Genomic DNA, 72089 nt, shown 5'->3' with positions numbered 1-72089 from the left:
ATCCGGTTCGTCCCCAGAATGATCATTTTCTTCATTTGAAGAGAGAGAGGGTTTAGCAGAACCCTGGTTGCTTTGATTGTCTTCTTGTTCATCATCACCGACTGTTTCAGGGATCGGTGGCTTTGTGAACTTTTTGACTGGAATTTTGATCTTTCTTCTCAGGTGACTCACACCTACAGATCCTTTGGGCTTCTTTTTCTTCTTGATTATCAGGGCTTTCAGTTCTTGCTGCCCCTTTGCCAGTTCCAGAATTGCCACTTGAACTTGGGCATTCTGTGCTTCGAGATTCTTGATGCTCATTTCAGATTCCATCTCTTCTGACTGAAATAAACAGCGAGAAGATGAGAAATCCGTCATGTGAACCTGTTATGCAATGTGTATGACTGGATGCCATGTGTATGCAATGTATGAAATGTATATGCAATGTATATGAATGCAATGTATGAAATGTATATGCAATGCATGAAGTGAAATGTGTGTGCAATGTTTCAAGGATCTTAGAGTTTAGATTTGTTAAAGAAGAAACAAACGTTAGTTAATCAATTTATTTCTTTTTTTTTTTTTTTTTTGCTTCTTTTTTCTTTTTTCTTTGCCTCATTTGGGCTTACAAGACAGAAATAAAATAAATGATCCTTCAGGTCTCCCGTGGACGCTTTCTCTTTGCCCCCAGGAATGTGTTGATCTGCTGTTCTTCTTGAAGCTGTCCGGTGAGCTCCAATATCCTTCTCTCATAGTCCTGACAGTATGATTTGAAGGTGTCTCTTTCCTCTTTGAGTTGAACCCAAGATTTTTGCAACTCTTCTAGGTCAGTTGGCATGTCCGGGTGTAGAATAACTTGAGGTTCATATCCTTCGACCTCTGGTTCAATAGTCACAGGTAGAACAGCAGGATATGGCATAAGGAGTTTCTGAGCATGAGTGCGGACCCATCTGAGGTAGGGTTCCATAGGAATAGAATTCCATTGCCCCAGAGTTTTGCTTTCTATTCTATAGACACTGCCCCATGCATGTATGAACCTTCGTCGGTGTCTATGAGAATCATTCTCGTAATCAAACACAATGCCATGGATAATCATGTCATGAGGACCGTTGCTCCTTGCATATCCGAATTGGCGTAGAGCTAAAGAGGGATTGTAAGTGATGCCTCCTTTGATGCCAAGGAGTGGCACATTAGGGTACTCTCCACAATGATCAATGATAGTAATGTCTCTTTGAAAGAAGTTGTTCCACCGGATATCTGAATGAGACAAAGACATAATCCTGCGAGACCAATGCATTCTTTGTTCATTTCTCAACACTGATCGGGGAAGATGAAATGTAAACCACCTAGCCAGTAGTGGTATACAGCACATGAGAGTTCCTCGTTTCTTCATGGTACGAGTGTGTAGAGAATGTAGAATGTCTCCCAGCAATGTTGGTACCGGGTTACGGATTAGGAAAAGGTTGATGATGTGTACACTTATGAACTGGTCGGGATTTGGGAATAAAACCAACCCATAGATCAAAAGTGCCATAACTTCCTCAAAAGCTGGATAACTTTTGTTTTCTAGCAGTAGTCGAGCCTTTTCCAATAAGAACTTGGCAAGTAAACCCTTAACTCCACTCTTTGTTTCCCAATTGGACTCGATTTCTGATTTCCGCAGATGTAAAGCAGCAGCAATGACTTCAGGTTTTGGAATCCTTTCTAAACCAGTGAAAGGTAATTGATTTCGAACAGGCAATCCCATTAGTTCAGAGAATTCTTCCAAAGTGGGTACCAACTGGTAATCAGGAAAGGTAAAGCAATGATGTTCAGGGTCAAAGAACTGGAACAGGACCCGTATCATGTCTTCTTCAAATTTTGAGGTAACCAAATGGAGTAGGTGACCATGCCTTTCAGTGAATTGAACATTCCTGGGGAATTCTGACACTAAGTCTTTTAGTTCAGATGGTACCGTTGAGATGTTGATTCGGATGTAATCTTTGGTGGCGGGAGCCATTACCTGCAAAAACAAAGGTAAACTCTTTGATCCTTGAAGTGTTTGGTGCAAAAAATGATATGCTTATGATGCAAACATGTGGCACACAAAAACAAATCAAACAATAGCCTTAGGTTTAAAGGCTTGCATGGAGCTGATAGGTGATACCCTCCCCACTGAAGTTGAGTTGGTTAAAACCTGTCCTAGAATAGGATTCGGGTTCTATGATCCTTGGAAGTAACATCTCAATACGGCGCTCGAGCGGCCGATCAAAATATTCCTCGAGGATAACTAACTTCGATCAATTTCAAAGCTAGCCACTTAATAGGCCACAAGTCAAGTTCAACTAAAAAGGTTCTAAGACAAATTAGTGTTTAATGACATTTCGGAAGCCTAATATACTCCTTGATCGTTTTCAAGGGACATCAGTATAAACCAAAGTATCGCACTAACGATGACTACCAGATCAACCGTATCGGTACATGCCGTACAGTTTCCTTGGTCTATTGTCATATACTTAAGGTATCTCGAGATTCGGGTTAGAATCTTTCACACAAGCAAAATACCCAAGCAAGCCTTTGAAAAATAGAGCAATCAAGTCAATCAATTGAAAACATCGAAGTGATCTATTCTCTTAAGGTAACCCCTTTTGAAAACATTTTGTTTTTGAAAGTATCTCCCCAGCAGAGTCGCCAGTTCTGTGGACCTCCGATTTTTTTTAATACCGGGCCATACCTCTGATCTGTAGAGATACGTGAACTGACTCTTTTTTGTCGCTTAATGCTTTCGCATTTTTTTGAAAATTCACAGAGTCGCCACCGACCTTTTATTTTATCCAATTAAGGAAAGGTTTATAAAAGAAACAGAAAAAAGACCTTTAAGAAATTCTGGGTAAGGGGGTAGGTTATACAAAGGGAAGGTGTTAGCACCCTTTGTATCCATGGTTATCCATGGGCTCTTAAGTTTGCTTAGCTCACTTGTTTTTCGATCACTTTTCAATTGCTCTGAAATTGCTCATATGTGGTTTCAAATACCTTTGTAAATTGAATTTTGTAATGATCCGTGTGTGGATGTATACAAAATGCTTGTTTATCTTTCGAAAGATGTTTTGAAAAGAACGTTAACTTTGTAATAACCCGTGTTTGGATGTATACAAAGTATTGTCTTTTTTGAAAGTTTTGAAAAATCAACAGTGTATGAGAATTTTGTTTGTTTTGATTTGAGCAAGCAAACTAGGAGGTCTACCCTGAGTTGTAAGGTCTTTATCCTATTTCCTTTAAAAATCTATCCTTTCACCGGATATAAAAGCAAGGTTCGATTTTGTACTCAAAACAGTAGAATTTTGACTTTGATTTTGAAAGAATGAGAAGGGATTACCTGAAGAGGTGCAAGTGTGATTGTGATTGGATTCAGATATTTATCTTTGAAGTTAGTGATCTAACGGTTCAATTTTATCTTTGACATACACGCAGTTTATATTTGCTGGAAATTAAAATGCGGAAATGTAAAGTGCGGAAAGTAAATCTACGCTATTACATCGATTGTGCAGGAAATGTAAACTAGCCTATTTACATGAATTTGACATCCTATACATTTATCTAGGAATTTTAAATTGCAAGAAAAATAAAAGGCATGTTTTTGGATTTTTTATGATTGATTTTAATTATAATTAATGCATGATTAATTAAATTAAAATGAAGAAAAAAGATGAAAATAGATTTAAACCTAGAAATTAAGTTTAAAATATGTACAAAATATTTGTTAATTAATTTTAAAACAAAACTAATTTTTTTGGAATTTTTGGAATTGATTTGAAATTGATTTAAGTTAATTAAAACATAATTATGCAAATAATTATACAAATAATTAAAACTTAAAAAGAAAATTATTCAAAATATGTACAAAATTAGTTTATAATATATAAACAATATTTAACACAAAGAACAATTTTTTTTATGATTTTTTGATTGGTTAGAATAATTAAAAAGCAAATATATAAATATATACTAATTAATTATGCAAAATATTGAAATTTTGAAGAAAAATAAAATATTTTTATTTCAGAAAATAATATATTATTTTAGAAGTCTAAAAATATTTTTTGTGTATTTTTTGGATTTTTAAAACTATTTTTAATTAATTTAACAAAGAAATTAAAATAAAATAGAAAATAAAATAGAAAATAAAAGGATACTGATCCTGTGTGGTAATCAGTGAGGGAGCATGGTGGGGAAGAGTGATCTGGCGCGTTGGATCATTCATTAAATGAGATCAGATGGTCCAGAAATTGAGGCACGTGGTGATCAGTACACCTGCAAAGCACTGAATTAGTGGAAAGTTTAAAAACACGCGCGCGCTTCTGGACCAATGAGGGGGAGACACCTCATCGTCTTCAACCTTCAGACAAGGCCTTTTACAGCGCTTTTGTAAAAAAGCGCTATTGTAAGTGAACCCTAAATCTGCAAAATAACGAATAGGGTCAAACAAGCATAGAAATCAGGCGCGATGGTACCATTGGATTCGTCTTGTTCCACTGAATGTAACCCTGCCCTTAATTTGTTTTAATTTTGGCCCTAATGAAGAACCCTAATTTTGAGCTAAGTAAACCCTAAAATGGTATATGCTACAAACATCCATTAAAATCCAATTGAAGCTCCAGAAACGACCAGAGCTTCAAACCAAACACAATTATGCATCTACATCTTGTTAAATATGCGTGTGTTATGAGATATAAGTTGGTTTTAGTTTGAACAAACCGTGGCCTATATAGCTCGATTCAGTGATGTTTAGGACTTGCAATTGATTGGAATAGTTTCAGTGAAGCTCAGAGATGATGTTTGAATGCTTAGTTTGTATTGAAATGGACTGAAATTAAAAACTCGAATTTGAATTTTCTTTGAATTTTTTTTAAGTGATTACAAGTGTATATGAGCAAGGCTTTGTTTCTGATTCGTGTCTCTTTGTTACTGAAGTGCTATAGCTTATTTATAAGCATTAGAGTGCTTAGAAACTAAGCTAAAAGCATTGATGAGTTTGTTGGAATCTTGACTTTTTCAACATTGGTAGCTTTGAATTTAAGCCACCATGGCTTGATTTTCTTCAATCTCCTCTGCTGTACTTTGCTTTGGGACAGAAGTTCCTTGAATGAGTCATGCTTGGAATACAAGCTATTCTTTATCCATGCATTTTCTTTTTAATTTTAATCTTAAAATAAGATAAAATCATGCAAAAATGGATAAAAAATGATGTGGGCTTAGTCTTGGTCGTGGGAGGCCCATATCATCATGGAAATGATGTTTGAATGCTGAAAACTTGGCCCCATTTGGAAAAAATGCATTTTTGAACAATGTTGATTTCATGTATTTTCCCAAAATTTAGCCAACTTCAACAAGGTGTAAATCCTTCAATTTTTGTCATATGAAGGAGATCTTGCACTTTTTGGAAACCTCAAAGAGTCCTCTAACCAATGTCTTTGGTCTCATGTCAAAATGATTTTTGAAGCTCCTTGTGTGTCCTTTTGAAAAAAGTGTCTTTTTGTTGACTTTGAAAATGACCTGTAATGTCTTTGATCATATTTTTCAAATGGTGAATCCAATGACCATGGGATCAATGGCATTTGAAAGATAATTGAATTTCCTTCAAAACAAGCTTTGGTTTGAATTTTTTGGATGAAGGATGAGAGAGTTATGATCAGTCAAAGTTGAGTTGACTTTTCAGGCAAAAACCCTAATTTTGAATCTTAGGGTTTTGTTGATTTTTGATCTTTCCTTGATGAATTATGATCATCCAATGATCAAATGATGAATCCTTTGACAAAATATGGACTTTGACAAAAAATTTCATTTTTGACTGTCTGTTGACTTTTTTGGTCAAACGGGTCGTCTGTTGACTGTTTGAGCTGCTGACGGTGCGTCTGAGTGAATTGAAGTTTGAAAATTTGTATGATGGTACTTTGAGATATATGGATGTGTATGAAATCCATTTGAGCTCTCAAAAACTTGTTGCTCCTGTAAAAACAAGAAAAACCCTGATTAGGGACTGTTTGTGTAGGAGATAGTTAAGCGTACCTGATTTTTGTGCAGTGTTGAGTCTCTGCTAATCGCGTGATATTCAGAAGACTTCTAGCACAAAAGATCTTGGAATTTTGAATTGTGAAAGATTGATTTGATTGATGGTACAAAACACTGAGAATTGTACTGTCAGCAGTTTGGCTGTCAACTGACTGTTCAGGTATTGATGCAGCAGTTAGAGTGAAAAATCAACAGTCAAAGTTAATTTTCTTTTTTTGTTGTTTTTTGTTTTTGTTTTATGTGAAAAATGAAAGTTTATTTACATGACTTGTTAGAAAAAAAAACATAGACATAATAAATAACTAATATTTACTGTTACCAGTACAGTCTGAGTTTCCTGATTCTGCGCCTGCAAAAAAGATTTAACTCTGTACCAATTGTGTCAGTACTATTTATCTGTAAATAAATAGCATGTGTGAAGTAATAAACAGTATTTGGCGTTTGCGTAAGAATAAATTCAACTGCAAGCCAAATTACTGTATAAGAAAAAATTCTAAAAACTAAGTATTTCATATGTCAGGATATTTGTTGAAATAAAAATCCATGATTATATGAGACCCTTAATTTTCAGATTGGAGTTTTCTTGAAAAATATGTGGGCAAATTTTGGGGTATAACACTCTTCCTAGTAGAGTTGATTGGGAGAAAGTTGATAAAGAATTGTCTTCTTCTAGATCTGCACCTCATCAAACTACTTCTTTGAAGCCTTCCTATAGAGTTTGGACTGAGATTATTCTAGGATCTCTCTATCATAGAAAGCGATCTCTTGCTGCTACATATGTAAATCAGGATCAGAAGTATGTACTTTTCTGCATTGGAAAAGGTATACAAGTTAATCTCTCTAATATTCTCTTTCAACATTTGAAGACAAATATTGAAGAATCAAGAGATGAAGAGCGTAAGAAGAATCCAAATTTCAAAAAGAACACTATTCCTCTTGCCAGCATGATTTTAGAGATTCTGATATCCCTGTACCAGAATATGCTGAAGATGCTTCTACGTCAGAAGCTGATGCTGAGAGACAAGATGCTGAGAATCATCCTGCTGATAAACTTCCTGCTCAGGAAAATCAAGATGATGTTCTCATGATTGATGCTGCTGTTGAGCATGCTATTCCTTTGAATGATAGTTGTGAAGCTTCTTCTGTTGAACCTTCTCTTCTGGTGAACACCATGAAGGCTCTTCAAAAGAATCAAGATGCTCTAGCTTCTCGTTTGGATAAGCATGAAGATACTCACAATGGGTTTTGCTCATTCATGAAGACGCAGACAGAAAGCACTTCTGAGATTCAAAACCTTCTGGCCAAGATAGTCTCTAGGCTAGGCTAGACGTAGGCTTTTGGTCTTAGTTGTTTTCTTACTTTTTGCATCTGTTTCTTGCATCTGCTTCTCTCCTTTTTGTATCTTCTGATATTTTGTTGAATCAATGAAATATTATCTTCTCTCATATTGTTTGTTTTTCATCTGAATCTTTTGTATGCTTTTTGATGTTATGATAAAAAGGGGGAGAAACATGATAATTGATTTGATTTATTATATCAGTTGCTGGGAGTAAGTCTCAACATTCCTAACAATATTTGCAAGTTCTATGTCTTTGAGATTTTTGCAGGATTGAAGATATTCTGAAAAAGCTCAACATGAGAAGCAAAGACATGAGGAAAAGCAATTCTATAAAGAAACATGTTCTTGGAATTGAAGCAAGCTTAGTGTTGTGAAGCTTCAAGATCAGAAGCAAGAAGGAAGAATGTTATGATATTCTCGTGGCAGAATATGCTCTAACACATTCTTATCTCTCATATGTTCTGATACATATTTCTTTTAAGAACTTATCAAAGTGTGCTCTGATATTGTTTAGCATTACTCTGATACATGTACTTTCTTAAAAGAGTGTTCTGATTCATTCATGCTCTGACTTTTGTTGTCTACTTTGTTCTGAAACATTTCAGGATTTAAAGATGCTCTGATGATGCTCTGGTACATTCAAGACTGTTCTGATACAATCAAGCATGCAATGATTCAAGAAGAAATTCAAAGCTCTGAAGCTGTCCTATGGAAGCAAGATGCAGAAGCTCTGAATGTTCTGAAGTTCTAGGCAAATGTGAACGTCTCGACTGAAATGGAAAATACTCAGGGAAGTCTTTTATTTATAAACTCTTCTAGTAGTTATTTCAGGGGGAGATTGTTAATCTCAGGGGGAGATTGTAAATCTCATGGGGAGACATATTCTCACACTATGTTTATATGCCTATGCTATAACTGTGTAATTGTCTTTGGTAATCTGATACTCTTATTGCAAATTCATATCAATTATATATGATTTTGTCATCATCAAAAAGGGGGAGATTGTTAGAACAAGAATTGTTCTGATCAATATTCTTAGTTTTGATGATAACAATGTATATGAATTTTGTATAAGACAATGTGGTACTCTAATCCTATGCATTTTCCATTTCAGGAAATATATATAGAGTATGCACAATTCAGCGCAAGAAGCACTGACTCAGAAGGTTCAAGTATGCAACATCAGAACATGCTCTCGCAAGACATCAGAAGATGGTCAAGCAGAATCAGAACATGGTATATTGAAGCATCAGAAGAACTTGAGATTAGAAGCAGAAGCACTGAAGTTCTTATGGTATCACGCTAGAAGCACTTCAAAGTCAGAAGACAAGAAGATGCTCTGCACCAAGTTGTTTGACTCTGATTAATTCAAACATTGTATCTACAAACATCAGATCAGAAGCAAGTACAAGATGGCAGGCTATGCTGACCGACAAAAGGAACGTTAGAAGCTATTAAAGGCAAAGTCAGTTAAAGCAGGAAAAGCAGGGCTCGAGGTAGTTGACAAAAGAGTGAAACATTAAATGCAATGTTGTACGGATCACGCAGCGCATTAAATGCTCCCAATGGTCATCTTCTCAAAACGCCTATAAATAGTGAAGTTCTGATCAGAAGCAAGGTGACGAATTTACGAACAACTCATTCATACTTGCTGAAACGCTGCTGAATCAAAGCTTTCAAACTTCATCTTCAACCTCACATTACTTTTGTAATATCTTAGTGAGATTTAAGCTTAGAACTTAAGAGAAATATCACAGTTGTAATTATAGATTATTAAGAAGCATTGTAATACTCTTGTAAGAATTTGCTTACATTAATTTGTAAAAGGTTCCTAGAGTGATCAAGGTGTGATCAAAATACTCTAGAAGACTCAGAAGGTATCTAAGTGGAAAACCATTGTAATCAAGGTTGATTAGTGGATTAAATCCTCAGGTGAGGTAAATCACTCTAAGGGGGTGGACTGGAGTAGTTTCGTTAACAACGAACCAGGATAAAAATCATTGTGCAATTGTTTCTATCTTAAGAGTTTTTAAAGGAACACTTATTCAAACCCCCCCTTTCTAAGTGTTTTTTCTATCCTTCATTTACTACCACGTGTGTTAACACGTCTTTATGTGTTTGGAATAAAATATGTGATCCATACTCGATGTGCATAGGGATGAACCGTGAGCTCGCCACATGATCCCTCCCTTTTGTGCCCAATCTCCTCTCACGTGACTCCTGAGCCAGGCATACTATAGACCTACCTCTTTGAGACTAAGGAAAGATTCCAATTCACATTTCTTCTAGCATGAGGCCGGGAGGGTCAATATGATTAAGCTAACAGATGTTGATTCATAATTTGTCAAACATGAGGCCTGGGAAGGGGTGTGATTTAAGCAAAATAAATATGTTCCCTTGCCAACAAGGCCCTCGTGGGTGAGTCTCCCGGGAAAGGCATAGGAAAGCTGAGTCCCTAAAGAGAGGTCTAGAAGGGAAAGTCCCACAAGAAAGGCCTTGAAGGACGAGTCCCCCAAGCGGGACTAAAAGAGAGAGACCTTCGTGTACAAGTCCCTTAGGAAGGTCCTTGAAGACGTGTGACAGTGGGATTCCAAGGCACACATGATTCATTTAATTATACATAATGGTGGAAGTTATTCAGGAAGTTCCAAACAATGTAGGTCGTTGATGTGTTTTCATAATTACAACATGGGTCATTGATGTTCTGCCCCTACATGAGTAAGAGCAACTATATTGTATGGTTATGATGGCCTACATTGTCTAAGAGCTTAACAAATCTATATATTTTTGAGCCATAGTTTTTTCTCTTTCATTGCCATCTTTCCGAGTTTGACTTTTGTATTTCCTTAGGAAACTTTCTCCTCAAGATCATCTTCATTTTCATCATCCATAATCGTTTCATGTATTGAGTCTATTCTCTCCCTAAATGAGAATTCCAGTGATCTTAAAGGGGTGGCGCTCCATGGAACCACTTGTGAAGTTAAGACTCTCCATCCAATGTGTTTTGATGAAGACAAAGTGAAAGTCAAATAATCATGTCAAAAAGTATGGAAAAAGCTTCAAGAACAATGTATCAATTCAAGTGTCCAAGTCTTATCATGAGCAAAAGCTAGCACCAAATTATTCAAAATTAAAGCTGAAGACTAAGTATGGATCTTGATTGATAGAGGTACAAGCATGCAATTATATTGATAATTTTAGTGCTCAAATTATTCTCCAAAAAATCACTTGCATGCATTGGCCATTTGTGTTTAAAATTACTTTCAAATATAATTTTTTTAATCATATTTGAACCATGTTAAATCACTTTTAAATATAATTTTTTTATCATGTTTGAACCATGTTAAATCACTTTCAAATATAATTTATTGACTTGAATAAATCAATTAAATGTTGCATTAAGTTGGTTCAAATAATTAGACAAAATTTTTCATTTTTTTTAAACATGCAGTTTTTGGTAAATTGTGGCATTTTTACCTCCCATAACAGCACAAAAACCACCACAATTTACAACGTTCGGAAACAGTATTTTTAAATTTGAAAATTGAAAAATGCTGTGAACTTATTAAGTCAAGTGACCGTTTTAACTGACTTAAGAAGTGTTGTACAGAATTTAAAATTATGTTTTTTCATGAACCAGTGTTATTTTAAACTATTGCAAACCTTCATGAAAATGTCTCAAAATTTACCATGTTTCATAGAGGTGTTGTGCACTTATAAATACATGAAATTTCAAATTAAAAATCACCTCTTCCATTGCAATTAACATCATTATATTCATTCATTTTCAAAATCAAGTGTTTTGATACTTTAACTTTTATTGAGAATTTTTCTACATGTGTTCTTCATATTATTTCAGAAAAATTTCTCTCTCATTCATAAACACTTGAGCACTAATATATCTTTATAAATTGCTTGTTGGAAGGGAAGATCAATCCAGAAGCTGCTGGCTCATATGATAGTATACCAGAATCTGACCCAACTCCTGGAGATCATCCAGAAGATGCATATTCTAAAGAAGCCCTAGATTGTTTAGAAGTTTAAACCTTGGCTATGCAAGAGGAGCTGAACCAGCTCCTGAGAAATGGTGTTTGGGATATTGTCCCTAGACAAAACCAGAGAAACATTATTGGAAAAAGTGGATATTTAGAAATAAGCTGAATGAACAAGGAGAGGTGATAAGAAATAAAGCTAGACTGGTAGCTCAAGGCTAGAAACAACAAGAAGGTATATATTTCTCTGAAACCTTTACACCGGTTGCAAGGTTAGAGGAAATCAAACTTATTCTCTCTTATGTTATTAATCATGATATTATTTTATATCAAATGGATATTAAGAGTGCTTTCTTAAATGGATTCATTTCTGAAGAAGTGCATGTCAAACAACCTATTGGGTTTAAGGACTCTGTCCACCCAGATTTTGTTTTCAAACTGAAGAAATCCCTCTAAGGACTCAAACAAGCTCCAAGAGCTTGGTATGAAAGATTGAGCAATTTCTTAATTGAAAATGGTTTTCAAAAAGGTCAGGTTAACATTAAATTATTCAGAAAGACTCTAAATAAGGATATCTTAATTGTCTAAATCAATGTTGATGACATAATTTTTTGTTCTACTAATGCCTCTCTTTGCAAGCAATTTATTGAGACCATGCAGGCTGAATTTGAAATGAGCATGATGGGAGAATTAAGATTCTTCCTTGGGATTCAAATCAACCAATGCAAAGATGGGACCTATGTTCATCAATATAAGTATATAGAGGAGCTTTTGAAGAAGTTTAATCTTGGAGATTGCAAGATTATGGCAACTCCTATGCATCTTACCTGCAGCCTGAACAAAGAAGAAAGCAACACAATGGTAGATCATAAGCTATATTGAGGTATAATTGACTCTTTACTTTACCTCACTGCTTATAAGCCTGATATTTTATACAGTGTATGCATGTGTGGAAGATTTCAATCAGATCCTAGAGAAGTTCACTTAACTGCTTTTAAGAGAATCTTTAGTATTTGAAAGGTACATCAAATATGGGTTTTCTTTATAAGAAATTTCTAAATTATAAGCTAGTTGAGTTTTGTGATGCTGACCATGCTGGGGATAAAAGTGAGAGAAAATCCACAAGTGGAAAATTTTAATTCATTGGTGAAAACCTAATATCCTAGGCCACTAAAAGACAAGCAAATATTACTTTGTCTACATCAGAAATAGAATACATCTCAGTTGCTAAATGTTGTACATAACTACTTTGGATGAAATATCACCTAGAAGATTATCAGATCTGTGGTAACAGTATACCTATTTTCTGTGATAATATTGATGCCATTTGTTTAACAAAAATTCCTGTTAAACATTCTAGAACAAGCACATTGAAATTAAATATCATTTTATTAGAGATTATGTTCAGAAGAGTGTTATAGATATTCAGTTAATTGGTACTGATCATCAATGGGCTGATATATTTACCAAGCCTCTTATTGTGGAGATATTTGAATTTATCAAAAAGAATCTGAACATGGTGTTTATCAAGGAGTAGTGCTTGATTCTGAATGGAGTATCAGTCTCTGAAAATGATCAAAGGTAACCATATCAAAAAGCCACAAGAGAGCCTCTGATATTAGGCTACCTCCAAATTATTTCAGTTTCTGAAACTCTGGACTTTAATATTGTTGTTAAACTCGGATACATTAAATGGGATTGAATATTTAATTTTTGGTAAATAAAAATCTTGCTTAACTCATATTGGCAATACATCTATTAAGACTAAAGTTAATGCAATTCTTTGGTCTCAAACTGAGTCTATTACAAGTAAGGTACAAAATGTCTAGCATCCATATAGGTAGATCACACTTCTCTATCTATCATATGGGTGCTAGAGTTAAAACTCTTTCATTGGATAATCTTTTTCCCATTCATGAAACCTAAAGTAGGACATCCTCATCATATTTTACATCCTCTTCTTTGGTGAGTTTTTCTTATGGTTTCTCTTATGTGTCTTTAGTAGTGTTATCAGTTGTGTTGACACTCTCATTTGTTATTACCTTCTAAGTACCTTCACTTACTTCAGTCTCTTTGTTCTCTTCAATTCTCTGATTCTGATAAAGAGTTATTGATGGTTCCTTCCCTTCTCCTTGTGTTAGCTTAATCATTTTTAAGCTAGTGTTTTGAAATGTGTCATTCTTTTGTTATGAAGAGCTTCTTTTATAAGCATGTTTAAAATAACAAATTGTTTCTTTTATTTTTTGTGCCTAATCAGTTTTTACAAACAAGCTGGTTTGGTAGTCCTTTTTCAACCACTATTCCTTGGTTCCTGTGTTTGTGTCCTAGTTTTAGAAATCAGTTTGACTTTACTAAGAAGATGTATTGATTATTGGTCATAATCTGATTGGATACCATGAGTTAAAATTGATTTTTATCATATTTACTTAGAATTAATTTTTCTTGTACATTTTATTGAACTGTACTACGAAATTTGTGGAAAATGGAGTAGATATGTGTTGACAGAAAAGGATTAAATTTTCATTGATAGAAGAAGGAAGTATATTCATAAGCATTTCAGATACAACACAATAAAGATAATATTTGATATTTTTGGCCTTGAAAAAGTTTCCCCGACTGTAATCCTACACATCTTCATCATCTGAATCGAAATGAATAATATCTTAATTTGAATCAGAAGAGTCTTCGTCTCTGGGAGTCTTCTTCTTCTTGGACTTCCTCTTCCTTGACGCCTCTGGGGCTGCCTCGGGCTTGGAATCTTCAGGATTTGAGCTTATTTCAGGAGGTTTAACCTCTTTATGCCTCTGCTCAATGCACTTCGTCACAACCTTTGTCTCCTTGACCATGGTAGTCTCAAAAGTAATAGAAGATTTAGAGCTCTCAACTGAAGTACTCATTTTTTATTTAGAAGGAGGTGAAGATGATTTGTGTGGTTTGAAATTGTGAGTGTACGCTTTTATAATGGCCCGATTGGAATATTAATCATGTTACGTGTTATGATCATTGATTCTTGGAAGTTTAAACACCAATAGTTGTTAACACATGTTACCTGCTCTATATTACATTTTTTCACTTCTCAGTTTCCATTTCTCGGAAGATGACAACATATTGATTTTTGTTAGAACAAGGGTGGGTTCTGCAATATATCTCTGAGTTTTGATGATAACAATGAGTATGTTTGTATAAACAATTTTGGTACTCTAAAGTTTGTTATTTTTGAGAATTTAAAAAACAGATTCTAATCTAATGAAAGAAATGGCCAATACATCTGAAGAATCCATGTTACGTTTCTGTGCTACACATGTTCTGTTGAACAGTAGCAAAACACTTCAGAAGGCTCTGAAGTATATGAATTTGTACACTATCTGAAGAAACCAAATGTTGAAGATCTGAAGACAAAGGTTCTTAGGAACAGTCCAGATGCTGAAGACTTTTATTTCTGAAGATAAAGTGTATTGAAGAAGAAATGCTGAAGACTCTAAAGACGCAGTTCTGAAGACTCTGAAGACTTGAAGCTCTGAAGACCCAAGGCTTATTTTCTGTCTTCTAACTCATACTCAGCAGAGCCTTTGAAGTCCAAGAAGAATAGAAGATAACATTTATGTAGTACATTGTACGTGGTACAAAACGAATGTTTCGCTCCACTACCATGAAAGGACGGATGCGTTGTATTATCTTATCCCCCACTACGTTCAAGCTGCCAACCTTTTGGAAGTTCCAGATTTACCCTTCAACGGATATATTATTATATTTGGCTATAACTATGCTTGAAGATTTAAGAGGAAAAGCTGTTAATTCACGATTATTCATACACTCTCAAAAGACTGTTCATAAACTTTTCATTCTCTTACGTCTAGAATCTGAATTTACTGTTCACTCTAGCTTGTGTAGAAGCATTCATTGTAAACAAATTTTCTTTCAAACTATAGTTTGATATTTTCCTTAAGAGACCAGTTGGTCAGATTTCTTAAATAGTCTAAGATTAGTGTGTCTTAGAGGTTGTATTGTTAGTCACTTGCAGTTAGCTTGTGCATTGTAATAATCTTGAGATTATTTGATTAAGTCCTTGATTGATAAGGCGAAATCAACTTGGGGTGGACTAGATTAGCTTGATAATTTTCAAGTGAACTAGTATAAACATAGCTTGTTCTTTCCTTCTTGCATATTTATCTTTATTATCAAGAATCATCTTTTAAAATGGGAAAAGCTTTTGGTGTTAAAACCCTATTCAAACCCCATTTTCTAGTGTTTTTCACACCTTCAATTTTTTGCCGAAGGAAGAAATTATTTTCATTTTCTCTTCCTTTCGTATCTTCAGTGCCTTGAAAGCTGAAATAATAATGGATTATAGTTCAGTATCCTTTTCTTTATCTACTCTTTTTATTTACTTTTTGTTGATGACAAAAGGGGGAGAAATATGAGAGTATTTTAAACAGTATGATAAAAATATTTTCTATTTTTTTTATTCAGATCCTAAACCCAATTTAGTTAACTTATGTTATATGCTTAAATTTTTGTTAATAAAAGTTTAATAACTTGGATAGAACTTAGGGGGAGCTTATAAAACTATTAGACTTAGAGAGAGCTTACAAACCTCAGGCTCTGAAGCTGTCAAGTTTTTTAAAAATAGTTTAAAAAACTTGGATAGAACTTAGGGGGACCTTACAAACCTCAATCTATGGGCTTTTAGACTCGGGGTGAGCTTACAATCCTAAGAATATGATGTTATCAAGTTGTTTAAACTAACTGATCATTATTCTTAAAATACTTATGTTTGTCATCATTAAAAAGGGGGAGATTGTTAGAATAAAATTTGTTCTTTCTCCATGGATTTTAATGATAACAAAGTACTTAAAGAACAATAGTGAATACTAACATTTATTTAAGTGTGCAGAATCATTAAGCTAGTAATTAGCTAGGTTCTGACCCAGTTAAATAGCTTGTAAAGAAGAAGCATAGAATTCATATTTTAATAAAACATAATCTGATTTTCAAATAAAACCTCAGCGCCATATTAACTCAGCCTATGATAAGCTGTGAACATAGTATAACGCCTTTTGGTGCGTACTTGAGCAAAAGCAGCTCCATCTTATCAACTTCCAAAATTATAGAGAAAGTCAACTAGAGGTTTTAACGCAAGGCTTAAGGCTGTGTGATACGATTTCTTCAGTTTAATCTTGCATGCCTTATGGACTCCTTACTTGAGAAAGACGCAATGGATAAAGAGATTGTTCAAAAGATGAAGATCCTTATCGTACCTACTCCAACGTCTCTCTCTCTCTCTTGGAAACCGCTTCTTCAGCAAAGATACTTATGTGAACAAGCTTCCATCGTCTCTTTTGTTCCCTCTATAAAAGGAGCTGAAGATTCAAAAGAAGTAACAAGAATACATATAACAAGATAGAACAGGAACTGTTTCGCTCTCTAAGCTTTCATACATAGTTGTTGTATTGCACATAGACTTGATTTTTTCTTACACTTGTATATCCTAGAAATCTCAAGTAACAAACCCTACAATATTTGTTGTCTCTAGCAACACTTTTTTAGATAACATATAAAAATGGTTGCCTAAAATTCATATAGGCGACGATTTATGGTTGTTGCCAAAAATATTTGCAACCCTTGATAATTGTTGCCTAAAATAATTTTGGGTACATTTTTGAGCGTCACTCTTTTATTTTTTTGGCAACGATTGTTAACTGTGTTCTTAACTACTTTTGGGGATGATTTTGTAGCGTCATTATACTATTTCTTTAGCAATGTTTGATGATTGTCCCCTTAAATACTTTTGGGGTCATTCTTAGATTGTTACATTATTTATAATAAAAGGCTACTTTCTTCAATGTTGCATAAAATTTTAGCAACATCAAATTTTTAGGCAATCTTCCCTCCAAACTTATACGCTAAAAAACAAATATTTCCATTGAAACATTATTAAAATAATTTTAATATAAAAATCATCTAACACATAATACAATAATATATACATATATATATATATATATTATAGAAATAATTTTTTAGAAATAATATCTATATATATTATAGAAATAATTTTTTGTTAATTTAAACTTTTCAGTACCATCAAAACCATCGATCAAAACCATCAACCTTTTCATATTGTAAAAAAAAAAAACATTGAAGGATGCTCCTCAATGTAACCTCACACCTTCATCAAACTCGTTCCGTAATTCTTCAAATCACTCGTCAAATCTAAATCTTTCCATAATTCTTCAAATCGAACCTGAATCCCAAATCAAACCAAAATCCCAATTGTTTTGTAATTCCTTAAATCGATCGTAAAATCCATCCCAAATCAAACCAAAATCCCAATCTTTCCTCAAACCCCAAATCTGAGAAGGTTGATTCAACAAAAAAGAATAAAATAAGATTCAAATTTCAAAAAACCGCTACCTTAAACCCCAATCACACGGACTGCTCAAACCCTAGAAGAGCTTCTTAGTGCTCATCTTCCTTAATCCCAATCTCATTCCATAATTATTCTTCTCTTCTTCATCGACCACATGTACCTCTAATTGTGCTATATTATTTATAATTTGTAAAAGTCTCAAACAATTTGTTTGAGCAAGGAAGTCTCTTTCAGGTTGAGTGAGCAAGGGATTCTCAAACAAAGCGTTTGAGCAAGGAAGTCTCTTTCTAGTTAGATTGAGCAAGGAAGTCGTGAGCTATGATTTTAGGAAATGATTCTCTTTCTAGTTAGATTGAGAAAAGAAGTCTTGAGCTATGAGTTTAGGCAAGGAAGTGTCTTTCAGGTTTGATTGGGCAAGGAAGTCCTAACCACGTATGTTTGGACAAGGAAGTCTCTTTCAGGTGCGATTGAGCAGGAAGTCTTGGACTGATGTGTCAAAGCAAGTTGTAATCAGGTTCAATTTATAGTGAAAAGCTCTTGTGCGACAAGGGTACTGGACTACTCTTGTTATAAAGGAACCATGATAATTTTTTGTGTTATTTACTTATTGCTTCTGCACTTTAAATTATTCCGCTGCAGCTTACTCTAACTTAGAACCTGAACTTGGTCAGATTAAGAAGTTTTTTTTAAAAAAAAGAAAAAGTTATCAATGATAGGTGCCAAAATATCAATATTTTGTGTATGTAATTTATGGCACTTATCAATTCTTTTGTTAATATTTTTTGAATAATTCCCCGCTTAGGTTGTAAATATGTATAAATTGTGTTTAATCAAGTTTCCGTGTATAGAGTGTACCGTTTGATAGTTTTATGTCTTTTTGTATGTAATGGTGCATATTTGGAGCATGAGCAATATAGTGTCAAAGGCACATCTTGAAATACACAATTTTGGAGGAAAATAAGGTTCTAAGGTCGCACTTAGAATGCTATATGGGTGCTTAGCGTGCTCTGGGAGTTAAAATATAAGATTTTGGCAGAGAGGACCGCACTCAGCATGCTCGTAGCATGCTAAGTATGTTATGACTGTGCTCAGCACGCTTGTAGCATGCTCATCAGCATAAGGCGGTTTGGTCCAATAAGTGACAGCACGCTTAGCGGGCTTAGTGCCCTTAGCGCACTAAGCGCAGTCTGCGTGTTTTTTAAAGTGTATAAATAGATTCTTTCACATTTTTAGGTTATGCTTTTGGGGGGTTTTGTATCCCAATTCCATCAACTTCATTCTTTGGTAGATTAGATTAGAAAATAACTATGAAGCTTGCATTTGGATGATTGGAGGTGAATTGATCGTTGATCGGAGCTGACAAACTGGGAGATTTTTTACTCATCTCTCTTCTTCTTCTTCTTCTTCTTCTTCTTCTTTGTGTATTCTATTTTATTTGGGTTTGTGTATGTATTTACTTTGAACTCATGTATAATTGTCGCCCATGGCATTATATTTAATCTGGCTTACAAATTTGTGTTGATTGTTATCTTGGATTTTAGCTCTGTGCTAGGGGTTTTGGGTTGTTTTATACTGCTCGAATCCTTATCAAGGATGATTATATGTTAGTTTCTTGATTCTAGAGATAAATTTAGAGCTAACAATCTTTATGGGTGTCGAAACTCAATGCTTTCGTGTTGTTTGTGTCGGTTGAGAGATCGTTGATACGATTGATTTAAATGTCAGTTGTGTTGTTGAGGTTGGCTGAGAGATCGTCGCCGAGATGATATAGTAGTTCTCTCTACTTTGGGTTAGAAATGACTTAGGGTTTGAGCAATTCCAGATGACATTAACGAGTATTGTAGGTTGGGTATAACTGGTCGATATGTTTAAGTCTGTGAGGAGTGATTATATTTGCATGCCTGATAAACTAATTCTATCCGAAGAATGTCTTTATTTTCTGTTCATATATTTTATTTTGTGTTTTTACTTTCAACCCATTCAAACCCAAGCTCAAAAACATAGGAACTGTTGAATGGCATTCTAACGACCATTCTAAGTGGACACGATAAATTCCCGGACTAATACTTCCAAATATTTTGTAACTTGTCGCTATGCCGCGTCTAACAAAATGGCGTCGTTGCTAGGGAATGGTGTTGTTTTGGATTGCATCGCAATAGTTCCTATGGTTTTAAGCTTTGTATATATTGTATATATTCTATATGTTTACCTGTATATTTTCACTTGTACATGTTTGCTTGTACATGTTTACTTGTCTATGTTCACTTTATAGATTTACTTGTATGTGCTTACATATAAGTGTACTTTTGTTAGTGAATGTTGGCTAAACAAGTTGAAATTGGACCATTTCTTAATTTTAAATCTTCACTTCTCAACTTGGGAATCCAACGTTCACCAATTTTCCTTTTTTGTATGTTAATAGTTGTGTTTGTTTTCATGCTTGTATATTTGGTGTTTTTCGTTTATGTTTGTGTAAGTGTTGTATATATATTTGTACCTGTAATGTTTGTTAAGTGTTTTGGTTAGGACACTTTCTTTAGGTTTGCACGGTGAGACATAACCATGGTATGGCGAGAGGAAGCTACTTGCCAAACACGAAAACAATAAAGGCTTCGAGCTAACAACGTAAAACAAGCGCTTGTTGGGAGGCACCCAATGGTTGTAAGTTTTGTTTTTTCTATTTGGTTATGCAAATGAGATAGTGTAGGTGATTGTGGAGGTTGGTTGTAGGACTGCATTTTGTTCTGATTTTTCTGCTACTGGTGTAGCACGCTTAGCGCGAGTTTTGGCGCTTAGCGCGCTCAACAGGTTGTGCTAATGTTGTTTTTGATTCACTTGGCCTCTCTCTAATTCTTTTTTGGTTGTTTGTCGTTCAAATTTTGGTCCGTTAGCTTGAGGAATTTTCGAGGTGATTTTCCAAGTGTGGGTGCTTCAACTTGAGGATGTATGATAATGATATTGTTTTTGAAGTTGTATCATTCAAGGAACTCATTTACCGCTTTCTATAACATAACATGCTTATGAAACTTTTCATTTGTACAATTACCATACTATTCATTCTTTTACATTACTTGCTTTTTGATTGAATCACTTTAGTTCCCTTTTTACTCATAAATGTGAGGGAGCTTTCCATTGTTCATATAAGTTGGAGGCCAAAATATTTGTTTTAAATGGATTTTATTATGCTTAATATTTTGTTTATGTTGATTATATAAAAGCATGAAAATGATCAAGGCATTTTGTTTCATTTTGAGCACAACAACCTTAGCCAAATAGTCAAATCACCTTGTGACTGTGTGATCATTTGTTACCACTTTAAGCTTTTTGTCAATATCCATGTTATTTCTTGAACTTATATGCTTTCATTTAGTTCACTTATTTTTGTATGGATGTTGATTCCGTTTTTCTTGAACCTTCAACTTTGTGTTGTTGTATGAATTTTTGCCTTGTCTTAGAAAGTATGGAGTATTCATATTAAGATGTGGTTGAATTCAAGTTGGGAGAGAGAAATGATTATGTACTTATTTGTTTGTTTCTATGAGGTTGGAAAGAAAAAGAAAATAAAAAAATGTGAAAAAGAAAGAAAAAATGTAAAAAAAAGTTTTGAAAAACAAAAAGAATAGAGAAGCGAATAATTGTGCTAATAAGTATTGTGATTGGTTTGAGAAACTTATGGTTAATGAAGAAGTTTAATTGATATTTTGTTGCGTGAAACTTTGTTGATTGATCACTCCCTTAGGTTTAGGCAAGTTTTTGTTTTGATTAGCCTTAGGACTAATCTCTTGTTTGTATACCCAAGCCACATTACAACCTTTAAAAGCCCTTGGGATTCTTGCTTTTGTATTTTCAATGTGATTTTTGGATGAATGCATAATTTAGTCTATTATTTTTAAGATTGTTGGATGAGTGTCAAAGCCCTTCACCTTTGTGTGTTCTTCATCCATTGATGAATTTTTGCTAGGCGTGATTCATGATGTGAGCATGTATTGTTTTAGAATGTTTTGTATGATTTTTGTACTTAGGATTTGTTTCGTGTACATGTTTTCATTCTAGGATTATGGTAAGTATTTACTTTTCTTGTGATTTTTTGTTTGAATCATACATTGGTTTTCCGTTTTCAAAACTTGTTGATTCATGATTTTTTTTTGGTTAGTTACTTTTGTTCTTTGAGTTGGTTGGCCTTGTTTGAGGACAAAAAAGTTCAAGTTGGGGAGAGTTGATAAGTGCCAAAATGTTGATATTTTGTGTATGTAATTTGTGGCACTTATCAGTTCCTTTGTTAATATTCTTCGAATAATTCCCCGCTTAGTTTGTAAATATGTATAAATTGTGTTTAATCGACTTTTCGTGTATAGAATGTACAGTTTGATAGTTTTATGTCTTTTTGTAGGTATTGGTGCATATTTGGAGCATGAGCAATAAAGTGTCGAAGGCACGGCTTCAAAAACGCAATTTTGAAGGAAAATAAGGTTCTCAGAACGTGCTTAGCGTACTCTGTGGGTGTGTAGCGCGCTCTGTGAGTTGAAATATAAGATTTTGGTAGAGAGGACTGCGCTCAACGTGCTCATAGCATACTCAGCATGCTATGACTGCGCTCAGCACGCTTGTAGCATGCTCATCAGCATAAGGCGTTTTTGTCTAATAAGTGACAGCATGCTTAGCGAGCTTAGCGCGGTCTGCGCGTTTTTAAAGTGTATAAATAGATTCTTTCACATTTTTAGGTTATGGTTTTGGTGTTTTTTTCCCAACCCCATCAACTTCATTCTTTGGTAGATTAGGTTAGAAAACAACTATGGAGCTTGCATTTGGATTATTGGAGGTGGATTGATTGTCAATTGGAGCTGACAAACCGACAGATTTTCGGTTCATCTCTCTTCTTCTTTGTGTATTCTCTTTTAGTTGGGTTTGTGTATATATTTACTTTGAACTCATGTATATTTGTCGCCCATGGCGTTATATTTAATCTGCTTTACAAATCTGTGTTGATTGTTATCCTGGAATTTTGCTCTGTGCTAGGGTTTTTGGGTTGTTATAGACATATACTGCTCGAATCCTTATCTAGGATGATTATCTGTTAATTTCTAGATTCTAGAGATATATTTAGAGCTAAATATATTAATGGGTGTCAAAACTTAATGCTTTAGTATTGGTTGTGTTGGTCAAGAGATTGTTGATACGATTGATATGGATGTCTGCTGTGTTATTGAGGTTGGCTGAGAGATCGTTGCTGAGATGATATAGTAGTTCTCTCTACTTTGGGTTAGAAATGACTTAGGGTGTTAGCGATTCCAGATGACATTAACAAGTATTGTAGGTTTGGTATAACTGGTCGATAGGTTTAAGTCTGTGAGGAGTGAGTATGTTTGTGTAACACCCTTCTAAACCCCCGAGAAAATTATAATATAATCAGAGTAATAACACATCAAGGATGCTACAATTATTAAAATGAATCAAAATACCAATGTCGTTCGTCATGCTTTATTAAGATTAAACCAAACTCCAAACATGTGTTCATCACAGCGGAAACTTATTTTAAACAATGCAAGGAACATATCCAAACAGTTCAACAATACATAATCCATAATCAAAATAGCAACAATCTCAAGTAACGCTAAGACTAGTCGATCCCAGTGTTACAATCAGAGCATGACTCGACACGAACTACGGGCTAGCCTACAAGCTATCTTCACCCAAACAAGACGCCGCTACATCCTTAATCTGAAATCATCAAAGTAAGGGTGAGTTTCATTCGAATTAATAACCATTATACAATCATAAGCAATAAAATATCATAGCAATTATCATCCACTCCAACATACATGTAAGTGGAATTTATCACAACAAGCAAGCATCAGTACACAAGTATCATCTCACATACCATACAATTATTCAGTTATAAAATAGTATAATGCAATGAATGGACTGAAACTAATGCATGTGGTACCATCCATGGGATAAACCCATCCAACTGATCTTTTCATCACCGAGATACAGTTTTAACCAGCACAAATTCCACACAATGGGAATTATGCCCACCAATTTGATCCATTTCATCACCGGGATCCATCACCGAAAATGTATGCCAATGAATGCAACATATAACATGCTTACAACATCACCGAATCCGATGTAACACATCGTTTCATTATCATCACCAAATCATCACCGATAAGCATGTATATATTCTTAGCATTCAATACAAACATATCAACCGCATACACGAAAGTCATCACCCAATAAATAACATAATCACAAATAACAACTTGGACTTTACGTCCATACCACCTATTCATCATATAGGCCATTAACTCAGCTTCACAATGCTCAAAACGGCACATAAATTGGATACTCTGATCAAAAGTTATGGGATTTTAAAGATAAAACTTTTTTAGAAAAATGCTGCAGAACCCGGGTTGTCCCTACATGGGAACCGGTTCCTGGCAGCTTAAAAAATCCCGTCTCTGGTTTTTACTATGGGGAACCGGGTTGTCCCTACATGGGAACCGGTTCCCAGAAACCCAGAATTCACACTTCTCTGTTTTTATAAGGGGGAACCGGTTCGTCCCACATGGGAACCGGTTCCTACGTACCTGCACAGCAAAAATTCATCGTTTTGACAGCATTTGCCCTATCCCATTTCCCCAATTTCAGGTACATACGAACATACACACAATTATCATTGATTTTCACACAATTACACATTTCAAACAAGTTATTGACATGTATTAACATCATATATCACAAGTATCAACAGAATCATGTCAACTCATACTAGATTATCAAAACCTAACAAAATTCCCAACCCGACACGTACGATTGAATTACACAATAATCCTAATCAACCTTACCACCTACAATCGCATAAGGATCACTAACCCGAAGAATCCCCCCTTACCTCAGAGTCGAATCTTCGAAGTTCTCCTTCCCTTCAGGCTCTTCTCACTTTCACGTGTTCTTCAGTTCCAAAATCTGCTTCTACTGCTTCTTTCCCCAATTTCTTTATTTTATGAAAAATAAAATAAAATATTCTTAATGGGCTTGCTTAGTTAACACCCCCCCTTCTACAACTATCACACTCAGCCCAACACCATATTTTATCATTTTTTTCCAAGTAATTCCCACAAATTATTAATTCTTATAATTTAATTAAAGAAAAATAATTAAATTAATAACAAGAATTAACGGGGTGTTACAACTCTCCCCAACTAAAAGAGTTTTCGTCCTCGAAAACATACCTCAAACGAAGAGTTCGGGATAAGAGTCTTTCATCTGACTCTCCAGTTCCCACGTGACATTTCCACCTGCAGCTCCTCCCCAAGCTACTCGGACTAAAGCTATTTCTTTACCACGTAGTTGCTTTATCTTCCGATCTTCAATCCTCATAGGCAACGCCTCAACTGTCATATTATCTCTCACTTGCACATCATCTGCCTGGATTACATGGGACGGATCCGCTATATATTTCCTCAATTGAGATACATGGAATACGTCATGTAGGTTTGCAGGTGTTGTCGGTAAGGCAATACGATAAGCAACCTCTCCTACTCTTTCCGTAATCTGAAACGGACCAATGAAACGCGGCGTCAACTTCCTTGACTTTAGTGCTCGACCAACACCCGTCGTAGGAGTTACTCTCAGAAACACATGATCCCCCTCTTGAAATTCAAGTGTTCTCCGTCTCTTATCATGATAGCTCTTTTGACGACTTTGAGAAGCCTTCATCTTCTCCTGAATCATCTTAATCTTTTCCGTTGTCTCTTGAACAATTTCTGGTCCAACCACTGCACTTTCACCAGATTCATACCAACATAATGGTGTCCTACACCTCCTTCCATACAAAGCTTCAAATGGAGCCATACCAATACTCGGATGGTAGCTATTATTGTAAGTGAACTCAATCAACGGCAAATAACTATCCCATGCACCACCTTTTTCCAATACACAAGCACGCAATAAATCTTCCAATGATTGAATTGTCCTTTCAGTCTGACCATCAGTCTGCGGATGGTAAGCAGAACTTAACCTCAATTTAGTACCCAAGGCCTTCTGTAACCCTTCCCAAAATCTGGATGTGAATCTTGGATCTCTATCTGATACGATACTCGAAGGGATACCATGCAAACTTACTATTTTCTCAATGTACAACTGTGCCAACCTTTCCATAGGGTAATCCATTCTCATCGGTATGAAGTGAGCAGTCTTCGTCAATCTATCCACAATAACCCAAATGGCTTCATAATTCTTAGCTGTTCTTGGCAATCCAGATACAAAATCCATGGATATGCTATCCCACTTCCATTCAGGAATAAATAAAGGCTGCATAGTTCCATACGGCTTCTGATGTTCGATCTTTGACTTCTGACAAGTCAAACAAGAATAAACAAATTCAGCTATTTCCTTTTTCTCTCCCGGCCACCAGAATAACTTCTTCAAATCATGGTACATCTTAGTAGCACCAGGATGAATACTCAATCCACTACGATGTCCTTCTTCCAAGATACTCTTCTTCAGTTCGGTAACATCAGGAACACAAACACGGTCGCCAAACCTCATTATGCCATTCTCATCAATTCTGAATTCACCTCCTTTTCCTTGATTAATCAAAGTCAATTTGTCAACTAGTCCCACATCATCTTTCTGCTTTTCTCCGATCTCATCAAGAATTCCACTAGTCAGCTTTAGCATACCCAACTTGATGCTATTCGAAGTGCCTTCACATACCAAACTTAAATCCCGAAATTGCTCAATCAAATCTAGTTCTCGGATCATCAACATAGACATATGCAAGGACTTCCTACTCAAAGCGTCAGTAACAACATTCGCCTTACCCGGATGGTAATTCAGCTCAAAATCATAATCTTTAAGGAACTCTAACCACCTCCTCCGTCTCATATTAAGTTCCTTCTGATCGAATAAGTACTTCAAACTCTTATGATCACTAAACACCTCGAATCGTGAACCATAAAGATAATGTCTCCATAATTTCAACACAAACACCACTGCTGCCAACTCCAAGTCATGAGTCGGGTAATTCTTCTCATGTACTTTAAGTTGTCTCGACGCATAAGCAACTACCTGCTGATTCTGCATTAGTACACCTCCAAGCCCCATCAGTGAAGCGTCACAATACACAACAAAAGATTCTGTCGGATTCGGCAAAATTAAAATAGGAGCACTAGTCAGCCTCTTCTTTAATTCTTGGAATCCTTCTTCGCATTCCGAGTCCCAAACGAATGCTTGACCCTTCCTAGTCAACTTCGTCAATGGTAGAGCTAACTTTGAAAATCCTTCTATGAACTTCCGATAATAACCTGCAAGACCCAAAAAGCTACGAATTTCAGTAACGGACTTCGGAGCTTCCCACTGAGACACGACTTCTACCTTTGCTGGATCTACGGCAATACCGTTCTTGGAAATTACATGACCCAGGAAACTCACTTCACTTAACCAGAAATCACATTTCGACAGTTTGGCATAAAGCTTCTTCTCTTTCAACACTCCCAGCACAATCCTGAGATGCTCTGCATGTTCTTCTTCACTCTTGGAATATATCAGAATGTCATCAATGAACACCACAACAAACTTATCCAGATAAGGATGAAAAATCCTATTCATGTATTCCATGAAAACACCAGGTGCGTTAGTAACTCCAAACGGCATCACGGTGTACTCATAATGACCATACCTCGTTCTGAACGCAGTCTTCTGAATATCATCTGCCTTCACGCGAATCTGATGATACCCCGACCTCAAATCAATCTTACTGAATATACTAGCTCCGACCAACTGATCCATCAAATCATCAATCCTCGGCAATGGATACCGATTCTTGATAGTAACTTTATTCAGTTGTCTGTAGTCCACACACAACCTCATAGATCCTTCTTTCTTCTTTGCCAATAGCACCGGTGCACCCCACGGTGACACACTCGGACGAATGAACTCCTTCTCCAACAATTCTTCTATTTGACTCTTCAATTCGGTCAATTCAGATGCTGACATTCTATAAGGTGCCATCGATATAGGACTGGTTCCAGGAACTAACTCAATGGCAAACTCTACTTCCCTTTCAGGTGGTAGCTCTCTAACATCTTCCGGAAAAACTTCTGGAAATTCTCGTACCACTGGTAATTCATTACTCACTACTCTTCCTTTCACTTCCATCGACGCAAAAAGCATAAACACGGCTGCCCCGTCTTGAATTGCTTCACCCACTTGTCTTGCAGTCATTGCCAACTCTTCGATACTCATCTCTTCAGGAAAGATGACCGTCTTCGTAAAACAATTGATGTGAACTCGGTTAAATTGCAACCAGTTCATTCCCAGAATAATGTCAAGTTGTTCAAGTGGAAGGCACACTAAGTCCATTCCAAACTTCCTACCAAATATATCAATAGGACAGTTCAAACATGCAGATGAAGTGGTCACTGAACCCGATGCAGGAGTGTCAATAACCATACTTCCATTAATCTTTGTTATCTCTAAATTCAGCCTCTTAGCACAATCCAATGAAATAAACGAGTGAGTCGCACCAGTATCAATAATCGCAATTAAAGGTGTGTTATGTATGAAACACGTACCTTTAATCAGCCTATCCTCCGGAGTAATTTCTGATCCAGACAAAGCAAAGACTTTCCCTCCGGACTGGTTCTTCTTCGGCTTGGTGCACTGTGTACTGATATGACCTTCTTCTCCATAGTTATAGCAAGTCACAGTCCTCATTCGACAGTCAGGAGCAACATGGCCTATTCTGCCACATTTAAAGCACTTCTTCTCTTCTTTCTTGCACTCATTCCTCTTATGTCGTGTTTCACCACAGTTGAAGCACCTAACGGAAGCACCAGAATCTCCCCCACTAGGTCTTTTCCAATTACCAGCTCTTGGGTTTCCCCTACCATATGGTGTACCTCTGTCCATAGGTTTCTTACCCTTCTTATCAACTAACTCGCGAGAGTGAGATGATTTCAGTTTAAGACTGTCTTCCTCAAAGATTCTGCTATAGTCCACTAAATCAGCAAATCGGCGAATCCTTTGATACCTGATGCCCTGTTTGATCTCATCACGAAGACCATTCTCAAACTTGATACACTTAGAGAATTCCCCAGCTGCATCGTTGGTGTAGGGTGTGTAGTACTTAGCCAATTCCACAAACTTGGAAGCATATTCAGGCACTGTCATACTACCCTGTGTCAGCTCCAAGAACTCAATTTCTTTCCTTCCCCGAACATCTTTAGGAAAATACTTCCTCAGAAATTCTCTCTTGAATATGGCCCAAGTAATCGCAATCCCATCTGAATCCAATTCGGTCTTAGTAGTAACCCACCAGTCATCAGCTTCTTCTGATAGCATGTGAGTTCCGTACCTCACCTTCAGATTCTCTGCACAATCGATCACTCGGAAGATCCTCTCAATCTCTTTCAACCATTTCTGAGCACCATCAGGGTCATGAGTGCCTTTGAACAGTGGAGGGTTGTTCCTCTGAAAGCTGTTCAACTGTCTGTCAGCACCAATCGCCGCTCCACTAGCATTCCCTCCCAGTACACCAGCAATCATGCCTAGAGCCTCTGCGATAGCGTCATCGTTCCATCCACCCCTTCCAGCCATTGTTCTGCTAAATCACAAAACAATCTCATCAGAACAAAAGTATCGACAGTGTTTACCTTACACTAGTCGCATACAAGGGAACACTGACACCAAGACTCTGACTCTAACGACCGACTATGCTCTGATACCACTATTGTAACACCCTTCTAAACCCCCGAGAAAATTATAATATAATCAGAGTAATAACACATCAAGGATGCTACAATTATTAAAATGAATCAAAATACCAATGTCGTTCGTCATGCTTTATTAAGATTAAACCAAACTCCAAACATGTGTTCATCACAGCGGAAACTTATTTTAAACAATGCAAGGAACATATCCAAACAGTTCAACAATACATAATCCATAATCAAAATAGCAACAATCTCAAGTAACGCTAAGACTAGTCGATCCCAGTGTTACAATCAGAGCATGACTCGACACGAACTACGGGCTAGCCTACAAGCTATCTTCACCCAAACAAGACGCCGCTACATCCTTAATCTGAAATCATCAAAGTAAGGGTGAGTTTCATTCGAATTAATAACCATTATACAATCATAAGCAATAAAATATCATAGCAATTATCATCCACTCCAACATACATGTAAGTGGAATTTATCACAACAAGCAAGCATCAGTACACAAGTATCATCTCACATACCATACAATTATTCAGTTATAAAATAGTATAATGCAATGAATGGACTGACACTAATGCATGTGGTACCATCCATGGGATAAACCCATCCAACTGATCTTTTCATCACCGAGATACAGTTTTAACCAGCACAAATTCCACACAATGGGAATTATGCCCACCAATTTGATCCATTTCATCACCGGGATCCATCACCGAAAATGTATGCCAATGAATGCAACATATAACATGCTTACAACATCACCAAATCCGATGTAACACATCGTTTCATTATCATCACCAAATCATCACCGATAAGCATGTATATATTCTTAGCATTCAATACAAACATATCAACCGCATACACGAAAGTCATCACCCAATAAATAACATAATCACAAATAACAACTTGGACTTTACGTCCATACCACCTATTCATCGTATAGGCCATTAACTCAGCTTCACAATGCTCAAAACGGCACATAAATCGGATACTCTGATCAAAAGTTATGGGATTTTAAAGATAAAACTTTTTTAGAAAAATGCTGCAGAACCCGGGTTGTCCCTACATGGGAACCGGTTCCTGGCAGCTTAAAAAATCCCGTCTCTGGTTTTTACTATGGGGAACCGGGTTGTCCCTACATGGGAACCGGTTCCCAGAAACCCAGAATTCACACTTCTCTGTTTTTATAAGGGGGAACCGGTTCGTCCCACATGGGAACCGGTTCCTACGTACCTGCACAGCAAAAATTCATCGTTTTGACAGCATTTGCCCTATCCCATTTCCCCAATTTCAGGTACATACGAACATACACACAATTATCATTGATTTTCACACAATTACACATTTCAAACAAGTTATTGACATGTATTAACATCATATATCACAAGTATCAACAGAATCATGTCAACTCATACTAGATTATCAAAACCTAACAAAATTCCCAACCCGACACGTACGATTGAATTACACAATAATCCTAATCAACCTTACCACCTACAATCGCATAAGGATCACTAACCCGAAGAATCCCCCCTTACCTCAGAGTCGAATCTTCGAAGTTCTCCTTCCCTTCAGGCTCTTCTCACTTTCACGTGTTCTTCAGTTCCAAAATCTGCTTCTACTGCTTCTTTCCCCAATTTCTTTATTTTATGAAAAATAAAATAAAATATTCTTAATGGGCTTGCTTAGTTAACACCCCCCCTTCTACAACTATCACACTCAGCCCAACACCATATTTTATCATTTTTTCCAAGTAATTCCCACAAATTATTAATTCTTATAATTTAATTAAAGAAAAATAATTAAATTAATAACAAGAATTAACGGGGTGTTACAACTCTCCCCAACTAAAAGAGTTTTCGTCCTCGAAAACATACCTCAAACGAAGAGTTCGGGATAAGAGTCTTTCATCTGACTCTCCAGTTCCCACGTGACATTTCCACCTGCAGCTCCTCCCCAAGCTACTCGGACTAAAACTATTTCTTTACCACGTAGTTGCTTTATCTTCCGATCTTCAATCCTCATAGGCAACGCCTCAACTGTCATATTATCTCTCACTTGCACATCATCTGCCTGGATTACATGGGACGGATCCGCTATATATTTCCTCAATTGAGATACATGGAATACGTCATGTAGGTTTGCAGGTGTTGTCGGTAAGGCAATACGATAAGCAACCTCTCCTACTCTTTCCGTAATCTGAAACGGACCAATGAAACGCGGCGTCAACTTCCTTGACTTTAGTGCTCGACCAACACCCGTCGTAGGAGTTACTCTCAGAAACACATGATCCCCCTCTTGAAATTCAAGTGTTCTCCGTCTCTTATCATGATAGCTCTTTTGACGACTTTGAGAAGCCTTCATCTTCTCCTGAATCATCTTAATCTTTTCCGTTGTCTCTTGAACAATTTCTGGTCCAACCACTGCACTTTCACCAGATTCATACCAACATAATGGTGTCCTACACCTCCTTCCATACAAAGCTTCAAATGGAGCCATACCAATACTCGAATGGTAGCTATTATTGTAAGTGAACTCAATCAACGGCAAATAACTATCCCATGCACCACCTTTTTCCAATACACAAGCACGCAATAAATCTTCCAATGATTGAATTGTCCTTTCAGTCTGACCATCAGTCTGCGGATGGTAAGCAGAACTTAACCTCAATTTAGTACCCAAGGCCTTCTGTAACCCTTCCCAAAATCTTGACAACATGACTTGGCCATGTCCCATGACATAGATCGTGTTGCCCTTTCAAGGCCCCATCCATATGTGAAACTTGAGGCTCACACGACTAACCCATGCTGCCTAACACGACCCACGTCAACAACTCAGGCAATTATGAACTTTTGGTTTTTGGGCAGTTTTTGAGACTTTTGGCTTTTGTAACTCTCATTTGCTTTATGAATATTGTTAAGTATCCATTAATAATGAAATTATTTTTGTAATTAGGTGACTTAGGCCTTGAATTAGTATAAATAGAGGTGTTAGGATCCTTCATTTGGCATCAGTTTCCACTAGAACTCCTTGAAAAACATTGTTACTCCCATTTAGCTCTTTTGCTTAAGCTTTTTAATCTTCAACGTTATATTATAATCTTGTTTTCTTCTTTACTTTACGTTTTCGTTTACTTTACTTGTTTCTTATTTTTTACTTTCCTTGCAATGTTCTTACTTTTGATTATTGTTGTTGCCCATCTCACCATGAGTGAGTAGATCCTTAAGGACTTGGGGGGTTATGTGAGTCCATCTTATGAAAACTCTTTATTAAATCTATGTCTTTGTAATTATGATAAGCTTAAGTTTTCTTTATTTTAGAACTTGCGTCTTATTTTCATGTTTATGTCACTTGCGAAAGCAAAGTCAATAGAGATGTCGTTCATGTATCGAAAGATGATGAATCGACGTCCGAAGGAAATGTTATAGATTTTGGGGTAATATATTTAATAGCGTTTTACATACAAATTCTATTAATAGATCAAATGGGATATTATAGATCAAATATGTAGTAATGGTATACTCCTTATATGGTTTAAAGTTGTTGAAGGATGTGTGAATGTTTGGTCTAGAGGATTTGAACGACGGCGAAAGGAGGAGAATGATGTTTATATTGCGGTGGTTGAAGTGATAATTGATTTTGTAATGAAGGAATTGGAAGAGATTCTTGATCAATTGGTAGAGAAGTAGGAATCTCATGTGATGTCGTAATTGATGATGTGATCAAGATTTGAGCATGAATGTCTTGGTGCATAGAAGGTTTTTCTAGCACGAAAGTGGGAATTGGTGTTGCACTATCTTGAAGCATTTGGAGCGTTGGATATTAGGAACAGGAATAATGCTGCATTAAGTTGTTGATCTAGTTGTTTTGGATCCTTCCATTAAGATAGTAGTAAACAATTGCGAGAAGATTAAAAGTGACCAGAACAATTAATAAAAGTGGTTGCGCCTGTTGGAAAAGTGAACAAAAACAGTTATGACGGTGCAACACAAAAGATCTGAGAAATTTGATGAAGAACTCGTGAGAATCATAAGATGATTCCTACATACTGTGCCACTATTTTGTACTGAAATGGAGAATATGTGATATGCAGAAGATGACCATTGTAGAACGACTTCTAGTACAGTAGTTAAGGTATCTTGTTATCAAAAAAGAGTACTTGCAAGGTTAACTCCAAAGCTCAAGTCAGTATTTGAGGGAAGTAAAACTAAGCAATTGTGAATGAAAATAATACTTAAGTGTGACTCTCAGTCACACTAATAAAAGATGGACAGTTAAAATTGTCAACAGGCAATCTCGTGTAGATTTTGAGAGGTTGTTTGGTGCACATCAACAGTGGAGATGAAGGCAAGAGCGTATTTCAACTTGGCAATCTACAACGGTACACATGTTCATCAACCATTGACATTCTTTTTATAGATTTGATATCTCTAGTTGAGTCGGTTTTATTGGATCTTTGCCCTGTCCAAAATAATTATCATTTGATTAAATTTAATTAAAGTTATTCAGGGATTACTTAATTAAAAAAAACATGGCAAATTGAAGCTACAAAAAATCACAAACAACCAAATTAATTTTTATACTGAAGCTGGTTTTAAAATAACATTTCTACATTAAATTTTTTAATAGGGTTAAATGGTTTTCACCCCCTGCAATAGTAGCAAGATTTGATTTACCTCCCTTTTAAAAAAAAAAATTGGATTACCCCCTATCATATTAAAATTGTAAGTCTTTTGCCCCCTAAGAGGGAAAAATACCCCCTGTAAAATATATTTTTTTGATTTACCACCCTCGTTTTTACACGCTTAGGGGGGTGCCCAAATATTACAGGGGGTAATCCAATTTTTTTTTTTAAAAGGGGTAAATCAAATCTCGCTACTATTGCAGGGGTGAAAGCGATTTAACCCTTCTTAATATAATGCCTAAAGTACATGTGGTACTAATTTTTAAAATATATCATTATCCACGCGTTCTTGCCTTGTCAAATTCTTATCAATATATTCCTATATAAGTGTGTTTAAACGATTGGTTTTTCTCTAATACACTTCTTAGTGAGTTAGTGTATTATGTATGATTAAAGTTAAACATATCCAAATAATGTATACAAATATATATAACAGTAGCAGAAAAAGATATTGGGTTCGTTTGTGCTGTCTGATACAATGAATCATGCTAAAAGTTGGGGTTCCTGAGAAAAGCCTCCAAGAAAGCTCTTAGAAGATGAGAGAATATGAGAAAGTAGTCAAAAGTAATTAACAATTTAAATAATCAAGCACTCATTAATTAGTGGGTACAGTTGGAATCAACTTGTTTTTTTTCTCTCTAATTGCTGTCATTAAATAAGGATCAGTCATGCTACAGGAGTTTTTTCATCAAGTAATGCTATTTAATCTAGTAATTCAATTTTATCACGACCTATACCATGCATTTACATTAAAAAAAAGTGTTTTTATTGTCATGAATATTAGTTTTTATATTAAACATAACTCACATTTACTTAACTATTTTTTTTCTAGCGTTCAACAATATTGAACTGAGTGTCTATAAAAAATGATAAGTGACTCAAATTGACATGCTCTTATACCATATTAAGTATTTATATTGAGTCTAACACATTTAGAAAACCAATTTGAAAGATGAATAGTATCGCTTTACACACTCTCTTTAATTTATGTGAAATTTGTGATCTTTGCAATACTAGTAGTCAATGCATACTCGAACTTTTTTAAGAGAGTGTGTAGAATTGTAGATGTATGATGGTACTCTATGTATGAGTATGATTAAGTTATGTTCATGACCATGCAAGGTAGCTAGTTACTTTAACTAACTTTGTGTTAGTTACAACCTCATCAATGAGTCATGGTGTATACAATGATGAATGCTCTTGTAATGAAAGTTAACTCAATGAAAAACAAACAAATCGAAGCTTATAGTATTGGAACACTTTCTCTCTCTCTCTTCATAAGTAATGCATCGTTATAACATGATATTATACGTCTAAGAGGGACCTTCTTCTATTGCATCATCTTCAATTTTGAATTCTTCACCATTGTTGGAGTTTCAAAGAAGCTGCATTGCAAAAGTTTTCTAGAGGATTCAGAGAAACCGAAACTGATTTTTGTGAGGCAATTTTTCTTCAGAGAAGTGATTGTGACTCATCTTGTGCTCATGCTGCCATCATCAAATCTCAAGCTTCAAAGAAGCTACTCCTTTCTGCACTGTCATAGTTAAGTTACATTGTGAGTTTCAGAGAAACATCAATGGTCAATCTTGTTCAAACACCTACATAATCACCACAAGGCGTGAAAACTTCACAAACTTCAATGAATCAAATCGCGTTTTCAGGTACCACAAACATATTTGCACCAAAAATTTGCATTAAGCTTCAAGAAAAAAATCTATTGCTTCGAAATCAACAAGTTGAGGGGGTATTTCTCTCACACAAGCTTTACAAAGTGGTTATGAATCCACAAATCCCACCTTTGTTCAAGACTAAGCATGATCAAATTGCCAACATCGTCTCTGAAAACTATGAGGTCTGGATTGTGCAAGATCAGGCTCTATTCTCATGGTTGCTCTCAGAAATTTCTAAATTTGTTCTACCATGCCTTTTATCTTACAAACATGGCTATGAAATCTAGGATGAGGTGCATAAATACTTCAAATCTCGGATAAAAGCTCGAGTGCACCAACTTCGCTCAGAACTAAAAATTAGCAAGAAAGCTACCATGACTATTTTTGAATATGTTCTGAGAATTAGTGTCATTGCATATTCCTTGCTTGCCATTGAAGATCCAATCTCAGAGATGGATCGGATATATGCAATCCTACAAGGGCTACTAGAGGAATACAATCCCTTCATTATGATGATCTATAGCAAAGGGGAACCAACAAATATTTATGATGTTAAAGCCCTCTTATATGTCCAAAAAGTTCAGTTCAACAAGTATAGGCAAGAGTTGGCCTCCCTCAGTGCTACTACAAATGTAGCTCAAGGCTTGCTTAACTCATAAGTTACCAAACATGTTGCACCAAATGCTAATGGTCATCACTTATATCATGGCAGAGGTAGGAACACATGTGGTAGGCAAACTTACATTATTGGCAACATGCCTACATGTTAAATATGCCACAAGTATGGCCACCCTATTCTTAAATGTTGGCACATGTTTGATGAGAGTTTTGAACCTGCTCATCAAAAGTCTCAACCTCAAATATCAGATGGAAATGATTCAACTCGCACTCAAAGCTATAATACTCAAGAAATACTTGATCCATAAGCAACAACCTACCTAGCTCATCAAAATTCATTGGCCATTCCTCATTACATAGATGGTTTGCAAACTCATGTGTCTTTCATTACATAACATCTAGTAGTAGGAATTTACAACATGTTCATTCTTGTGCAAGACCTAAGAATGTGGTAATTGGTAATGTACATAGTCTAGAGGTCAAAACAGTTGGTCGTTCTCAATTTTTCTCTAATCTTGTGTCACACTATTGAAGGGTCAAGAAACAAAAGAAAGAAGGGTTTTGAATTGGGCTTCAAATATGACAACTTTTTGTGAAACCAAAGACAGGAACAACAATGATAGAAATGCACAACTATTTTTATCATGGTTCACTATTAACTAAGCTAATGCAACCCACTCGTTAGAGTGATTTCGCCTTCTCACAAACACTTAATCCACTAATCAATCAGATTACATTCCAAACACCAATTGTCAATGACTTCTTGATGCTACAGACTAAACTTAGTCCCTCAAGGAATATCAGATTACAAACTCAAAGACAAATTCTAAATGACTCTCAACGCTACAGACTAAACTTAATACCTCAAGAAATTTAACTAAAGTTACAGTATAAAGTGTGTGTTTACAACAAATATTCTAAATAAGCAAATACACAAAGTGAATTTCAAAATTTACACTTAAGAAAAAATATTCAAGAATTAGCTCTAAGTATAGTAAGTATTGTAATTGTTGTTTCTCTCGTTGTTGTTGTTGTTGTTCCACACCGTTTCACCTAAAATTCTACATCTATCTTCAAAATTCCTTATCCTCTTTAAATAGATGATGAATAGTGTCGTTGGAGGATGGAATTGGAAGATAATGAATATTACCGTTGGAAGGAGCAATTGGAAGCTTCATCAATTTCACAACTGTAATAGTTGTACGAGGTTGAGCTGTGAATTTTGGATATTTGTAGGTAGTACATTCCCTTAAGAACTCTAATATATTTTTCATTTTTAAGGAAAATTTGATTTTACCTCTTGAATGTACTATCTCCAAAAATATTCTTTCAATAATTATTCTCCCAAACTTTGGCTCCGTATTTGAGATGATTTGAAGCTTGATCAGAGTTTAGAACCTTGTAGATTTTATACTTTAGAGTCTAGTGAAAACTAGGTTTGGGTTATCAAAGTAAATTTGTATTGTTTCATGGAGAGGCATTGCCTTGGTTATGCAAATGATTGACTATCAAATGAACAATTTTTCATATATCGACTTTGCTTATCTAGAGTGTAGAGTCTGCTTTGTCTAGAGTCTTCTTTGACCAGCTTTGTCCAGAGTCCAGAGTCTGCTTTCATTATCTTAAGATTCTGCACACTTAATGAAATGATTAGTGTACAAAATTATTCTCTATACTTTGTTATTGTGAAAACTTAAGGATTGTAGATATAGAACCAAACTTGTTCCAACAATTATGAGTTGAATCTAACATATATATTACATGTGCCCTTGATGGAAAATTTACTAGCAAGTGTACTAGTGTTGTTATTGAAGTAATAAAAATAAATTCTTCTCCATAGGGATTGTGAACTTAAAACAAGGAACAATATGCGATGCAATTTAAAACAGTCAACGGGGGGTTTTTCTGGTTGTTTTGGTCGAAAACACATGAAAGAGTTATATAACGATGATGAGAAAATTGGTTAGGTTTTATTATCAGAATCCCCTATTTCTACTTGATTGATGAAACATACATTAACAGACATGCAATGAATACAGGGCTACACGGCAGATTTACACTAACACTACACTCAATCCCTTGGTATGTAGCTCACTTCCCTAAGCGTCAATTCCATGATCCCTTGGGCCAACTATAACATCAGACTAGGCAACAAAGCTCATTAATCCCTAAGTCACAATTTCTAATCATACATATTTACTAGGGACAAGATGACTTTAAGGAGGTAGGTGTCATACCCCAAATTTGTCCTCTCCTATTTATCTGGCTTACAATCCATATACATGCATCATTTAAGTCATAGCCCAATTCATGCATTCATATCATGGTTACTGTTCCAAAAGGTGACAAGAAAGAGGGCTCCTAGCACAAAGAACTTCTGATTAAATATAAATATCTGAGGTCTGGTCTTGTGGCATTATCCTTCTGAGGGCATTCTTGAATCAGGGTTTTCTCACCTCCAACTCAAGGCATTGGTTAGAAACTGATTAATCGAGAATTTCATCAAGATCGGAGAAAAATCAGAACAGTTGACTTTTGGGTCAAAGTCAGGCCAATCACTCAAATATTGACTTTTGGTGGAAAATCGGTCAAGAAAAGTCAAAGAATGAATAAAATCAGGAGTTTGACAAAAGTTGCCAAAATAGAAAAAAATCAAAAATGGAAAGTTTTCATACTTAGAAAATATTTTGGCTCTTAAAAGTTTGATGAACAGTCCACTTCACCATCAGTTTACACGTGGAAAATTACATGTTTTGGAGAAATTTCCAGCATCAAAGTTGTTCTTCTCATGGAGGAGAATAACTTTGTAGTTGGACACTTTTCCATTTGAAGCTTGGATGAAGAGTTATTAAGGTTTGAAGTTGAAAATTTTCACTTGGATCAAGTCACAAAGCTGGGCAGATTTTAGGCCATACGTGAAGCATTTCATCAAACATGTGATGTGCCATATTTGAAGCCAATTTCAGGGCAATTCAAGAAGCCTACAAATGCAAACTTGGTATGTATATACTCTTTGTCATGTACTCTGTACACTGAAACAAAAACCAAGTCAATTGAGTAGATATTGAATCAATTGTGAACGCCCAAAGTCTCACTCTGACCAAGCCATACATTGACAAGAATCTGGGCCAGAGATCAGGGCACACGCAAGACATTTTCACAAGCATGTGGCATGCCATTTTTGAAGTTGATTTTAAGGATCCACTAGCATCTTCTAGAGCCAATTCCAGTGTTAAGATACTCCTTGTCATGCCCTCTTTCCAAAGAACTATAGATCGTGATAATTGAGTGCACATGGACCGTGATATAGGGTTCTAAAGCCATGCCTTGGGAAAGTTGTGTTTGTGGAAGCCCCAAGCCAGATACAAGCAACGCGCGTGCATGCCCCATGCAGTCATATTTCACCATGTTTCAAGTCACTCTTCTCCCACTCCAAAGCATTGATTCAAGGATCTCCCAACACCAAAATTACTCTATGCCATGCACTCTTTAAATTGGCCCCAAGAGTGAATCATTTGAGGGTTTGTAGTTAGAGTTATTGGTTCACAAAGTTGGTGCCATGAATGTTTTTCCAATAAGCAACATGTAAAATTTTGCAACACATTCATTTCTCCAAATAGCCATGCACAGAAAGTTACACGTGAAAGAGCAAGAAAAGCCATGCTACAAATGACCACCCTTGCTAATTAAGTCTTGAGGAAAAGGTAGGCTACCACAATCCCCACCATAATTACCATGAACACTCACCCTATATAAGTCATAAAGGCTTCGCAAATCACGGACGCAGTCATTTTCACCACACACACTTCTTTTTTTCTTTCTCCACTATCTCTTCTCTCCCTCGTGCTCTCTCCCTTCTCCTCACCAAAACAGAAGTTTGTTACAAACTGTAACAAACTTTGAATCTCCATAACCACCACAACCTCCTCCATCTTCATCATCATCTTCAACTCATCACCATCATAAACAACTCTCCTCCACCATCAACAAGTAACATGGATCCTTTTCATCAAGATTGTGCACCTCAAACTCCATGATCTTCATCTCTATTACTGATAGTTCGAGCAAGATTCGAGTGTTCCTTCAACGTTTGCTATCTCTGAGCTTACTTCGCAGAAGCTGAAGCATAGCATTGGAGCTCATCATCGTCACCATCGCCAAGATCCAGAGACAGAGGTTAAGCGTTTTTTTGGAGACTAGCAATTCAAGACCATAACAGGTAAGTTCTTAAACCTTCCTCAACATCTTAGACATGTGATAGGTTGCTATGATTTGCTAAACGTCAACGTGCTTGCAAAAGATGTAATGCATAACATGTGTAGGTCCTTGAACTTGTGTCGATTTCCTGGATATAATGATTGTTCTGAGTGCATTGATGATCTGCTTGCTTGCTGTGTGCTGAGGATATCGTATAGCTATGTGTAGTGTTGATTTTGAGAAGTTTTATTAGCTAGCGTTTCAGATCTGGTTTCGGTTAGGCTATTAGAGTGGATATTAGAGAAAACCAATGCTAGATCCGTGCTCAGGAGAGAAAAACGAGTTGAATGGTATCAGTCTTGTAAAGTTCTGGAAAATTTGTACGCGGCTCCGCCGCGAGGCCATCGGAGAAGGTGATCGGAAGTATCTCCGGCGCCTGCGTTTAGTTTTTATGGATTATACCTCAGATGCTTACGTGGCTTGCATGTACTGGTTGCTATTTTTATTAGGATGATACTTTGCCTTCTTGCAAAAGATTGGAAATGTGACGTGGTTGATCCTGATTGGTCCGGGAATTAATTTTGTCTTTTGTGACTTAAACTTAGTGCATCAGTTGATATACGTTATCTCTTATTTTTCTATGTCACATTTTAAATAACCATATGCTAAAAGAATAATCACCTGCTGAGACATAAAAATTGAAATAAAAATGAAATAGAATTGGTTTGTGAAGTGTTGGGCCACAACGCGTGGGCCTTGGCATTTTCTGAATGACACCCCTGTGTTACTATCGCACACGCATGTTAGATGGACCTGGGCCTAGCGCAATACTCTTTACACCCCTGAATCAGACCCAGTTTCTGCTTATAACGAATTTTAGTCCATTTAGGAACTGCTAATGCACCCCCCTGCAGTGTAGATTAGATTTTCATTTTAATTTTTGTTTTGCTTTTATTTTTTACCTCATAATTCCTTTTTGACTCAAATAAAAAATACATAAAAATAGTTTTTAGATATTTTAGGTTATGTGAATAATTGACTTGATTTTTGTTTTTTTCTATAATTGTTCAATACTTTTAATAAATCATTTTTTTGCAATACTTGAATTTTGTTTTAATACTTACTTGTAAATAATCCTTAATATATTTAGGAATTAATTTTAGTCTCAATCTTTTTCATAGATTTAATTGATATATGTGTGTTTGTGAATGATAGTTTGTTTGCTATAGTTCTCAATTTTATTTGTCGTATATTGACTTTCTTCTACTTGTTCCATGTATAGTTTTCTTTTAATAAAGTGTATAGTTACTTTGATTCCCTTGTATAGACAATTTAGATTAGAATTTAGAATTAGTCTCCCATTGCATTCTTTTTTCTTTTTGACTTTTAAAATACCTAATAAACAGAAGATGTGAATCACACGTTACTAATAGTGAGAGAGAAATGAGTGGGATTTATTCCCTAATCTGTTTCTTAATCACTTAGTGGGAGAGAAATGAGTGGGATTCATTCCCTAATCTGTTTCTCGATTACTATATAATGGGAGAGAGATGAATGGGATTCATTCCCTAATCTGTTTCTCGACTGTTATACACTTTTGTGTGATTCAAATCGCAAACAAATTCCCTTTAAAAAATACACAATCAAAAACACTTAAAACACCTAACAATGGTTCGAATTCAAAATAAAGTAAAGAAAGTGGTGAGTGGCCCGGTATTGGGAACTGTTCATCACTCATCTACCCTAAAAGACACAAACCAATCTCTCTTTTTCTTCTTTCTAAGGGCAATGTTATTTCCGCTCGAACGCATCGTAGGTCGATCTCTTATGCAAGAGCGCGAACGTTAACTCGGCCCAACTAAAAAACACAAAAACAAACAGAAAATCTTGAGCCGAGCTACGGTAACTCTGATTCTTGAAAAGGATACGTAGGCAGCGGGGTAGGGCCCGTGCGAGTACAATTCTTTCTTTTCCCTACATTTTGCATTCATTCGCATATAGACATAGACATAGACATAGACATAGTACACACCCTTTAGATAGAAACAAACATAGGTGGATACCATCGAGTACGATGGGCGCGAGGGGTGTTAGTACCTTCCCCTTGCGTAACCGACTCCCGTACCTTGTTTCTCTGGTCGCAAGACCCTATTCTTATTCTGAGTTAGGTTATCTGATATTCCTTTCCCTTATGGGATAAATATATTGGTGGCGACTTTGTTCATTTTTCGCGAGCGTCCGACAGCTGGCGACTCTGCTGGGGATGTGATAGACCTGTGCTGGTCCATTCTTAGCGAGTCGATCCTAGCCTTTGTTTGTTTCGTTTATTGGGTGCTTATTTTTTTATTTATACGTTTGCATCATTTCTATATATGCTTGCATATCATGTTTATTTCTTGCTTGCATATCATGTTTACTTTCCGCATGCATCTGGACTATATTATGGGTCCCCGTGGAGGCCATATATTTTCTCTATTTGCAGGTTTGGTGGGATGATTCTATGAGGTAAAAGGCCCAATACCCAGGCTATGTGTGAACCATAGGAACCCTAGGATAGAGTGGGAGCATGGTTTGTCTCGAGGTGTACGTCTCGGGATGGATTATGTGACCACGAGCAGATTAGTGGTTTCAAACGGAGGTATTATCGTCACCCGCATCCGTGCTGTGATGATGCTTACCTTCGGGCGGACCGTATACTGCGTTTCATGACCTTACCTTGACTTAGATTCACCTGTGAGTGGGGAGGGATATACATGACAGGTACCGTTGGTGACTATTCTGTTCTGTTGGTGACTATTGTTCTTATGGCTGTGTGGTACCTATGTCGGACCTTTGATCTTATGACATCTGATTCTGCTCAGAGACAACACAACAACTCTCCCATGTTGGGAGAACCTCCATTGCATCATTTTCATCATGGCATATTTAATTTTCAAAAAAAAAAAGAGAAGAAAAGATGTAATAAAAAAATAAAAATAAAAAGCAAAAGAAAAAAGAGTATTATTTCTCATATGCATGCCATTTTTTCAGGGTATCCGAGGTTATTACTTTTCATCCAGAATGGCTAACAACGTGACCGCTACCAAAGAGGCTACTAAGCGTACATTCACTTGCAGTTTCTTCAGTGAGGATATGACACATCTGATTCAGTTGAGCACTCTAGTTACTGGGCATAACTTGGATGAGTTCAGAAAGACATATGGCCATATCTTGCACATGTTGACTTCTCAGGTTGATGAATGGGCTCTATACACGCTCCTTCAGTTCTATGATTATGAGCTACGTTGTTTCACCTTTCGAGACTATCAACTGGCTCCTACCCTTGAAGAGTATGCTGACATTCTCAAGATTAAGGTTCAACGTAAAATCCCTTTTGTATGTGTACCTGAGAAGCCAAAAATGGATTGAATTGCTGGTGCTCTTTATTTGAGCATGAAGGACGTTACAGGTAACTGGAAGCCTAATGGTGGAACCCACGGATTCCATGTGAAATTTCTGATAAAGAAGGCCAACGCCCTTGCTGTTGAGAAGAAATGGAAAGAATTCAACGCTCTCCTAGCCGTTATGATCTATGGTTTGGTGTTGTTCCCGAATATTTCGAATTTCGTCGATCTAACTGCTGTTTGTCTCTTCATGGATCAAAATCCTGTGCCCACTCTTTTAGCGGATACTTATTATACCATTCATTCCAGGTATGGGAAGAAAGGATCAGTTGGCGGTTGTTTACCGTTGCTATATGAGTGGTTCACTTCACACTTGCCTAAAAATGGGCCGTTCGTTATGACGAAAGACTCACAGAAATGGCCTGAAAGGATCATGAGGCTTACTGCAAACGACATTGTCTAGTGTCATATCAGAATGGGCATAGAGGAAGTTATAACTAGTTGTGGTATTTTTGACAACGTTCCCCTCATAGGAACGAAAGGTGTTATCAATTATAATCCTAAGCTAGCGCTACGTCAATTGGGTTTTGCACTTAAAGACAAGCCTTTGGACAAAGAGATATTCGAATCTGTTTGCTTTGAGAAGGGAACTGATCCAGAGGGATTGAAAAAAGTAAGAAACGCCTGGAATAGCATCCATACAAATGATCAGACTTCCCTAGGTGAGAAGAATGCCGTTGCCAAACAAGCCTATACAGATTGGGTCAAAGATAGAGTTAAAGATCGCCTGTTGCCTTTCCCGAAGGTTAGCCCATTGTACGAGCAACCACCTGAGGTTCTAACTGCCACTATGCCTGCTGAGAATTGCATCCAAGTGGATATGGAAAGCACCCTGTTGCATGAAAAGAGGTCAGACGCGCAACTAAAACATTATCTTATGGACCAGGAAAAGACTGAGTTGCCACACGAAGCCAAGATGCTGAAAAGAGGATCTTCCAGAGTTCAAAAGAGGACCAGAACCAAAAAAGGTGAAAGAGCTACTACTGTTGTTGTCGAGGATCACCAGAAGATCATAAAAAAGGCAATGAAAGAGGCCGAAGAGAAACTCAAGCGAGAGTACAGAGAAGACTTGAAGGCTTATAAACTCAAGATAGAAAAGGAGGCTAGAGCTGAAGTGAAGAGTCTGAAAAAGAAACTAGAAGAAGAAACTACTCAAAGAATAACAGTTGAGACTCAGTTGAAAGGAAGTCACCTCCGCACCGCTCGACTAACGGAAGAGAATTCCAAGCTCAGATATCAAATGAAAAGTATGGAGAATGCATCTGAGAAGACTTATCTCCTAGAATGCAAAGGATGTGATGAACTTAGGGAGTGCTGCAAGAAGCTAGATGGGCAGTTATTCCAAAAGGACGTGGTAATTCAGAATCTCGTCAAAGGAAGAGATCGAAAGGCAACCAAGATACTGTTTGATGAAACCAAGAAGTGGAGTGATGAGCACTTCAGACAAGGAGGACCTCTATTTTATATTCAGATGGATTGATGTTTGAGTCTGTATGTCTTGACCACCACCAGACTTGTTGGATGGGGTCCTTTATTTTTCCTTTTTAAACTATCGTGTTGATGTATGGTCTCGCCCAAGTTTAAATTTCTGTTATGAATGAAAAAGAACTAGTTCCTTTGTTTCTCTTAATGCTTGTCCTCTATCATGTTGCTAGTTATTCTAGATCAATATTAAAATCTTGGATACTCTGAAATGGCACATCACGTCATACACACACATGAACTCATACATTCACATTATCACATTGCATTTTCAGGTTATTGTACAAGAAACTAACTGGGGTCCCTTTCAGCAATAGACTTCTGCTTCAACGACAAAGCTGACTTCCTTACATCCATACCGTACCAGGAACAATCAGAAAAGGATCATGGACCACTTCGAACAGAATCAGGCTGCCCTCCGTAGTGACGTGGACGCTATGGGGGAGAGGATGACCCAACTCTTGGAGACTCTCCACGTTGTCATTCAAGGGCAAGATGAGCTCAGGAAGAGCGTCGCTAGTTTGGTCAAGGATGCTCCTACCACTTCTGCTGGTGGAGTGCCGAAACCTGGGGATATTCCTAATCGCGACATACCTAAGGTGGTGGATGATCATCGCGACGTTATCGACCTTGACCAAGATCTTACTGCTAAACTGGCTGAAACTGCTAAAATGTATCATGCTCTTGAGGAGCGTCTTAAGGCCATTGAGGTCGCTAAGACTTCGAGCTTCAATACTGCTGCTTTATGTCTAGTTCCTGGGATTGTTATTCCCCCGAAGTTTAAAGTGCCTGATTTCGACAAGTACAAGGGGGTCACCTGCCCAGAGACTCACCTTCGTTCCTAGTGCTGTAAGATGGCCGCTCATGCCGAGAACGAACCTTTGCTCATGCACTTCTTCCAGGACAGTCTCACTGGGGCCCCATTAGAGTGGTATATGCAGCTTGAGAGGGCTAATGTTCGTACTTGGGGAGAACTTGCCGATGCCTTTTTGAAGCAATATCACTATAACACTGCTATGGCTCCTATCCGTGCTCAGCTTCAAAATATGTCACAAAAGTATGAAGAGTCTTTTAAGGAATACGCCCAGAGGTAGCGCGAACTTGCTGCTCGAGTCCAACCTCCTCTCTTGGACCGTGAATTAATTGACCTGTTTATGGGAACTCTGAAAGGGCCGTATCTTCAGCACATGGCCAACAACACTTCTCCTTCCTTCTCAGATGTGGTTATTATTGGGGAATGAGTTGAGAATTGTGTTAAAGCTGGCACCATTCAAGGTGTTGTTGGTCCTAACAACTCTAATGGCAATGGTAAAAAGCCATACTCTGGATTTGTGAAGAAGAAAGAAGGTGAGACTAGTACCGCCTCTATTGACCAAGGCCGAGCTCCTGTGTATTCGGCCGTTCTGCCTCCATATTATCCGATGCCTTATGTTGTTCCTAGTCCATATGTTCCTACAGCATATGCTGCTGCGCTTCCACAACCATGGGTGGCTCCTCAACAGCCTTTCGTGCCACAACAACAGGTTGTTGCTCCTCAAAATCGCCAGCAAAATCCTAGGCCTTAGGGTCAAAGAGCTCCACAGAGGCAAAGATATCCCGAAAGGCGTATAGACCCGGTTCCAATTCCATATGCTCAGCTTCTTCCTCAATTGCTCGCTAATCAGTTGGTACAGCTTCGTGAACTTGGTCCTCCACCTGATACCCTTCCCCCAGGATACGATGTTAATGCTCATTGTGAATTTCATTCAGGGGCTCCAGGCCATACGATAGAAAAGTGTCGAGCATTGAAATTAAAAGTTCAGGATCTCATTGATGACAAGATTATTTCGTTCACCCCTACTGGTCCTAATGTGCAGAATAATCCTATGCCTCCCCACGCAGGTGCGACCAACGCCATTGAATGGTGCGATGAACATATCTTGGTAACTGGTGTTGATGGGATTAAGATGCCGCTTGCAATTGTCAGAGAGCGTCTTGTGCAACAGGGGGTCTTGCATGAACTCCATAATTTTTGTTTGCAATGTTCTTCTAATCCAGAGGAATGTGCTAGTTTGAGGGAGGAGATTCAAAAGCTGATGGATGAAGGTATTCTTAGAGTGGAAAGAGTTGTTTCTGATGAAGATGTAGCTACTCTAGAAATCCCTTACTATCAGGCTGATGTTTCAAAGGCTCAAGGTACCCCTTTGATTATTCATGCTCCGAGTACTCCTTTGGTTATTCAGGCTCCAAGAACTCCGTTGGTTATTCAGGCTCCGAATACTCCCCTGACCATCCATTCCCAGGCTCCTTCAACTTCATCTCCCGCTTCCTCTTCATTGGCTGATTCTAAGGACGTTCCTTGGAGTTATAATGTTGTGTATATTCGAGGGAAAAAGCATGATTGTCCTCCAGTGGGTAATTCGAATGTCACTAACATTGCTGGAACTAGTGGCATCACTCGTAGTGGTCGAATCTTTGCTGCTCCGCCTCCCCCTCCCAAAGAGACCAACAAGGATGTTAATGCACAAACTAAAGGGAAACAGGTCGTTATTGATCCTCCTGAGCCTCGTACCGCACAAGACGCTGAACAGCTTTTGAGAATTATCAAGAAAAGTGACTACAAGGTGATTGATCAGCTTGACCAAACTCAAGCTAAGATTTCCATCTTGTCTCTTTTGGTGCACTCAGAAGCTCATCGTGATGCTCTGAGGAAGATCTTGGCTTCCGCTCACGTTACTCAAGACATTACTGTGCCTCAGTTTGAAGAGGTTGTGACCAATATTGCTGCTGGTAATTGTTTGGGTTTTTGTGATGATGAACTCCCGCCTGAAGGTAGAGCACACAATAAAGCATTGCATATCTCCATAAGGTGCTTGGATACCGTGTTATCTCGAGTTCTGATTGATACAGGATCTTCCCTTAATGTGATGCCCAAAGCTACTTTGTTCAAGCTGAGTATGGATGGGGTTATGATGAGACCATGCACTATGAGTGTCCGAGTGTTTGATGGTTCTAGAAGGTCTGTAGAAAGGGAAATTGATTTTCCTGTTAAGATTGGTCCTCACACATTCTATATTGCCTTCTATGTCATGGACATTCGTCCATCGTATACTTGCCTCTTGGGTCGTCCTTGGATTCATGCTGCTGGAGCCGTGACATCTACCCTTCATCAGTGTTTGAAATTCGTCGTGAGCGATAAGGTAGTTGTGATCACTGGTGAAGAAGATATGGTAATCAATAACCTAACGACGTACCGTTACGTGGAGGTAGAAAGGGAAGTGCATGAGACACCTTTCCAAGCCTTGGAAATTGTGTCAGTCGATAGATTCCCTGTGGTCGAAAACAAGAAAGAACCTGGAGCGCCCCTCTCATCCTTAAATGATGCCAAGGCTTTTCTAGAAGCTGGTGTTCCCCATGGTGCTTGGGGCAAGTTGATCGATGTTTACGAGAAGCAAGACAAGTATGGTCTCGGGTACCAACCATCCTCTTCCACTCAATTCAATCCAACCCATGGAAAGAAGGTGATCCCCCCAATCTCTCAGGTGTTCGTCAGCGCCAGTACTAGTTCTGAAAGTCAGGTTCTCGCCGTGGATGATGATGATGAAGAAGATCTCTCCAGATTCATTTGCCAAGCTGCGCCCGGACATGAACTCAGCAACTGGACCATAGTGGACATCCCTAGGGTCACTTTTATGGAGATGTAATTTTCCTGTTTTGATAAATCATGTGTCTCGCCCCAGGCATATTGATAGCTTGTATAAAGAGGGGCCCCCATGTGTTTCAGTCCGTTTAATGATGAATAAAAGTCACATTTTCGCATACAATTGCTACTCCATTTCTTTCATTTTTATTTTTGTTTTAAAAAATTTTCAAAAAAATAACAAATGGCAAAGTTTTTTCTCTTTTTTCATTTCCTCTATGTGCTGCATTCTAAAGCATAAATCATCCATCGTGCAGATCCGACTCGGATTCCATCAAAAATGATAATGTTACAGTTCCACGTCTTGATATCCTTGAGAATCCAATTGACCAAGCTGATGAAGATAGTGGGGAAGATTGTGGAGTCCCTGAGGAATTGGCAAGACTATTGAGACAAGAAGAGAAATCTATTCAGCCACATCAAGAAGCCATAGAAATCATCAACCTCGGTACAGAAGAAGCAAAGAAAGAAGTCAAGATAGGTGTGTGGTGGTCGTTTTCTTTACCTCCCCGTTTCACTTGGGAGGACGGCACGCTAAACCCTTCACGCGAGATTTGGAAGGAGAATACGCCCGTGGTGGGATGAATTTTCTTTCAGTTCTTCCTACGATATCACACGAACTTTCTTATTGGTCCTACGAGTAGGAAAGGGGAAAAAAGATCTCAACTAAACCCTAGGAGTTTGCTAAGTGTGGGGATTTCACCTAGACTAGAAATTCTGGAGTCCGGGAGGTCGGTTATACATAGGGAAGTGTTTAAACACCCTACATATCTGTAGTACTCTACAGGAACCTTCTATGTGTCATTTGTGATTGTGTTTGCTGCTAATGATTGGGAAAGTTTCTCCTTTGTGTTAGGAGAAGGAATTGAATTGATTTGAAAAGACAGACAGATAGACAGACTGACTATTTTTGGTATTTTATTAGCTCGCTGAGATTCCTTGTGAACCTCATGCCTACATATCCCTAGTGGAAGTCAGAGCTTAATGTAGTTCGGGGAACTAACTAGGGAAATTAATTGTTTTTGGTGCCTTGCTTGAAGCTCAAGGTTGAAGCTTGGAATTAAATCTCTGTTTACAGTAAAGAGACATGGAATCATCTCTACAGAGAGGTATTTGTACTATTCTACCACAAACATTTAAAGGAGTGACAGAATAACTGAATTCATTTCATTCAAGAGGGGGACCTTACTTGTGTATGTGCAAGTATACCAGTCATATGCCTCTTAAATGAAAGAAAAATGCTCATCCAAATTAGGGAAAGTTACCACATGTCTGGGTTTTACTGCCAGCTCATGCCTTTCAAAATCCTAAATGGGAGACTTGATTAAAATTGAAATGAAGTGTAATGTTTGTTTGAATGTGGTAGAGTAGTAAAAATATCTCTCTATAGAGATAAGCTATGTCTATCTACTGTATAAAAGATTTGACTTTAGCTGGCTTGTATGAGGCCCAAGCTTGAGGCTTTTTGATTGATTAATTAATATTATTGACTCTGGGAGATGACTCCACTGGGGATTAATTACAGGGTATTTTTGTGTTCTGTACAAAGCCCAGAATTGAGGCTGACTCTACTTAGGGAGACTCTATTTATGTGCCTTGTACAAAGCCCAAGGTTGTGGCTAACTGTTGAGGATAATTGAATGAATGACTCTATTTTATGTGCCTTGTACAAAGCCTAAGGTTGTGGCTGACTCTAGCTAGGAAAAAAAACATTATTTTCTGCCTTGTACAAAGCCCAAGGTTGTGGCTGACTCTTAAATAAACTGAGTATGGATGACTCTATGGGGAAAAGATCCTAGGTGTTAGGAATCTTTGACACATGAAAGTATGGTTTATCTGCCTTGTACAAAGCCCAAGGTTGTGGCTACTGAATGATGAAGAACTCACTGGGGAGACTCTATTATCTGCCTTGTACAATGCCCAAGGTTGAGGCTGACTCTTGACAGGGGAGTTTTATTGTTTGGGTTCCTTGTATGAAGCCCAAGGTTGAGGCTAACTATTTTTGTTGGTTTTGACTCTACTGAGGAGATTTTATTTATTGAAAGACTGTTTTTCTTTGGAAGCTAACCCTTTCCAGGGATTTTGACTCAGCTGGTGAATTTGTCTGTTAAAAGACTGACTTTATCATGTTTTTTTGGAGGCTGACCCTTTCCAGGGGTTTTGACTCTTTTGGGGAAATTATCTCCTAAGAGAAATGAATCTTTGATTTTTGAAAGACTGATGTTGGAAGCTAACCCTTTCCAGGGATTTTTATTGAAATGATAGATTGATTTTTGGAGGCTAACCCTTTCCAGGGATTTTTATTGAAATGATAGATTGATTTTGGAGGCTAACCCTTTCCAGGGATTTTTATTGAAATGATAGATTGATTTTGGAGGCTAACCCTTTCCAGGGATTTTGTGATTGAAAAATGGATGGCAGAAAGATTATCTAATGGAGACTTCTTGTTTAAAGCCCAAGATGAAGGCTGACACATGCTGAGGAGAAAATAAACATAGATCCTAGACTCTGCTAAGGAAGATTGATGAAGATAAGGGTGACAGAGACTGTCCATGTCTCTCATTCCAAAAATGTACTCAATGTAGAATTGAGACAAACTTAGCTTGTTTAAAGTCTGGTTTAAATTGGAAGAAACTCACCAGGGTATGTTAAAAGGTGACTAAAGACCTGTTCCTATGTTTATAAGAAACCTGATGGGTCCTTGTATACAAGCTCAAGAGGAAGCTGGAAATGCTTTTAAGAAGCCTGTGGGTCCTTGTACAAAGCCCAAGAGGAGGCTAATCGAGGGTCCTTGTTATAGCACAAGAGAAAGCTATGTAGTTTTGAACTTATTTTGGCTCTAAGCAAATGGGTAAGAGGTTTCACCGGGAATAATTCCTCTTTGGGTGGATGTGTCCTATATTTTTGGATTCTAAGGTTTTTGCCAAGATGTTTCACCGGGAATAATTCATCTTGGGGGTTTGAACTACAGATCCCTAATTAGGAAAGAGCCTTCACCGGGAAGACATTCTCAATCCTAGGCCATATTCCTATAATATATATATATATATAGTTTAACTGTCCTAGGGTTTATACTCAAACGTAGTTCTAAACTAATATATGCACAGTTTATATTTGACAGTAATTTAAATAAAGACTGTAAATTGAAAGCTTGTAAAGCCTAACCTGGATGGAGTGGAGGCCTTTGGAGAAGTATGTACAGAGCCTCACCAGTAATTTTTGTTTTGTTGATAACAGTTGAATATTTATTATAAACAGTTAATGGTTTTTGAAAACAGAAGAAGTGAAGATGGACAAAGGTCACATAGGTATCTGAAGAGTTTCACCGGGAATAATGCCCTTCAAATACCAGAAGAATGTTTTGAAAACAGAAAGAAGATTTTGAAAATACAGTTTTGAAAACAAGCTAAGAAGAGAAGGTTTTTGGGACTTACACTCTATTAGAGGCCCAGTACTTTACAGTACTGGTGTAAAAGCAATTTGAAAAAATGATTTGGAATGGTGCAAGGTTTTGTTGTTTGAAAACCCTAATCATTTGATTTATTCGGAGATTGAAAACAGTTTTGAAAATTGACAAAAGTCAACTTAATTAAGGTAAAAATAAAGATCTTTTACCTAATTAAGACCTAAACAATTAGGGTTTTATCATAAGATTATTTACAAAATGATTAGGTTAAAATAAAGTGACAATATATATTTAAAGTATTTAAGAAAACACTTAAAAACATACTATTTTAAACCTAATAAAAATTCATGAAATAAATAATATTTTTATGATTTTTTTGACTATTCACAAAATAGATATATTAAATAATAGGTGTATGAAAAATGAAGTGAAAATGATTTAATTTGATAGGTGAATTAATTGTGTGAAGTTGTGAAGAAAATAGGTGTGACAAGTGATAAAAAAATTAGGAATGTCTCCACCAAGGCTTGAACTCACGCCCTTTAGGTCACATACCCAAAACCAAACCACTGGGCCAGCGCGCGCATGGTGATAGTGATACACATCCAACACTTTATATTTTCAGATAAACGTGTAAACCATGAAAAAAATAAAAGGAATAAAAAGTCTGGGGCGAGGGGGATTCGAACCCCAGACTTGAGGCATGAGGAGACTAAGAGTGCATGTGAGGCCACTAGGGCAAACGATGTATTCGTTTAAAACACGCTTTCAGTTAAATATATTTTAAACCCTCCCCTGAGAATCCAAAAATGGCGCCACCCACCATCTTCATCTTCAACCTCAAGCTCTTCAAATTTGAACTTCTGAACTTACTCGTTTCTCAACCAAACGTGATGATGTAAAGATGAATTTCACTCCAAATTTCCTCACGAATCTAAATACGTAACTAATATCTATTTATATTAACTACATCTAACTAATTTACCAGAAATCGTGAAGAACCCTAAATTTTAAAAATCAAATTAAATGACTATACTGAAAGATAAATGAATGATGATAGAGGGTTTTTAATCCTCTGATGATGCTGAACAAGATAGAATCGAGCTTTATCACAAAGAGTGCTTAAATTAAAGAGGTGAGGTTCAGAAACTTACCTCTGAAAATGGAGGTCGTGAGGATGATAGAGAGCACCTGGGCTTGAATGAATGATCTCAATAGCTTCCCTGAGACTCAATGATGCTAACTGAATGCTTATTGGAGCTTGAATCCTCCTGAATTGCTCTATGGACCTCCCTCGATTTCAGCTTCAAGTGAACATGGAGGTTGTTGAATTTGGAGTTACAGATGAGCTGCAGCCATCTGGTTAGCTTCACTATGACCTGAGGAGTGTGCCTGGATGATTGGCTTGGCTTGAAACCTCCTGAATTGTTCTGTGGTCCTCCAACTGCAAGTGCTCCAAATGAGAGGTGGAGATGATGATTCTCCACGCCCAGCAGTGTTCCAGAGGTTTGGATCACCTCCAAATGCCTCCCTCAATGTGTTTGAATACTTATTTTCAAAGAGAGAGCTTTGGTTTGAAGAATCCGAGTCTTCTTGCCAAAGGACCTTTGAAAAAACTAAGTATGAAGAAAGAAAAGAGAAAGCAAGAATTCTGTTGCTTTGGTGTGTCTTTTGAATGAGAATGAGGCCTCTATTTATAGGCAATTGGTTCAGTATAGTTGCAGAAGAGTGAGCTTGCTTAATGAAAGAAGTTTGGTTTCTTAAGCATGAAGGAAGTTTGCAAATATCTCTTATGCAATGATGAGAATTTTGATTCCATTTGATCAATCCTCTAGCCCTCGATTTTGCTTGATCTTAGGGGACAATTCTGAGCCAGAAATGAGCTCTAATTGGTTGGTGAGAAGATTCCCTGGGTGATTCATCAATTTGCCATAAATTCACAAATGTAATCATTACATAATCACATGTTCTTGTTTTTAGAATCTTCTTCAATCCTTATGGCATGGTGAAAATGAATGCATGGCATTGTTTCAGATATGTTATGGGTCGTGTAGCATCCATAATTGAGGTCATGTGCACAAAATTTCAAAGTTCAAAAATGATGCATGACCTATAATTTTACTTCATGAGGCCAACTTTGAACAAGCATAACTCTTAGCTCAAATTGAATTTGGAGAAGGTTGAACACAATTTGGAAAGCCCTAAACATCTACTTCAAATCATTAGTTTATGTCTTCTTCAGAATCATTTGGGAAATTTGTGAAAAATGAGCCCAAAGTTGGATGAAAACTAGGTTAAAACACTTAGAAAATTTTCTAAGTGTTTATGACCTAAAACTTCAAAATTTCCAAAACTATTAAATGATTGATCTTTTGAAAAAAGTTCCATTGTAAGATGTTGTTTTATTTTGCAAGATCTACAACTTTCATGTTGGAAGTTTTTTGAGTTGTGTAGGTGAAATTTTGAGTTCTCACTATGCCCTCAAAAACCCTAATTCCCGACTTTTTGCTCCTTGATGAATTTCTTTGAATTTCTTTGGTCAAATGACTTTGACATCCATATATTGATGATATTGATCTTTGAAAGTCATTTTTTGACCAAAAACCTTAAAAGTCAATGATGATCCCACACAGTTGACTTTTCCTGACAAAGTGAATTTTTTGGGCTTTTTGTGTAGAAACAAGACCTTCTCCTCAAATGAATGATGTAAATGGATTATATTGAGGTAGTAGAGATTCTTGAATCATGTCTTGAGTTTTGGATCCATGCCCTGATTAAAAGTCAACTATCTTGGTGAATTAGGTCAAAAAAACCCTAATTGTCGACCAGAGGACAATGATGAGTGTAGACTTTGAATTGAGGTGTAATGTCCAGTGGATCTTGTCATAAGAGTTATTTGAAGTTGATTAATGTCTTTGAATGGTCTCTTGGGGCTTTTTAGGGTTTCCCAAAAGTGATCCCTGATTTTAGTCCTTGATAGGCTCCAAACCCTAGTCTGTTGATCTGAGTAATCCTGTACTTAGATGACTGGGTGTCTTAATCAATCATAGGTGTAATAATGAGGCTTTTGAGTCTTATGATTGTATTAGAGACTAATCCCTCTATTGATTGATCCTTTGCCTGAGTTTTCTTGTCTTTGAACACCCTCGATTAAATGCCAGACTGCCCTGAGTACTTACTTTGACTTGATGAAAATCCTGAAGATATGTCATCTCAGGGGGGTCAAAAATTAGGGTATGACAAGGTGCCGCTTTGCAAAGTGATGTAAAAAGAAGGTTGATTGAGTTGCTTCGAGAATATGTTGATATCTTCGCCTGGTCGTAGAAAGATATGCCTGGTTTAGACACTGATATCGTCATGCACAGGTTACCGCTCAAACCGGAATGTCCGCCTGTAAAGCAAAAACCGTGAAGAACTCGACCTGATATGGCTTTGAAAATCAAGGAAGAAGTTGAAAAACAGTTGAAGGCTGAATTCTTATCTGTGTGTGAATATCCTCCATGGATTGCAAACATCGTACCTGTTCCAAAGAAGGACGGAAAGGTGCGCATGTGTGTCGGCTATCGAGATCTGAATAGGGCGAGTCCGAAGGATGAATTCCCTTTGCCTCATATTGATGTGCTAGTCGACAATACTGCTCAGTATTCGGTATTCTCATTCATGGACGGTTTTTCTAGCTATAATCAAATAAAGATGGCTCCTGAAGATATGACCAAGACTACTTTTACCACTCTGTGGGGTACGTATTGTTATAAGGTGATGCCTTTTGGTCTTAAGAATGCCTGTGCAACGTATCAGCGAGCGATGGTGACCCTTTTCCATGACATGATCCATAAGGAGATTGAGGTGTACGTCAATGATATGATTGCAAAATCTCAAACCGAGGAGGAACATTTAGTATATCTTGAGAAACTGTTTGCTCGTCTGCAAAAATTCAAGTTGAGGCTTAATCCAAACAACTGCACTTTCGGAGTGCGATCTGGCAAATTACTTGGATTCATCGTGAGCCAACGAGGGATTACGTCGACCCTGATAAAGTAAGAACAATACAGAATATGCCAGCACCGAAGAATGAAAAGGAAGTTCGAGGGTTCCTTGGGATATTGAATTACATAGCCAGGTTCATTTCTCATCTCACTAACACTTGTGAACCCATCTTTAAGCTGCTGCGCAAGAATCAAGATATCCGTTGGGATGATCATTGTCAAGAAGCCTTCGAAAAGATCAAACAGTACCTCCAAGAGCCACCAATTCTCATGCCTCCAGTTCCTGGGAGGCCGCTTCTTATGTACTTAACTGTGCTTGAAGGATCTATGGGGTGTGTGCTGGGCCAGCATGACGAGTCCGGTCGAAAAGAGTGCGCCATTTATTACCTGAGCAAAAGGTTTACCGATTGTGAATCCCGTTACTCACTACTCGAGAAAACTTGCTGCGCTTTGTTATGGGCCGCTCGCCGACTGAGGCAGTATATGTTAACTCACACCACTTTATTGATCTCCAAAATGGACCCGATAAAGTACATCTTCGAAAAGCCGGCTCTTACAGGCAGACTAGCACGATGGAAAATGCTTTTATCGGAGTATGACATTCAGTATGTCACACAAAAGGCCATCAAAGGAAGTGTTCTCGCAGATCACCTCGCTCATCAGCCATTGGAAGAATATCAGTCAATGAAGTTTGACTTTCCTGATCAGGACATCATGAAACTGGATGATGATGAAGGACCCGAACCAGGGGAGCGATGGACTCTCACGTTCGATGGTGCATCAAATGCTATGGATCATGGTATTGGGGCAGTTTTGACTTCTCCTCGTCAGACGCACATCCCTTTCACGGCCAGAATATGTTTTGATTGCACGAACAATGTTGCAGAATATGAAGCTTGTGTGATGGGTCTCGAAGCGGCCATTGATATGAGGATTAAGATCCTGGAAGTTTATGGGGATTCTGCCTTGGTCATACATCAGATACGAGGTGATTGGGAGACACGACACCCCAATTTAGTTCCTTATAGGGACTATATCTTGGAGTTGTTGCCTGCTTTCGAGGAAGTCACTTTCGATCATATCCCTCGAGAGGAAAATCAGTTGGCAGATGCTCTGGCTACTTTGGCAGCAATGTTCAAAGTTAGCTACCCTAATGAAGCGCCAGACATAAGGATCCTCCGTTACAAAGAGTCCGCACATGTATTCCCTGCTCATTGCCTCACCACTGAAGAGGTGTATGACGAAAAGCCTTGGTATTACGACATCAAAAGGTATGTTGAAAAGCAAGAGTATCCTGAAGATGCTACGATTGGTGATAAGCGAACGCTTCGAAGGCTAGCATCCAAATTCTTCTTGTCAGGAGACGTCCTGTACAAAAGAAACTATGATTCAGTTTTGCTCAGATGCATGGATAGACACGAAGCAGAATTGATCATGCGAGAAATTCATGAGGGATCTTTTGGAACTCATGCCAATGGACATTCTATGGCTAAAAAGATCTTGCGAGCAGGGTATTATTGGATGAAGATAGAAAGTGATTGTTATGTGTACGTGAAGAAATTTCATAAATGCCAAGTATATGCGGACAAAATTCATGTTCCTCCAACTCCTTTGAATGTTCTAACATCACCATGGCCCTTTGCTATGTGGGGCATTGACATGATTGGACGAATTGAGCCACAAGCTTCGAATGGACATAGATTTATTCTTGTTGCCATCGACTACTTCACCAAATGAGTTGAAGCTGCTTCTTACAAGAACGTAACCAAGCAAGTCGTCACTCGCTTCATCAAGAAAGAGATCATATGCCGATATGGGGTTCCAAACAAAACCATCACTGATAATGGGTCCAATCTTAACAACAAGATGATGACAGAGTTATGCAAAGAATTCAAGATTGAACATCACAATTCGTCACCCTATCGGCCGAAGATGAATGGCGCAGTCGAAGCTGCTAACAAGAACATAAAGAAGATCGTCCAGAAGATGGTGAGAACATATAAGGATTGGCATGAGATGTTACCGTTCGCCCTACATGGCTATAGAACTTCAGTTCGCACTTCAACTGGGGCAACTCCTTTCTCTCTTGTCTATGGCATGGAAGTTGTACTTCCCATCAAAGTGGAAATTCCTTCGTTGAGAGTCTTGATGGATGCCAAACTAGATGAAACAGAATGGGTTCAGACGAGGCTTGACCATCTCAATCTGATTGAGGAGAAACGCTTATCTGCTATTTGCCATGGTCAGCTGTACCAAAAGAGGATCAAGAAAGCGTATGACAAGAAAATTCGGCCTCGAGAATTCCACACAGGTGACCTGGTCGTAAGGAAGATCTTGCCAATTCACACCGATCCAAGGGGAAAATGGACTCCCAACTATGAGGGGCCATACATTGTAAAGAAAGCATTCTCAGGTGGTGCTTTAATACTGAAAAAGATTGATGGGGAAGACGTTCCACTTCCAGTCAACTCAAACTCAGTCAAAAAATACTACGCTTAAAAGACCCGCTAAGTTGAAAACTCGAAAGAGCAATTTAGGCAATAATGGGCATCCCGGTGGACAAAAAAAGAAAAGTCCAGGTAAAACTTAGGGATAAAACAAAAAAGGAATAACCCACTAAGTTGAAAACCCGAAAGGGAGACTTAGGGTATCCCGCTGGATTGAAAACCCGAAAGGGCGGTCCAGGCAAAAGTTAGGGATCAAAAGCGAGAGGCTTTAGTCTGAATATCCTTCACAAATACCACTATACGCTTTGGCAAGCGGACAGATCGATTCAACTACTACGCTTCTGAAGCAAAGCATTGAGAAGATCAAGGATATGGGAATTGTAGCAATACCAGTTTTAATGGAAATTCGAGCATTTCTCTTTGCCATTTTGCCTATTGTGCCTTTATTTTTCCTTTTGCAACTACCTCATTTAGGAGTTGCTTCCTTGTACAAAAGCCTATTCATAGGCATGCCATCAATAAAATGATCCTTTTGCTAAAAAGCTTTCCTTGTTACTTTCCATTTGTCGTATGCAAAGTGTGATTTAATTCATTATTAAACATTGCATTGAAAACATGGGGGAATAATGGTCATAAGCCGAAATGAAACATGATGTTACATAAACATAAAAGTGCTCTAAAGGGCACCATTCGCATCCAAATGTTGTTTTTCTGTGCAGGTTGCAGGTTCTACTGGTCACCTTGACCCATCTCGTATCACAAGGGTCGTCACCATCCCGCGTGAAAGTTCAAGCGTGTAATTCATCAGTACTGGTAAGCATGGGGCACCTAGAGAAGTCCATGTCCTCTCCTCCATACGATAAACGAAGAAGGGCCCTTCAAGATCGTGATCTCCCAAGTAGTTCAAGATGTAGGGAAAGTCAGGCAAAGTCACGTCTCCCTCAACGAAGTTATGTTCTAATCCTCAACACTGTCGCCAATAATCTTTGGTACTGTAGGGCTTCCAACGCCCACTCGTATTGGCGCTCCAAGAAAATAAGTAACGGACCCCAATGATCCTGCTCCATTATCTCACCAAGGCCTTTATTTTGCACTCTGCATATAGTATCCATTGCATATAACATTGCATCCTCAAAGCGTAGCATATCCATCAAAGCGGATCACTACGCCATACATTAAAATTCAAACATGCATACAAAAGCATAAGCCAGATAATCAAGATCAGCGCTCAATCGAGGTGATGACATATCCCCATAGAGATGTTATCCTTACGAGATCTCGATTGATATCTGCCACATCATAAACACTCTCAAGCCGCGGTGCCGATACGAGGTATTCTCAATCCTCGACGAATGTCTGACTGAAAGTCTCTTTACTTGTATACTCTCCTGTTGTGGGTGAAGATCGCTCATAGGTCTTCTCCTGATGTCGAGTCGGTGTTGAGTCATAGATCGTACGAGATCTTATCCTTTCAGTCCTGAAGATCACTCATAGATCTTCTCCTGGTGTCGAGTCGGTGTTGAGTCATAGATCGTACGAGATCTTATTCTTTTAGTCCTGAAGATCACTCATAGATCTTCTCCTGGTGTCGAGTCGGCGTTGAGTCATAGATCGTACGAGATCTTATCCTTTCAGTCCTGAAGATCACTCATAGATCTTCTCCTGGTGTCGAGTCGGCGTTGAGTCATAGATCGTACGAGATCTTATCCTTTCAGTCCTGAAGATCACTCATAGATCTTCTCCTGATGTCGAGTCGGTGTTGAGTCATAGATCGTACGAGATCTTATTCTTTTAGTCCTGAAGATCACTCATAGATCCCCTCCTGGTGTCGAGTCGGTGTTGAGTCATAGATCGTACGAGATCTTTTCCTTTCAGTCCTGAAGATCACTCATAGATCTTCTCCTGGTGTCGAGTTGGTGTTGAGTCATAGATCGTACGAGATCTTTTCCTTTCAGTCCTGAAGATTGCTCAGAGATCTTCTCCTGGTGTCGAGTCGGTGTTGAGTCATAGGTCGCTACGAGGTCTTATCTTTTCAGTCATTGTTTCATACAACCGCCCTTATGGGAAACCTCGTATTGGCACCATCGCCGCGTTATAAGCTATCCTCATTTAACCATTACTCACCATAAACTTTTCCACACAAAAAAAAGAAAAAAACAAAATTCTCTTTCCCCAGCAGATATCAGAAAAAAATAAAGATAACACTTACACCATCTCTTCAGGACAAATTTCTGGCACTTAGATATTTAATCTTCTTCTACCTCGAATGTTCGAAAGGCTAGCGCCAATCTCACCTTCAGGTTTAAGACGATTAAATAGGGGCAGTTGTCGTACCCCAAATTTGTCCTCTCCTATTTATCTGGCTTACAATCCATATACATGCATCATTTAAGTCATAGCCCAATTCATGCATTCATATCATGGTTACTGTTCCAAAAAGTGACAAGAAAGAGGGCTCCTAGCACAAAGAACTTCTAATTAAATATAAAGATCTGAGGTCTGGTCTTGTGGCATTATCCATCTGAGGGCATTCTTGAATCAGGGTTTTCTCACCTCCAACTCAAGGCATTTGTTAGAAACTGATTAATCGGGAATTTCATCAAGATCGGAGAAAAATCAGAACAGTTGAATTTTGGGTCAAAGTCAGGCCAATCACTCAAATATTGACTTTTAGTGGAAAATCGGTCAAGAAAAGTCAAAGAATGAATAAAATCAGGAGTTTGACAAAAGTTGCCAAAATAGAAAAATAATCAAAAATGGAAAGTTTTCATACTTAGAAAATATTTTGGCTCTTAAAAGTTTGATGAACAGTCCACTTCACCATCAGTTTACACGTGGAAAATTACATGTTTTGGAGAAATTTCCAACATCAAAGTTGTTCTTCTCATGGAGGAGAATAACTTTGTAGTTGGACACTTTTCCATTTGAAGCTTGGATGAAGAGTTACTAAGGTTTGAAGTTGAAAATTTTCACTTGGATCAAGTCACAAAGCTGGGCAGATTTTAGGCCATACGTGAAGCATTTCATCAAACATGTGATGTGCCATATTTGAAGCCAATTTCAGGGCAATTCAAGAAGCCTACAAATGCAAACTTGGTATGTATATACTCTTTGTCATGTACTCTGTACAATGAAACAAAAACCAAGTCAATTGAGTAGATATTGAATCAATTGTGAACGCCCAAAGTCTCACACTGACCAAGCCATACGTTGACAAGAATCTGGGCCAGAGATCAGGGCACGCGCAAGACATTTTCACAAGCATGTGGCATGCCATTTTTGAAGTTGATTTTAAGGATCCACTAGCATCTTCTAGAGCGAATTCCAATGTTAAGATACTCCTTGCCATGCCCTCTTTCCAAGGAACTATAGATCGTGATAATTGAGTGCACATGGACCATGATAGAGGGTTCTAAAGCCATGCCCTGGGAAAGTTGTGTTTGTGGAAGCCCCAAGCCAGATACAAGCAACGCGCGCGCAGGCCCCATGCAGTCATATTTCACCATGTTTCAAGTCACTCTTCTCCCACTCCAAAGCATTGATTCAAGGATCTCCCAACACCAAAATTACTATATGCCATGCACTCTTTAAATTGGCCCCAAGAGTGAATCATTTGAGGGTTTGTAGTTAGAATTACTGGTTCACAAAGTTGGTGCCATGAATGTTTTTCCAATAAGCAACATGTAAAATTTTGCAACACATTCATTTATCCAAATAGCCATGCACAGAAAGTTACACGTGAAAGAGCAAGAAAAGCCATGCTACAAACGACCACCCTTGCTAATTAAGTCTTGAGGAAAAGATAGGCTACCATAATCCCCACCATAATTACCATGAACACTCGCCCTATATAAGTCATAAAGGCTTCGCAAATCACGGACGCAGACATTTTCACCACACACACTTCTTTTTATCTTTCTCCACTATCTCTTCTCTCCCTCGTGCTCTCTCCCTTCTCCTCACCAAAACAGAAGTTTGTTACAAACTGTAACAAACTCTGAATCTCCATAACCACCACAACCTCCTCCATCTTCATCATCATCTTCAACTCATCACCACCATAAACAACTCTCCTCCACCATCAACAAGTAACATGGATCCTTTTCATCAAGATTGTGCACCTCAAACTCCATGATCTTCATCTCTATTACTGATAGTTCGAGCAAGATTCGAGTGTTCCTTCAACGTTTGCTATCTCTGAGCTTACTTCGCAGAAGCTGAAGCATAGCATTGGAGCTCATCATCGTCACCATCGCCAAGATCCAGAGACAGAGGTTAAGCGTTTTTTTGGAGACTAGCAATTCAAGACCATAGCAGGTAAGTTCTTAAACCTTCCTCAACATCTTAGACATGTGATAGGTTGATGTGATTTTCTAAATGTCAACGTGCTTGCAAAAGATGTAATGCATAACATGTGTAGGTCCTTGAACTTGTGTCGATTTCCTGGATATAATGATTGTTCTGAGTGCATTGATGATCTGCTTGCTTGCTGTGTGCTGAGGATATCGTATAGCTATGTGTAGTGTTGATTTTGAGAAGTTTTGTTAGCTAGCGTTTCACATCTGGTTTCGGTTAGGCTATTAGAGTGGATATTAGAGAAAACCAATGCTAGATCCGTGCTCAGGAGAGAAAAACGAGATGAATGGTATCAGTCTTGTAAAGTTCTGGAAAATTTGTACGCCGCTCCGCCGCGAGGCCATCGGAGAAGGTGATCGGAAGTATCTCCGGCGCCTGCATTTTGTATTTATGGATTATACCTCAGATGCTTACGTGGCTTGCATGTACTGGTTGTTATTTTTATTAGGATGATACTTTTCCTTCTTGCAAAAGATTGGAAATGTGACGTGGTTGATCCTGATTGGTCCGGGAATTAATTTTGTCTTTTGTGACTTAAACTTAGTGCATCAGTTGATATACGTTATCTCTTATTTTTCTATGTCACATTTTAATTAACCATATGCTAAAAGAATAATCACCTGCTGAGACATAAAAAATGAAATAAAAATGAAATAGAATTGGTTTGTGAAGTGTTGGGCCACAGCGCGTGGGCCTTGGCATTTTCTGAATGACACCCCTGTGTTACTATCGCACACGCATGTTAGATGGACCTGGGCCTAGCGCAATACTCTTTACACCCCTGAATCAGACCCAGTTTCTGCTTATAACTAATTTTAGTCCATTTAGGAACTGCTAATGCACCCCCCTGCAGTGTAGATTAGATTTTCATTTTAATTTTTGTTTTGCTTTTATTTTTTACCTCATAATTCCTTTTTGACTCAAATAAAAAATACATAAAAATAGTTTTTAGATATTTTAGGTTATGTGAATAATTAACTTGATTTTTGTTTTTTTCTATAATTGTTCAATACTTTTAATAAATCATTTTTTTGCAATACTTGAATTTTGTTTTAATACTTACTTGTAAATAATCCTTAATAGATTTAGGAATTAATTTTAGTCTCAATCTTTTTCATAGATTTAATTGATATATGTGTGTTTGTGAATGATAGTTTGTTTGCTATAGTTCTCGATTTTATTTGTCGTATATTGACTTTCTTCTACTTGTTCCATGTATAGTTTTCTTTTAATAAAGTGTATAGTTACTTTGATTCCCTTGTATAGACAATTTAGATTAGAATTTAGAATTAGTCTCCCATTGCATTCTTTTTTCTTTTTGACTTTTAAAATACCTAATAAACAGAAGATGCGAATCACACGTTACTAATAGTGAGAGAGAAATGAGTGGGATTTATTCCCTAATCTGTTTCTTAATCACTTAGTGGGGGAGAAATGAGTGGGATTCATTCCCTAATCTGTTTCTCGATCACTATATAATGGGAGAGAGATAAGTGGGATTCATTCCCTAATCTGTTTCTCGACTGTTATACACTTTTATGTGATTCAAATCGCAAACAAATTCCTTTTAAAAAATACACAACCAAAAACACTTAAAACACCTAACAATGGTTCAAATTCAAAACAAAGTAGAGAAAGTGGTGAGTGGCCCGGTATTGGGAACTGTTCATCACTCATCTACCCTAAAAGACACAAACCAATCTCTCTTTTTCTTCTTTCTAAGGGCAATGTTATTTCCGCTCGAACGCATCGTAGGTCGATCTCTTATGCAAGAGCGCGAACGTTAACTCCGCCCAACTAAAAAACACAAAAACAAACAGAAAATCTTGAGCCAAGCTACGGTAACTCTGATTCTTGAAAAGGATACGTAGGCAGCGGGGTAGGGCCCGTGCGAGTATAATTCTTTCTTTTCCCTACATTTTGCATTCATTCGCATATAGACATAGACATAGACATAGTACACACCTTTTAGATAGAAACAAACATAGGTGGATACCATCGAGTACGATGGGCGCGAGGTGTAACAGCCCGAATTTTATTATTTGGCTAATTAAATTAAATAAGGATTTATTTACTTAATTTGGACGAAGTTTGATAATTAATTGGATCGTCGGTGTTATTGAGAAACGTGTTCAAATTATTAAGTGAAGTTAGAATTTATTCGGTTAATCGAAGAATTAATAAAGTGGAGCATGTAGAGAAATAATATTAGAAATAATATTATTATTGGATTTTACTTATTTGAGATAAAGTCGAATTTAATTGGATTAATTGGAAAATAATATTAAGGGTAATAATATTATTTGTTGGAGCATAATTATTTATTTGACTACTATATTTTATGAGTGGGCCTAATTAGTTAGGAAGTGAAATTATTTGGGTAAGCCCAATATCATAAATAAAGATAGTAAGAGAGGAAATGAGAAGTAGGAGAACCATTAGTTCATTTCAAGAGAAGAGAAGAGAGGAAATAAGGAGAAGAGGAGAAAAAGAGGAATAAAGAGAAAAGCTAGGTTTGAAGAAATTGAAGAGGTAAGGGGGAGAATCCTTATTATTATGGGTTAGTATGATTGGGTCAATGGGTAGATTAACATGATTTAGGGATGTTCTTCAATTTATGGGTTTTGATATGTTTAGGTTGAAATCCCTAATTTTTATGGTTTTGACATTGTTAGATTTTGATGAGTAATCCCTAATATGTGATGATTAATTGTGTTTTGATTGATAAATTTGGTGGAAAATGCATACAGGGGCGTCATCTTCTGTCAAATAGAGTAGATATTTTTTTAAATCTCCATGGTTTTCAAGTTATATCCATGTACCAATACCATGCTAAATTTCAACTTATTTTCGTTATTTCGAAGCTGTGTTGCTAGCTAATGCTTTTTGAATTGGTTGAATAAAGATATTAGACATGTGATTAAGATGTGTCTTCTCATATTTGCTTAATGATTTGTTCAGTATAGTTAATGGTGGTTGGAAATATATATAAGATTTAGTTATTCTATATCATCATAGAATGAAGTTTCTATAATACCTACTGATTATGATAAACAGGTACTATATTAGTTAGGTTCTAAACACTGCAGCGCCATGTTTTGATGAATGAAACAAATTGATATATACTGTAGCGGCAACTTTAATTGAAAATTCTATTTTAAGTTTATTAATATATAATAATTTTTCAGTATAATTAATAGTATATTATTAGTATAATATTTTTAGGTGTTTTGAGTTAGAGATGAATATTTAAATTATTAGGCTAATTTAAATTATTTTCAATCTCGATAGGGTTGTCAATAGAGTTGTTAGAGTTGTCAATAAAATTGTCGGAGTTGTTTCGAGTTATTACGAGTCATATTTTAATTATTTCGCGTAATTCTGACATGTTTAGAGTTGTTAGTGTATGGTGTCGGTGTTTGCTTTTTTTTATAAAAACTTTAAAAATTCATAACTTTTGAACCGTAACTCTGTTTGAGTCTCCGTTAGAAGCCTTAGAAAGCTAGCGCGGTATTCTTTTTCAATTAAAATGGTCTAATTGGAAATAATTGATTTAATAATGATGTGATTATGTAAATGACTTGTAATTGTGTGTACATTTATGTTGAGAATAATATATTGTTATGCCAATGATGTTGTTTTGATATTGATTCTCTGTGGGTAGTTGGATAGCATTAATTTTAATGATTAATTGCTTGATTTTAAATGTGTATGTTCATATATAATGGGCAAAATGAGAATTAACATGAGATAGTATGGTTACTAGTGTTAATTGGATTTTGTGAATCGTAATTGATTAATTGACCTTTTATATGTGAATGATATGTATGTGTTGTGAATGTTGTGTACAATTGGTGGATAATTCATCGAGTTGAATTATTGTGATATGCTAAATATTAAGATGGTAGAGATGATCTTAATTGCATATGTTTGATTAACATTGTACATACATTCATATCATGGATGCCTTGAAACAAAGGTGGTTTGCTTTGAAACATAAGCGTGGCTTGGATTCTAGAGTGAATCGGAAAGCGGTAAACTATATGTTTACATTTGGTGGCTTTGGTCTTGTCCGGATCTGAAGTGTGGCTAGATTCTATATGAATCGGAAGCGGTGGAACTTTGGGTCCACATTGGGTACCACATGCATAGTGTCACATGTTTCATTGAGTCACATTAGAGTTATGTGATAGTTGATTATGTGCATTATGTTGTCGTGATATGTGCATGATTGTGATAATTGATTATGTGTATTGATGTCATAATGCTATGTGTATGGATTTGGTAATTGATTATGTACTCTTGGTGTTGTAGTGATATTTGTATTAATTGACAATGGATAATGGGTGACGTTTGAATGCGTAATTGGGTAAATGCGGGAATATGTGATAATTATGGCTATGTGCATAATTGAGAATATAGTATTGAGATATTATACGCTTATACTTGTTGTACGTTTAAAGTGTGTGATTATATTGATTAGTATTAATTTACATGATTAGGCAAGGTGTAAAGTCTTCCTATAATTGTTGATTTAACCATTGTATCTTATTATGCTTTCTTCATAATGGTTCGTATTCTCACCCTTCTGTTTTAATGTTGCCCTCGTTTGGCGACATGCAGGCTTGACGATTAGTAGCTGACGTGTGATCTAGTCGGAGTTTCTTCTGAGTTGCTTGGTAATTAAGTAGTGAGTCGATGCTCTGGTCATGTAACACTGGGTAGATTAGTCGTGTTGAATTCATGTTTCTATTTGGTTATGTATGATGTTTATGACTTGAGAACTTATTATTTGGCTACTTGTTGTTTGAGAGGCTTTCAAGCCAAATATTCTGAATTATGTTTTAATTTATGTTGATATGATTATTGAGACTTGATCATGGTATGGGACATGGATCATTTTATGAAACACATGAGTATTTAGTAGTTTCCGCTGTGAATGCATATTCTGGATAAAATATGATTAATTGAGAAGTGTTATTTGAAATGACCAGGTGTATCATATATTGTAAGTAAATGCTGTCGGTTTTTAAAGGCTTTTAGTTTTTGAAAACATCGATGTGACATCCTTTTATTATATGCATGCTTATTCTCTGATTATATGCTTAATTATTTTGGGGTATAAAAGGGGTGTTACATTAGTGGTATCAGAGCATGGTCGACCAGTTGGTCAAGGTTATTAATGTCTTTTATCCTGTTGTATTTGATTCGTGTATCTTACACGATCGATACTGTTTTGTCTGGTTGTTTGGTTGTTTAGGATGATGGCTACAGGAAGGAAATTTGACATTAATGTTGAGGAAATGATGAGGTGGACTGGTGCGATTGGACAAGCGGCGCAAGAGAATGTCGGTTATGGAGGAAAGGATGAGTTTCGTGCTTTTGGAGACTTTCAAAGGTGCAACCCACCGATCTTTGAAGGAGGGTATGGACCGGATAAAGCGCACGCATGGATGAGAGAAATTGAGAAGATCTTTCAAGTCGTGAGTTATACTGATGTACAGAAGGTACAGTTTGGTACTCACATGCAAAAAAAAAACTGACGTTTGGTGGAGTAATATTGTACGGAGATTTGAAATAGAAGGTATTGAAGTTACTTGGACTCTTTTCCGTGATGCATTTTTGGGAAACTATTTTCCAGAAGATGTGCGTGGAAAGAAAGAAGTGAGGTTTCTACAGTTGAAACGAGGAGGAGAACAGTTCCGTGAGAAATCGTATGATGACATGAGGGAACAATATGGTCTTGGCAAGAAGCCAAGTGGGGGAGGAGCTTCTACTCTGATTAAGTGCTACAGGTGTGGCGAGACGGGTCACAAAACTGTTGACCGTGGAGTTGGTTCGAGTAGGATTTACTACAGTTGTGGTGAGCAAGGACACAATTGTGCCATGTGCGATAAGCCAAAGAAGGAGCAAGCGAAAGGAAAAGTGCTTGCGTTGTCTGGTGCTGAGACTAATACTAAGGATAAGTTAATCTGAGGTACGTGCTTTATTATTGATAATGGTGCAACGCATTATTTTATTCTTTGGATTGTGCTATAAGATTGGATCATGTTTTATCTGTTATGCATGGAAGTGTAGTTATTGATACAACTGTTGTGGCTTTGTTTCTATTTCTTTTACGTGTTTGAATTATTCGTTGATCATCTTTGGTAGAGATTTTGAGAATTGATGTAATTTTTTCCGTTAGACCAAGTTGATGAATTTTGGTGTGAACTGTTTGGAGTTGAACTAAGTAATTGTAACTGTAAGAGAGATTGTGGAACTCGGTGTTGTAAGTGATTTGGAGTACGAGTTATGAAGGAACACTATTATGGTTTAGTAACGATGGTTTATGTTTCATTATGATTGTCGATTGTCTATTGACAAATTGAGGATTTGATCACCCTTGATCTATTGTTGATAGGAGGCGATATCGTATTGAACGAGATAGACTTGTCTTACTAACTTGGTAGTGTGTAAGCGACTAAGGAGAAGTTGAAGAGTAGATTTGAGGAATTGTTTGAGAAAAGGGTTCATTGTCTGAGTGTATAGTCGTAGAGTTACCTTGTTCGTCGAGTAAGAAGAAAGAAGGTTCTATGAGGTAATGTTTCTTGAGGATATTTGATTCAAAGAGCGACGATGATCATGTTTAACATTTAAGGATTGTGTTACCGGTGCTGAAAGAAAAGAAGGTTATGTAAAGCTTTCTGAATGTGAGTTTTGGTTGGAAGAAGTGAATTTTCGTGAATATGGGATTTCGAGTTGAGGTGTGTTGATGAAGATATCGATAAGTGGTAGCTTATGCTTCAAGGTAACTTAAAGTTTATAAGGGGAATTATTCGATGTATGTATTGGAGTTGTTGCCTTTGTGTTTGTTTGGAATGTAAGAGGCATTGTTTGGGTGGATCAAGGTTTGATGTGTTGAGTAATCACAAGAGTTGAATATGAGGTAAACAAGACGAGTAGAATTTCGAAGAATTTTAATCTTTGGTTTGAATTACCATCCTGGAAAAGCGAATGTTGTAACTTATGCATTGAGTAGGAAATCATTGCATATGTCTATGTCAATGATTCGAGAATTAAAGGTGTTGGAACAATTTAGAGACTCGAGTTTGGTTGTGAGATGAAGCCTTCGTATGTTAAGTTTGGTATGTTAAAGCTTACTTGAGGGATTCTTGACGAGGTTAGAGAGGGTAAAAAAAATGGATTTAGAATTAGTTGACAAGATGACATTGATGAAACAAGGAAAAAGGTAATAACTTTCGGATTGATGAGAATGGTGTCATGAGATGTTGTGATCGAGTTCGTATTCCTGATGGTTAGAATTCGGACAAAGAGAATTTTTGATGAGGAACATCGTAATGATTTGAGTATTAATCATGGTGTTAATTATGTATCGAGAGTTGAGGAAATGTGTAGTGGTGAAGTATGAAGAGGGATATACCGGAATTGTGTATTTGAGTTGGAGTATCAGGAACCGTTTCGTTTGGTGCAACAGTTATCTATTTTTCGAGTGGAAGGGAGATAGTATCTCTATGGATTTTGTTTCGAGATTGCCGAGGCATCGAGTAAATATGGAGTGAGTTGGGTCAGTATGGATAGTTGACAAATTGTGCTCGTTTTATTCCGATGAAGATGGATTATTCGATGAAGAGACTTGCTAAGTTGTGCATCAAAAGGATTGTGTGTTGCATGGTATTTCCTACGGATGTTGAAATGACATCTTTTGAGGCTTTGTATGGTCGTAAGTGTAGAATGTTTTGTATCGATATGAATCAATAGAGAGGGTGGATGTGGTCTGGGTGCTGAGATGGTTGTGTCGACTGAATTTTCGAGGACGAAAATATTTTAAGTGGGGGAGAGTTGTAACAGCCCGAATTTTATTATTTGGCTAATTAAATTAAATAAGGATTTATTTACTTAATTTGGACGAAGTTTGATAATTAATTGGATCGTCGGTGTTATTGAGAAACGTGTTCAAATTATTAAGTGAAGTTAGAATTTATTCGGTTAATCGAAGAATTAATAAAGTGGAGCATGTAGAGAAATAATATTAGAAATAATATTATTATTGGATTTTACTTATTTGAGATAAAGTCGAATTTAATTGGATTAATTGGAAAATAATATTAAGGGTAATAATATTATTTGTTGGAGCATAATTATTTATTTGACTACTATATTTTATGAGTGGGCCTAATTAGTTAGGAAGTGAAATTATTTGGGTAAGCCCAATATCATAAATAAAGATAGTAAGAGAGGAAATGAGAAGTAGGAGAACCATTAGTTCATTTCAAGAGAAGAGAAGAGAGGAAATAAGGAGAAGAGGAGAAAAAGAGGAATAAAGAGAAAAGCTAGGTTTGAAGAAATTGAAGAGGTAAGGGGGAGAATCCTTATTATTATGGGTTAGTATGATTGGGTCAATGGGTAGATTAACATGATTTAGGGATGTTCTTCAATTTATGGGTTTTGATATGTTTAGGTTGAAATCCCTAATTTTTATGGTTTTGACATTGTTAGATTTTGATGAGTAATCCCTAATATGTGATGATTAATTGTGTTTTGATTGATAAATTTGGTGGAAAATGCATACAGGGGCGTCATCTTCTGTCAAATAGAGTAGATATTTTTTTAAATCTCCATGGTTTTCAAGTTATATCCATGTACCAATACCATGCTAAATTT

The 72089-nt window shown here is 37.1% G+C and overlaps 2 protein-coding genes across 2 annotated transcripts; both read left to right on the top strand.

The window, feature by feature from the left end:
* The first annotated feature begins 43686 nt into the window (after nucleotides 1-43686).
* Nucleotides 43687-44472, top strand: LOC131638006 (uncharacterized). Its single transcript, XM_058908565.1, has 2 exons — nucleotides 43687-43987; nucleotides 44075-44472. The coding sequence occupies exons 1-2, from the start codon at nucleotides 43687-43689 to the stop codon at nucleotides 44470-44472; spliced, it is 699 nt and encodes a 232-aa protein (XP_058764548.1).
* Nucleotides 44473-46405: 1933 nt separating this feature from the next.
* Nucleotides 46406-49279, top strand: LOC131638004 (uncharacterized). Its single transcript, XM_058908564.1, has 6 exons — nucleotides 46406-46580; nucleotides 46812-47074; nucleotides 47189-47907; nucleotides 47995-48399; nucleotides 48547-49108; nucleotides 49271-49279. Exons 1-6 carry the CDS (start codon nucleotides 46406-46408, stop codon nucleotides 49277-49279), a joined length of 2133 nt encoding a protein of 710 aa, XP_058764547.1.
* Nucleotides 49280-72089: the final 22810 nt, after the last annotated feature.

The sequence above is a fragment of the Vicia villosa genome, unplaced genomic scaffold (genome assembly GCF_029867415.1).
Source record: "Vicia villosa cultivar HV-30 ecotype Madison, WI unplaced genomic scaffold, Vvil1.0 ctg.002142F_1_1, whole genome shotgun sequence".
Taxonomy (NCBI): domain Eukaryota; kingdom Viridiplantae; phylum Streptophyta; class Magnoliopsida; order Fabales; family Fabaceae; genus Vicia; species Vicia villosa.
The sequence above is the reverse complement of the archived record's forward strand: the minus strand, read 5'-3'. Positions and strand labels throughout refer to the sequence as shown.

What these genes read in the sequence shown, in the direction of transcription:
- LOC131638006 (XM_058908565.1), top strand. Translation starts at nt 43,687, where the DNA reads ATGGCTAACAACGTGACCGCTACCAAAGAGGCTACTAAGCGTACATTC. An exon ending in TCTCAAGATTAAGGTTCAAC is followed by an intron (nt 43,988 to 44,074) that starts GTAAAATCCCTT and finishes AGGACGTTACAG; the next exon opens with GTAACTGGAAGCCTAATGGT.
- LOC131638004 (XM_058908564.1), top strand. Translation starts at nt 46,406, where the DNA reads ATGGCCGCTCATGCCGAGAACGAACCTTTGCTCATGCACTTCTTCCAG. An exon ending in CTTTCGTGCCACAACAACAG is followed by an intron (nt 47,075 to 47,188) that starts GTTGTTGCTCCT and finishes CCATATGCTCAG; the next exon opens with CTTCTTCCTCAATTGCTCGC. An exon ending in GCATTGCATATCTCCATAAG is followed by an intron (nt 48,400 to 48,546) that starts GTGCTTGGATAC and finishes TGATGGTTCTAG; the next exon opens with AAGGTCTGTAGAAAGGGAAA.